This window comes from Dipteris shenzhenensis, chromosome 21 (assembly GCF_047967505.1).
Source record: "Dipteris shenzhenensis isolate YYH24624 ecotype China chromosome 21, Dip_SZ_1.0, whole genome shotgun sequence".
Lineage (NCBI taxonomy): Eukaryota > Viridiplantae > Streptophyta > Polypodiopsida > Gleicheniales > Dipteridaceae > Dipteris > Dipteris shenzhenensis.
The window spans coordinates 51354285-51426373 of NC_141616.1; the positions used below are offsets into that span (position 1 = coordinate 51354285).

General features: G+C 42.9%; 2 protein-coding genes and 1 pseudogene across 7 annotated transcripts; 1 reads left to right on the top strand and 2 right to left on the bottom strand.

The window, feature by feature from the left end:
* The first annotated feature begins 2742 nt into the window (after positions 1–2742).
* Positions 2743–39104, top strand: ATE1 (ATPase E1). Of its 6 annotated transcripts, none has more exons than XM_087392560.1 (4): positions 2743–2760; positions 16532–16647; positions 37827–38090; positions 38334–39104. In XM_087392560.1, the coding sequence occupies exons 2-4, from the start codon at positions 16614–16616 to the stop codon at positions 38546–38548; spliced, it is 513 nt and encodes a 170-aa protein (XP_087248686.1). In that variant the 5' UTR covers positions 2743–2760; positions 16532–16613; the 3' UTR covers positions 38549–39104. The 6 variants fall into 6 exon arrangements, with proteins under 6 accessions (XP_087248686.1, XP_087248683.1, XP_087248682.1 ...); XM_087392557.1 differs by lacking the exon at positions 2743–2760 and adding an exon at positions 2859–3034; XM_087392556.1 differs by lacking the exon at positions 2743–2760 and adding an exon at positions 2859–2996.
* LOC147889034 (uncharacterized) lies at positions 20202–26133 on the bottom strand (annotated as a pseudogene).
* Positions 39105–61366: 22262 nt separating the features above from the next.
* On the bottom strand, positions 61367–62614 carry LOC147889035 (protein BPS1, chloroplastic-like). Its single transcript, XM_087392403.1, has one exon. The coding sequence runs from the start codon at positions 62612–62614 to the stop codon at positions 61367–61369; it is 1248 nt and encodes a 415-aa protein (XP_087248529.1).
* Between the last annotated feature and the right edge of the window lie 9475 nt (positions 62615–72089).

Consider the following 72089-nt stretch of genomic DNA (forward strand, 5'->3'; position numbering starts at 1 on the left):
TGATAGCTTAGAGCTAGTGTGGAAATAAAGTGTCAATGCCAAAACAATATACAATGATGGTGAACACTCACAACAACAAAATGGGCACAACCCACTTGGTCACATGTTCTTGTCAAACAGATAAAGTGAAACCTATGCTTTCAAGATGTGGTATGGAAATCTACTAGATGCATCAAAAAATGCCTGACAAACAAGACTTATGATTGCATCATTATTGCCCACTTTGGAAGCGCTTCCATTGGAAAAGGTTGGTTTGAATTATAGTGACATATTACCATCTCTATGCCTTAGAGATGTGCCCCCAATGTGGCTCTTTGCTCCATGCACTCTTGCCGTAAGCATGCTTCCAATTTGTCTAAGCTTCTCAACTTTGCTTGTAGAGCCACGATAGTATTTTGTGCAAATTCATGTGTCATTGCACTCTACGAGCATTGGATCTCCTAAAAAATGACTTTTTTTTCCATCATGAAGCTTCTCCACTTTCTCTCCCATTGTCGCTCATGCTCTCATCAATGCATCTCATAGCATCTTTTGTGTTATCAATCCATCTGAGGCTTTGTACATTTGTTGCTATATGAGGAGAAGTAAATTGGGAGTTCTTCCACAAAGTGTAGATATAATATTTTTGTGACATAAAAACATACATCCACATGGTGGGGCTCTTTGACATATACGTCAATGTATATGTCTTGTGCTGGAGCTTTGACCTCTGGGTGTTGATAGTAGTTAAGGATCTTCCATCTCCCATACTTTCTCAATGGGCTGAGAACCTAAGGCCAAACACCTTTGCTTCTTGGCTTCCCTTTGCATCAAATTGTTCCTTTGCATCAAGTGTCCACATGGATAATACATAATCCTTGGACGCCAAGTTCTTGATGTCCTTCCAATGAGTGCCAGTAGGATCTACCCATTGCGAGGTTCATTGGATAGTGTTTGGCAAGTGTTGAAGAGGTTCAATGGGAGTCCTTTATAGGCACTCATAGCGTGCACCAAGTGCATGGTTATGCTCCTCTTCTTCTTGATCCTCCTCTTGTGTAAGCGGTCTCTTTCTTGCTCTTTTGGCTATGTATTGCAACGTGGCTTTTCTCCTTCTAACATTTTGAATGGATTGTGTGAATGTAGGCATCAGTTGTTGTTGGCGGGTGTATCTATGGTCATATGTGAATTGTAGTTAGTAGGCAAGTATTCGAAACCTACACAAATTCAAGCACACGAGAAAATTGAATATCAATGCATGGAGCATATAACATTTCACAATTCAAGAACATGTAACCTATAAACCCATTGCATGCACCATTTCACATGATAGGATGCAACACAATGATGATATGATGATAGGACATGGTTTTGGTGGAATAGCGATGCTACATCAACATGGCATTGAAAAAAAAAATCATGGTCATAAAAGAAGATCCACATAAGCAAAAACAATCACAGTGATAGAAGTCAATAGCTCGTATGAATTCTAAATGGAATCACTCCATTGGAGTTCATGCCAATTCCATCTCATTATGTGAGTCTAATTCTATTAGACCCTAATATTATTATCAGCAAGATTACAAGAATAATGTGAAATTATGGAATTATGCCTCTAACATTAAATCTTTATGCTGGACGACAATCTGTGCATCAAGCAGATGTGAAGCATGGCAACAGTAGCTGAGATAAAAGTACCACATGTGTCAATATTACTATGTTCCCTCGCATTATTTATTTGTACTAAAATCATCATTTTATAGATTTCAATCATTCAAGAAGAAAGCTCGCTCGGCACAACAAGACGAAGACTAGTGCTAACTAAAATATTATAAATGGTCCCTCTTCCCCCTCCCCCTTTAGTAGTGCCTTCTTCTTTAAAGCCCCCTTTAAATGGTCCCCATTCCCCCTCCCCCTTTAGCACATGCCTTCTTCTTTAATGTTCCCTTCTTAAGTGGTCCCTCTTAATTGAAACGGCTCCCTCCCCCCTTTATCCCTTAGTTTAACCATGCCCTTTCCCTCTTCCTTTTCATCCCTCTTCTCTTCCCGACAGCTAATTAATGAGAATTTCCCACTTTTCAATGTATGGGAGGACATACAGTTAATGGGGATTTCCCATTTTTGGCTTGCCTAGAGGGAGGGTCTTAGTAATGAAATCATGTCCAAGAAACGAAATTAGGGTGGTTTTTTAAAAAGATCGATGGGGCTTTTTTGGTAGCGCAGGAGACAATATCGGCTTGAATTCCGTCAATTTTCAAGCAAACGTTCTCTTTTTCATCCATAGTCGTCTTCTCCTTTCTCTTTCAATATCAAACTTTGTGTTTATGTTGCCTTCATCTTCCTCCCTTCTCGCCATCCTTCCTCCTCGCTCCCACGACTTTCTTTCATCTCCGTCCCCTTCACCTCCCCTTCCTCTTTCCTAGTCTGACCATTTGCTCATTAACACGAGGGTAGACTAAGCCACGACAAACAAGGCGAATGATAACAAATCATTCATAAGGCCTGCCCGAGATCCAAATAGTGAAAGAGGGCGGAGATGATGAATTGATAGCAATGAGGGAGACAGGGGGGGGGGGGGCTAAAATAGCATGTGGATCAATAAAAAAAGGATAATTTTTGAAAATAAAAGTAGGCTATTTTAGCTTCTTGTTGAACCGCCTTCACTTAAGACCTACCTATGGCAGGGGAAAAAAACCCTCAAAGCCTTCCCAAGGCAGGCCCATTGAGTGGAATTCACTCTTGTTCAATGTATGGGGGACATACTGATCTAGGTAGACATGTTAAGTATGAGAACCTCTCTCTCTGCATATATGTCACTATGTCCTCTCTAACATATTTTAAAGTGGGTCCTCTTTACATATTTTTACAACTGTGTGCCCTCTCCCGAATCCCTTCATCTCATTTCCTTGACAAGAATTCATCCTTTGCTCTTTCCTGTACTCTGTTTTGTCCTGAGTTGGCTGCTATGGAGCTTTTCCTTTTGCAGGCGGAATTTCTGTTTTTGAGCAACTGAGCCGTTGGTCAGTACTGCTGCTTTCATCTCACGTTTTGCCACGTGGTGCGCTTTTTTTAATCTCCTTTTGGAAGTCAGCATCGCATATAATTCTGCTGGTGGTAAAATCCAGAATTTAACATTTTTGACAAGTTTCGTGCAAGTTTAAATTTATGTATATGGATAAAGACAGTCGCTTATTTATTCGTGATGTTATACCTGACGGCTGCTCTGCGTATGTGTGTGTGTGTGTGTGAGAGAGAGAGAGAGAGAGAGAGAGAGATATGGACTAAATGAAACTTTTGTCTGCGGGTATACAATATCCGTATTTTAAAAATCGCATTAGGTCATCGTAAATAAATCCATACGCTTTTCAAAGTGTCTTCAAGTGTTTAGAATATCAATCTTGCTGGATTCTGTAAAGGAGATCGTCCAGCACCATTTGCAGTGTCTGCATTTTTTAACATTCTGGCATCATTGTAGAATTTTGGACTCTAGAGCCAAATAATTTGTACGATTAGATATATTCTAGTCTTACAAAGGTATATTGTATGGTAGTCGATGTACCATGTTGTAGTGGCCAAGTTTCTGAGGATCCTCTGATCACTGTACCATGTTGTGTAGTCTCTCTCCTAGGTACTCAGCACGCCTTTATACACTCCTCACATATATCGACTTTATTCCCCTACTAGTGGATCGCGCTGCCCTGATCACCCACTTACTCCATGAGGCTGCACTTCACGCCTTCCCTCACACTACTCGCTCTTCCCGCCCACCACCATTTGGGACCGTCCCTTGCAACAGATGGTACTATGATGAATGCAAGGCTTTACGTTGTCAACTCAGATTCGAAACCAAACACAACCTTCCGATCGAACCTGACACGGTACATGAGTATCGTCGATTGGTTCGTCGGAAGAAACATGAATTTGTCCGCCATAATGAGGAGGAATTACTAAACATTTTGTTTAGTAACAACTGAGTATCGTCGATTGGTTCGTAGGAAGAAACATGAATTTGTCCGCCATAATGAGGAGGAATTACTAAACATTTTGTTTAGTAACAACTCCAAGGACTTTTGGCAGAGATTTCTAGAGAGATGGTCCGCTTTACCTCTCATCGACACTCAGGTTTGGTATGATTATGCACACACATTATATGACAGTCCAAATCAGCCTGTTCTTGACCTCTCACACATACCTCGTCCTACTTCTTGTACACTCTTCACTAAAGGGGGTGTTAAGGACATTGTAATGAAGCTTCATAACGGCTGAGTGAAAGATCACGAGGGTCTATGCATTGAATTCATTACATATGGGATTAACATCCTTGCCCCGATCCTAGCAAAGCTCTTTAATGAAGCTGTTTGCCTTGGCTTCCCACACACTTGGACTCTTAACACTGTCTTACCTATCCACAATGCAGGGGATCCCATGAGTCCGGGGAACTATAGGACTATTATGATTGGGCATGTCATGTCCAAGATTTATGCGATTTTGAGGTCAGTCGATTTGCAGAGATGCGGGGGCTTACAACATATGGACAGGTCGGATTCCAACATGATCATGGGACCATGGATCACATTCTCACACTCAGGTGTATTATTGAGAAGGCGAGGGCACGGAGACAGAGGGTTTATTATTGCTTTGTGGATTTTTGCAAAGCTTTTGATACTGTTTCTAGGGCCCATCTCATTAGGAATTTGTAGGACTTGGTCAGGAGATCATCTGGGCTGTCATGGTACTTTACGAGAGTCTCAGGTAGAGTCCGGATAGGGTTTGGATGGACACATGAGATTTTGAGTATGATTGGGGTCAAACTAGGATGTCCTTTATCACCCACCTTGTTTGGCCTCTACATTGATGAGCTTGAGGCAGTAACGTAGACACTAGGGGGGATGGCTGCTCTCTTGTCGGCTCTCTGATTTAGATATTGCTTTATGCAGACGATGTGGTACTCCTATCGTCCTTGGCAGAGGGCCTCGAGAGGCACTTAGATGCATTACAATCTTTCTGTGAGTCGCATGATCTGAAGGTCTATCTTGGCAAAATCAAGGTCACGATCTTCAATACATATCAGGTCATGATGGATCGGGAGCATTTTACCATAGTTTGCACGAGTTTCGGAAACGGGTAAACGGAACCAGACGGGAAATTGTGTTTCGGAGTTTCGGTCACTAGAAGAAACTGTGGAAACGGAGTTTTGGTTTTTAAGGTTAATAAAATATATATTAGTCCGTGCTATGCGTGATGGAGTTTATGGTTTTCAATCTTATGAGTGACTATCGTGAGATTGAAAGTGCACTATGTTGTGTTTTTAGAGGATGCATTTGGGAATGTTCTTGGATTCATCTACGTATATATTATATATATAATAGTTATTAATACATATGTCATACAACAAGGCCTGATAGGACAAGGAGGAGGAGAGGACAGGGCAAGGGATGAGGAGAGCAAGGAGAAGAGGGCAAGGGCTGAGGAAAGCAAGGAGGAGAGGAGAGCAAGAAGGGGAGGTTGGAGAGGAGAGCAAGGAGGAGATGCTAGAGAGGAGAGCAAGCAGGAGGAGCAGCGGGCTGAGAGGGGTCTGTAGGATGAGAGGAGAGCAAGAGGAGAGGCTAGAGAGGGAGAGCAAAAACTGCCCTACCCGCCAACGGGGTTCTTGCTCGGTGGTTGAGGCGGGTGTGTGTGTGCTAGTACTTTTGCTTCTATAGCTGAGCACTGGTGTCTACAAGCTCTTACATTGCTGCTTTATATATATGTTTCCCTGGCTAGGCTCTAGAGGCACTGCAAAAAAAAAAAAACTGCCCTGCCCGAAACGCCGAACCGTTTCAGGTGCCACTATGCATTTTACCTTTGACGGGTCATCGGTAGAGATTGTTTCATCATATACCTACTTGGGGGTTATCTTTTCCGGACCTATTTTCACCATGAGATCGGCGATGTAGATCCGCTTGAGTCGAGGATATGCCTCGTTGACTAGATTGGAGAGGCATTGCTTCCCTTCACATTTTGAGGACCCTCAGACCAAATGCTTGCTCTTTGTCTCCTTGGTTTGACTAGCAGGGATGTATTGCAGCCCTTGTTGGGGGCCGGTCTTATCAGATACTGAGTGGGCTCGTATGGAGCGACTACAGGTTCTTATGGTATCACAGATGATTCGCAGTAAGCCGTTAGTTCCTCTCTAGATCATTCATGCTGAGTTTGGATCTCCACCATTGCAGCTTGATGCAGCATTTCAGGTCATTACTTACCTATATCAAGTCAGGGCATACAGAGATCACACCTCTAGACGTAGTAGATTACCATGGTTGGCATTGTCCTCTTCCATGGCGCTATCAGAGGCAGGAGACTAGAGATGTAGGTTTGCACACAAAGTGAGCGGCTGGGGTTACATATGAATAGACTTCCTCCCTTCCAGTACAGCATTGATGCCCGTTTTCCCCACTCCGGTATCATGAGGTCAACCAGGTCAAGCGTGAGGATCTCTTGCAGTTGCAAACATTCCAGATCTGGTTGGAATCGATTGAGCTCCTAGTGAAGCTCAGCTTCCACAGAGATCGTTGCCTACATATCTCGAATGAGGGGTTTATTGATCCACCAGGATATACACGCGTTCATCTACCCCATTCATTGAGGATCTCCATTGGGCAGTTCCTGGTCTCTTCACATAGACTCCGTATTGAGAGTGGTCGGGCAGAGGGTCTACCCACGGAGCGACGCTTATGCACTTGTGTGTGATCTACTGGAGGTTGAGTCGGAGAAACATTGTTGGGGCACATATTACACTTGGGGACCTTCCTTCCATATTCAGAGTGGGAGCGCGACCGATTGGGGCAACTGTCGTCTTGGTTAGACGTAGAGTTGTGACCAGGAGACAGCGTAGGCAGGGAGCCGGCAGCACTCTATATCTGACTTCATGCTACCGCTTCCTCACTCTTGATGAGGGGAAGACCACAATTGCCTTCGAGCACACTTCACTTTGTATTATGATGACAGTCGCTCTCATGAGGATGTTGATGATAGTGATGCTGTAGATGACTACTATTTTGATATGACTATGTAGTTTGTTTTTGTATGGGTGTGGATGCTCAATTATTAGCTCCACCCTTTTAGTTGGGTTGCATTTAGGTTTCTCATAGTCTCATAGACCCATCGGTCTTTCGAAGACTTAATAAACTCTCTCTCTCTCTCTCTCTCTCTCTCTCTCTCTCTCTCTCTCTTGCTCTCGCTCTCTCGCATGCATGCGCTCGCGTGAAAGGAAGAGGTTTTGGAACACTGCAACAAGGTACTAGGGCTAGCACATAAACTAGCTTAGCACATACTCGCTACGTAACAAGTTTGTAATATTTCCTTTCATTGGATGTAAGGGATCACTATTAGGCAATATTGATCGATAGTCCCATAGATCTTGAAGGGGTCTCATGTGGACTTTAAAACAATCATATAATCTCTCTCTCTTTCTCTCTCTCTCTCTCTCTCTCTCTCTTTGAGAGCATGAGAGAATCTCTGAAGGGGACCAAAATCTACTTGGATGATGACCTCACCTTTCTACAACAGAAACATAGAAGGGAGGGGATGACACGAGTAATGGCAGCAAGGAAAGCAGGGAAATGGGCTGCTTACAAGGATGGCAAAGTGATTATCCGGGAAAGAGCAGACAAGGGTGAGAAAGGAGAAAGGGAGAAGGAAGAAGGGGAATTGTGATGGTGTCGGGTCCAGGAGGGGAGTGCATAGAACAAGCTGAGTATGGCTGTATGGAATTGTAATGGTACCCTTTAGTCCGACTCAGGGGAGACATACACAGATAGAGACATATCTTCTACACCGAGACACATGAGAGCCCATAGAGAGGGTTGCCCACAGTGATAGAATACACTTGGGAGCCAACTCAAAGGAGAGAATTGAGGAGAGATAGTGGGGTACAAGGCTCTGGAGGCATGGCTGTCCTTTTCAAGACACACTTGAGTGTTAGAAAATACCCAACAGAGGGTACACGCAGCGGAAGACTTATAGTAATGCCCAGGAGCTCACACAGTGTGCGGTGTGGGGTGTGGAATCACAAACTTCTTTACTTATGTGCATACAATAGGTGTGCAGACTCATCAATAGACAATGAACCAACCAGATAGAGAAACCACCAAAATATATATTTCCGTCCACAACTATGGACACAATACAAAAGAGACAGATCCAGAGTCCCACCAATGATGTGGTCCTCTGATCTTACCACAAGGTCCTTCTCCTATCTGCTGGCTATCTCTAGACTCGAGTCCGCGTGCTCCACCTCGAGCGTAAGTATTTCTATAATGAGTGAACAACCTGGAGTCTTCCAGGCACCATGCTCTGAGGGTCTGTTTCAACCCGTCATTCCTTTGGCAAGGTGTGCAACCAATGAATATTTCCAGATAACCTGGACCATGAACTCTCGCTGAGTTCTCAAGCAGGTACTCTTTTGGCTTCAGTTCCCACCAATGATGTGGTCCTCTGATATTACCACAAGGTCCTTCTCCTATCTGCTGGCTATCTCTAGACTCGAGTCCGCGTGCTCCACCTCGAGCGTAAGTAGACTTTCCGTCTAGATCCCTTCCACCTTGCTGTCTTTGCACCAGCCTAGGTGGGCAGCACCCTCAGCTAAGTCTGCAGCTACTGTATGCCCTCTTCTCCTCCAGTGATGAGGCCCACAACAAACTTCCTGCTGCTCCTTTCTGATGGGGCTTTTCTGCTGCTCCAAGTGATGATTGAGTGAGGCTCAATGGCCTCTTTATATAGGCCCCAAGGGGGCTGGTAAAAAAAACCGACCAGCCTGTTACAGACTGGCCGACCAGTCTGTGGCTGGTCCAGCCCTAAAAGGGCACATCCCCCAGGGCTTTTGGCCCACACTTTCAGGGTCCTTTGGCCCTCCATTCAAGGCAGGTATCCAGCCTATAAAAGGCCTGCCTCCTGCCCACTGACAGCCACATTTCCTGCTGCATATCAGGGCCTGCACATCCTGCCATATCTGCGCCTCTGCCAGGTCCTCTTCCCAGTTCCGTGCAGAGCCGTACGCTGCTGATGTCATCGCACCCTGCCAGGTCAGATCTAGGGCTTGCTGTCCCCACCTTCTGCTCCTTCCACAGGTTCCGTCCTTTGCAGCCTTCTTCTCTTGTGAGGTGCTGCCCATGTGGCAGCCCCCTCTCTCTTTCTTCTCTGGGCATCTTCTGCCCTAGGTCTCCCTCCCCCACGCTCTCCTCATTTGGGGGCTTACAGATGGGGAGGTGACCTTTCCAACAACCCCTCTCACCGACACATCTCGGCCCAATACCAACACGTCGATGAAAATGCTCCAGTAACTTCCTGGTCGTAGTCCTCTGGAACCTTTGGGTGTCGAAATCTTTTCCTGGCTTTTCATCCAGTGGCTCGTGCTCCACCAGGTCCGGTTCCGCTTCCGCACACCATCCTGGTACACAGGTCCATCTTTGGTAGCACCTCCTGGTACCACCTCCTTTAGTCACGTTCCTGCCTCTGAACTCGAGCAATCCAGCCGTCACGATCTTCCAGTTGTCCCCCTCATAATGAGTGAACAACCTGGAGTCTTCCAGGCACCATGCTCTGAGGGTCTGTTTCAACCCGTCATTCCTTTGGCAAGGTGTGCAACCAATGAATATTTCTAGATAACCTGGACCATGAACTCTCGCTGAGTTCTCAAGCAGGTACTCTTTTGGCTTCAGTACTCTTTGTCCATCACCTTCTAGCAATTTGCGTCCAAGATTTGAAGAAGCACCAATACTTCCCCTTCTGCCTTCGAAGAAGGCCAATTCCTTCCAATCTCTTATCACCTGAGACAAATGAAGAGCAGAGTCTCTCCACAGCATGCTATAAAGGCTCAAATGCAGAATATCAAATACATACCAGACTGTTGTACTGCCTGAATGTTCGCTCTGAAAGCAAACTCTCATCAAGGCACCCACCAAACGCTTGTGTAATCCTGTACTGTCCCCTTCTGAACTCCAGCATCCATCTGACCATGAGACCCCAGGGCCTTCCATGGAATCCACCCTCGTGTCAGTGTCAACAGCCACACACCTGGAAGGTACCAAGCGCTCCATGCTGTCCTTCACCTTCACAAAGGCATCTGACTCCTCGTTGACCCACATCTCTATGTCAGACATCCTTACTGTGATTTCTGGATCAACATATGTGACCTCGGTAACACTCGGTGATGTCACCAGGAACAACTCTTCGATTACCACATTTGCTTTGGCCTTTCCCTCTGAATCTGAGTCAGACTCCTTGTTGTTTTTCAGATCCGCCTTTTTCTTTCTGTAGTCCTTTGCAAAATATCCGGGCGTATCACAATAGAAACACTTTTTCTTGTGCTTTCTCTTCGAAGTCCCCTCGTCGTCAGAGTCGTCTTTCTTGGACTTGCCACCGTTAGGCTTGCCCTTTCCTTTGCCAGCGGAATCCTTCACCAGCATCGCCTTGTCATCTTTATCCTCATTGTACAGCTTCTCCCGAGCTTCCTCCTGTAGTAGCAGTAATGGACACAACTCCTCAAACGTCAGAGGTTTGGTCCTCTGTCCTGCTGTCACAGCCGTAACAAAGCTCTTGAAACTCCGAGGCAGTCTCCTCAATACCATCAAGGCCAGATGGCATGAGTCTGTCTTCTGACCAATTGTTGCCAGCTGATCCCTCACCACCTTGACCTTCGTCAAATGGCTATGTACCGTATCTCCTTCTTCCATATCAAGATTGTAGAGTTGATGCTGAAGAAGCACAATCCGGGAGGTATTGTCTGTTTCGTACAGATCTTTCAGGGTGGCCCACGCCTCTACTGACGTCTCGGCTAGCTGGATATGCGGAAGAACGGAGTCCGCCGTAGTCCCTATGATTATTGCCAGGGCATGGGCATCTCTTTCTTCCCAAGCTTCAAGCTCCTCTCTGTCTACTGCCATGAGTACCTCCCCTTTACTGTCCACCATGTCCTCCGGCTTCGACTCCTCTCCCGTGGTCAGCTTCCACAACTTCCGAGCCACTAAATGACTCCGGATCTTCACTTTCCAGATCGGGTAATTAGTCCCGTCCAGGTTCCCAGACTCTCCAAAATTAGGGATAGTGAAAGAGAGAAAACTGGGGGAGGAGGAAGGGAAAGCAGGGGCTGAAGAGGCTGTAGAGGTCGACATCTCTGCTGTTTATACCACACAGCAAAGTCAACCAAACTCAATTTCAGTAAACCAGAACTCTGAACGCACCTGACTGAACCTGAGTCACCCTCCTTCTCGCAAGGGCACAATCCTCCAGTCGTGGAAGTCGATTCCCTAGAGCTTCTGAATCAGGGTCGTCCTTCAGCAAGGTCCCTGCCTTCAGGCTCCCACACCTGTGAGCCTCCTACTTGGGCTCTGATACCATGTTAGAAAATACCCAACCGAGGGTACACGCAGCAGGAAGACTTATAGTAATGCCCAGGAGCTCACACAGTGTGCGGTGTGGGGTGTGGAATCACAAACTTCTTTACTTATGTGCATACAATAGGTGTGCAGACTCATCAATAGACAATGAATCAACCAGATAGAGAAACCACCAAAATATATATTTCCGTCCACAACTATGGACACAATACAAAAGAGACAGATCCAGAGTCCCACCAATGATGTGGTCCTCTGATATTACCACAAGGTCCTTCTCCTATCTGCTGGCTATCTCTAGACTCGAGTCCGCGTGCTCCACCTCGAGCGTAAGTAGACTTTCCGTCTAGATCCCTTCCACCTTGCTGTCTTTGCACCAGCCTAGGTGGGCAGCACCCTCAGCTAAGTCTGCAGCTACTGTATGCCCTCTTCTCCTCCAGTGATGAGGCCCACAACAAACTTCCTGCTGCTGCTTGATGGGGCTTTTCTGCTGCTCCAAGTGATGATTGAGTGAGGCTCAATGGCCTCTTTATATAGGCCCCAAGGGGAGTCCAAGGGCCATTGTGGGGAGAGAGAGCTATAAGATATTCACATGCATAGTCGCAATATATAGGTACCTCATCTATCTGCATTCATATGTGTGTTTGCATGTGTGTGCGCGCACACGTGCGTGCGTATATGCATATATGTGAACACACACGTGTATACACATGTATGTGTGTTGCATACATGCATGCATATGTATATGTGTGTCTATGTATGTGTGGTATGTGTGTCCCATGTGTATGTACATGTCCATGTGTGAATGTGCACTAGTGTGTGTGCGTGCGCACACTTGCATTTGTGTTTGTGTGTGCATCCATCTGCACGTGTGAGAGTGTGTTTACAGATAACTTGCATGTGTGTGTGCATGCTTGCACATGTGCATGTGTATGTGTTTGCTCCCCTCCCTAGGAGTGTGTTGTGTACACATGTGCGTGTGTGTGTGTGTGTGCATGTGTATGTGTGAGCGCATAAATGTGTGTTTTTGTGTGCATGTATGGATGTGGCTGGTAAAAAAAACCGACCAGCCTGTTACAGACTGGCCGACCAGTCTGTGGCTGGTCCAGCCCTAAAAGGGCACACCCCCCAGGGCTTTTGGCCCACACTTTCAGGGTCCTTTGGCCCTCCATTCAAGGCAGGTATCCAGCCTATAAAAGGCCTGCCTCCTGCCCACTGACAGCCACATTTCCTGCTGCATATCAGGGCCTGCACATCCTGCCATATCTGCGCCTCTGCCAGGTCCTCTTCCCAGTTCCGTGCAGAGCCGTACGCTGCTGATGTCATCGCACCCTGCCAGGTCAGATCTAGGGCTTGCTGTCCCCGCCTTCTGCTCCTTCCACAGGTTCCGTCCTTTGCAGCCTTCTTCTCTGAGGTGCTGCCCATGTGGCAGCCCCCTCTCTCTTTCTTCTCTGGGCATCTTCTGCCCTAGGTCTCCCTCCCCCACGCTCTCCTCATTTGGAGGCTTACAGATGGGGAGGTGACCTTTCCAACATTGAGACCACTCATATCTGTGGTACGAAGAGAGGAGCATGCACGTCATATGTGGATATGAGTCCAGTTGCTAGATGCTTGACTGATCTTCATTGCGGTGTGCTACTTCCCCCCCAGACATGTCATCATATGCTCATGAGGTCACTATAGAGGGATACAACCCATTTGAGACGATACATGATGACATCACAGAGTTCTCCAGATAGGGAGACACCCTTCTTCTTGGGGACTTTAATGCTAAGGCAAGAGATAGGCAAGTGGGCCTACTAGACTTCGCATATAAGAGACATCGCCACATGGTTCTGGAGCTAGATGCAGCAGAGTTGGACATCCAGAGACACTATGTAGATACCTCACATGTGACAGCATACGGGCGACACTTATTTGAGTTGGAAGCAGTCCATGACCATTATCATCTACAATGGCCTTTAGAGATGGCCATCATCTGGGGGGTTTACTTCACATGCCGTGGGACTAGCACAACGGACTACCTCTACTGGGTCCATTGGCTTTTGTCTCGCAGCTACATGACTTCACAGTACCCCCTCTCCCACTCAGAGCTGACCACTCATATCTGGCCTTCCGTATCTCTGCTCCTACGCCAGTCACAGTGAGAGCCCCTGCCACACCTGATCGGACCCAGATCCACTTTGACTGTGTCCTCGACCCAGTACATGTGAGTCACTTGGCTAGAGAGCTCGCGGCTCTACTAGAGGATGATATAGACCTCACCCACGCCTCAGACACTCTTGGATCAGTAGTACAAGATGCGCTTTAGATCCTTCCCTACGACCTGATCCACACGGGCCTGAAATGGAAAGATGCCTCAAAACCCTTAGTTTGATGATGAGTGCAGAGAGGCGCGAGCCCACCTCACACGGGTGATCCCTGGGTCAATTGATGCCATTTGAGGCACAATGGATCTTTTGACAGTTGACATGCCGCAAGAGACGAGCCCTCCTCACACATAGGATGGATGAGATCATCAGTTCATTTCGAGGAGTAGACCCGACAACTGGATGGGGGGCTTCTATTAGAGGGAAAGCCACCCATTTCCATTACTGATCTGGGAGTGTGGCACAGTTATGCATTCTCCTTATATGATGTCCTAATGCAGGCACCACCGGAGATGCCCTCTATGTCCAGGCCCACTACTTGTCACTTGTTTACTACACAGAATGTATGGGCTGCACTTAGCCGGCTCCACAATTGGAAAGCACAGGATCACGAGTGCCTACACACTGAGCATTTCGCCCCGAGCCGATACACAAAGTAGGCATTTGCCCCCAAGGCACAAATGCTAGGGGTTCTAGCACATCAAGCAACCCTTGACCTCGCTCCATGTTTTCCCACATGCAGGCCAACATGCATTTGCCAAAAATCACGCCCTCATGACATAGTCCTTATATCATCTTCCGCGGAACGGCTACAGAGACATCTGGAGGCCTTAGAGGTGTTCTCTAGAGAGAGAATTGACAATCAACCTTGGGAAGACCAAGGTTATGGTCAACACCTCACGCGCAGTGCTCTGCCGAGTTAGCTTCACCTATCGCGGCGAGCCAGTGGAGATAGTGCAGTCCTACACTTATTAGGGGGCAGTTTTCATAGGACCCATCTTCACGATGACCCATGTTGCCCAGACACGACTCACACGGGGGCGTAGTGCTTTGGCTCGATTAGAGCGACAATGCTTCTAGGTGCACTTCTAGGATCCACCGATGAAGCGCTGGCTTTTCGATACACTAGTGCGACCGACTGCTATGTATGCAGCACCCTTTTGGGGATGCGATCTCCCGAGGACAGTCTGGAGGAAATTTGAGTGGTTACAGGTGATTATGGGGTCCAGGATGATTTGGTGTAGGCCCTCAGTCCCACATGAGATAGTGCAGGCGGAGTTCACCATGACATCTCTCCAGGTTGATGCCATCTTTCAGACAGTGACTTTCATCCACAGAGGCTTGGGACTTACATCACTGGAGACTTCCAAGGCTGGCCCTGGAGTCATCCAGTGGACTAGCAGAGGGCGGGGCTGACACATGGTATGCACACATATCCACATGGCTTGCCATGCACGGTATCCATATAGACATACTTTTCCCCTTTTAGTACAGCATGGATGGGTCTCCTGAATCGACCTCTCGAGATGAGGTCAACTGTATCATATGGTTAGATCTCCTCCAGCTCCATACATCTCGGACTTGGGGGGGACCAGGAGCTCCCACCAAGATCCAATTGTACCGCGACCACTTCCTGAGATCAGACCCCAGTATCTTGAGGAAAGAGGAGTCTCACATGCACTGAGGATTTTCATTGAACATATGCGGGTTTCGTCCCATCAGCTGAGGATTGAGGTAGGGAGGGCCGCAAGTATACCCAGAGAGGAGAGGATTTGCACGCTATGTACGTTGGGGGTGATTGAGACAGAAGAGCATTTTCTTTGTGTTTGCCTAGCCTACTATGAGATCCGGGGACGCTACCACCATCTCTACCTGGAGGGGTGTGGCTTTGGTCCACTATCACGACTGATTCATTTCCATGACCAGGTCTGCATTGGGCTTTATCTGATGGAGATGCGCCGGCACCAAGAGACTGCTGCGATAGTTCAGAGAGCAGCAGGAGGTGGCTAGACCACAGAGGTAGAGCGACGCATCACAAACTTCTACACATTTAAGTTAGTCCTAGGACACAGCGGAGTGGAGGAGGAGGAGGAGCTAGTTAGCTTGGATCAACAAAGAGAGCCCACACAGTGCTGCCGAGAGACGACGCAGAGAGCACACGCGAGACAGAGAGTGCACAGAGGACATTCTATTGAGGTTCGACCTATCACAATGTTCCTCAAGGGAGACCGACAGAGACGAGGGCTCACTTTGGACATAGCCCAGAGAGTTTAGAGATCGAGGAGACCACGCCCCCTGCCACAGCGCGAGACAGCTCGACAGACTCAGATACGAGATATCTTCACAGCTCACTAGAGAGCCATCACTGTACGTGGCTTCGGTTTCTGAGTCTCAGCTTTGAGATTGATTTGATTCAATTTGTACTTGATAGATTGACTTGATTCAGTTTGTATTTGATTAATTATGATTTGCTAGCATAGATTAGTACTCAACAAGGGCCCTAGCATGCCCTTTGCTCCAATCCCTTGAGGCTTGTATGAATTTTCCTTTTCTGTGCACTCTGTCCCATAGGCCTACGAGGCCTCCCGCAGACGTTATTACATCTTTCTCTCTCTCTCTCTCTCTTCTTTTTCTTATTTTTTGCTTCGATATCTTACTTTTTGCCACCTAAAATTTTCAAGTTGAGTTGGAATTTTAAATCTTAGTAAGCATTAGGTTTGCTCGAGAGATTCCAGGTTCTTTTGAAACCCAAAGGGCAGCTTATGATTGCGACTGATGAGAACATAAGTGTAGATGTGCTTACTAAAGTATTTTTATTTTTATTTATTTACTCTTAATTTTGTTTAAGATCTCTTACAAAATTCCTTCTTCCCTTGTCTCTTTGTCTCTCTCCCTTGTTCTTTGGCTCGTTTTATTGAAAGGATATAATTTGTAAGATTGGATATATTCTAGTCTTATGAAGGTATATATATATACCTCCCTTATTTTACACAATGGAATATTTTAACATAGATTGATTGGCTATTGTTGTAGTTATGGAGGCTAATTAGCTTGCAGCTTGCAGCCTATATTGGCAATTGAAACTTGGATTACGTGTTCATTCTATCTCACTCAAATGGGAACAAACCCAAAGACAACTCTTTATGTTGGTATGCCTTTCTCTCCCTTTGGCTTGATGGTTACACGTTTAAATATGGTTTATAGCGACATGAGAACACATGGATCTCCTTTGATGAGTAGGTTGTTGATGTATTGAATTGTATATAGGCTATGAGGCATGCAACTTAGAAGATTTAGGATTGGAAGGAGATATATAGATCATATGAATACATTGCTTTAATCAAGGTGCCTTTGTGTGAGACATCTATTGCTGAAAATGTGTATTGAATTATTTTAGGAATTTTGTTCATATTGTCTATATCAAGCTTGAATTGTGTTTGCTATGCTTTTGACATCTCTCACAATAATTTTCCCTTATTTTATCTATGGATCTTGAAAATTGCCAGAGAATCAATAGTAGAAGGAGATGTCTGCAGTCCTCATGTGAGTGTCTACCCAAGGTCGATGCTGTTGGTTGTGCACTCTAGGTCCCTATTGCGTAGAGTCCCCTGCTGCCCTTGGCTTAGGTCACCAAAGAAAAAGTCCGCGATCGTCCTTTGATTGGGCTCTGATGGTCTCTTGTGCTCTCCTTTGCTCTTGCATGAGCTGATATCTATGTCTCTAGGCCTTAAGGAGGAAAATGGCCACGCATTGCTGATATGTGCCAAGAACTGTTTGAGTGCGCCAAAACTGCTCTTGAATAGACAACGATGCCATCCATATGATCTCATAGTACACATGACATTTGGATGCAAAGTGCTGCTCTAATCTGTCTCATGCATATCACATGAATTGCAGATCAGTTTCTTACTTGGGGTGTGCTCTACATGTCTCATCTCAATCCGTATCCTATGAGAAGATACATAGAACGGCCCAACCGAGATCCTCAGTGCATTTGGGAGATGAATTCGAGTGTAGATTGGTGGTTTGGTAAACGCCTCCTTTGAGATTCACAAGTAATGATCTCCGTAGTAGGAGTTGAGTTTTACCGGAAGCTCAAGAGCACACCAGCTCCTTTGACTCCCCTGTGCCTCCAATTCAATCGATGCAGTCGAGGCTAGCCATGACAATATGTGCCATCCGGATGTCATGGTGCCAAAGTCCTTGGCTCTATGGAGATAAGTGATCGCCTGAAATACTGCATCGAGCTCTAGGGGGTAGCCCCAAACTTTGCTAGCAGAATATGATGTGGGATCGATGGCTGGCTACAGATCATTCAAGCAAGAAGTAGAACTTGTAGTCTCTCGATTTGGGATGAGTCTATCTTTGATAGATTTGTCCTCCAAAAGGGACTGCCATACATCCCAGCTCGTGAGTCTATGGAAGAGACTTGGTTTTGGGGTACTTGAAATGTGAGTGAAAGCATTGACGCTTAAGTCTGGCTAGTGGCATACCCTTCAAACGAGCTGGTCACATTGTGAAGATCGGGTGTGAGAAGAGGATCCCCAGGTATGGTATCATAGCATGCAACAATCCCCACTTGTGCTAGTCAAAGGTAAATTGCTCTCAATGTGTGGCTGCTGGGATGTGCTGACGATCATGACCTTAGTATTACCCAGGTTGACCTCAAACCATGTCTCACAAAAAGGCTGAAGTGCATCGAAATGTTACCAAGAGACCCTTTGGTGATGAGGAGAGTTGAACCACATCATCTGCACATAGTATAAGGCTGAATCTGCTCCTCCCGATGTCCTGATGAAGGACCTAAGCTCATCAGCCAAACAAGGTCAGTGACAAAGGACAACCTTTGTTGACCCCAAATCATGCTCATGGTCTCCTTTGTGTGCCCGATCGATGCCCTGACCTTGCCTGATACCTACTCATATAGTGTCCTAATAATGTTGTGCCTTTTAGAACAAGGAGTTGTTGAAATAGTTGGGATTGTGGTACTATGTCACATGCTTTGCGGAAATCCACAAAGCATCCGTAACCTCGCTGCTACCGTGCTTGGCCGCCTCAATGACAACTCACATCGTGAAAATGTGGTCATATGTAGCATGATTTGACAAGAAAACTACACACACACACCCCACACTCATCTATATATTCACAAACAGGTGCACAAGAAGCTTGGAAAACTTTCTCACACATTATTAAAGAATGAAGCACAAGTCATTGCATTAGATTTGAACGATCAATTGGCAAACATTGAGGTTTTCCCTCTGCTTAGAATTGGCTTGGAGCAATTTTGGAGCTTTGGCCTTTTTCCTCCTTTGCTGGTAGCCTGTTTTTTTGCTATGAGGGGCCTTTTTTGCCCTCTACCCAAGCTTATCTACCTTTAGCCCACACTGGATGTTGGACTATGCTGGTCGGCGGCGGTCAGCTAGGCTTCGAGACAACCTTTTTGATGCAATTGGCACTAAAGGTAGGCACAGAGCCAGTCATGCCTGTGGCGCATGGGGGGGCTTTGCATGTCAGTAGCCCAGTGTCTGGCCCCGGACGTGTTTAATCAGGGAGACCCCATAGGAGGGCGTGTGGTTTGAATTGGCCTACGGATGGGAGACTCCAAGATTGGGATCCTAAACATTTATGCACCGACTACAATGCCCCTCTTTTTGGAGGGGGCTTACAGAGAGCTTCCTAGATGTAGACTCTTGGATTGTTGCAGGAGACTTCAACGATTTAGATTTTGAGGAGGATAAGTAGGGTGGAGCCTCCTTCTCAATGATGCCCTCCGTCGAGCGGAATACTTGGAAGCAATTCATCTTTGCGATGAATGGTCATGATCCTTGGAGGGAGGTGGAGTTCTCTAGACTTCGTGGTAGTCTTGCTACTCCTTTGGTTAGTGGCAGCATGATGGTCTGATAGAGAGACATGAAAATTTTACGTGGGGCCATACATCTTGTTTGGTGGACGTGGAGGAAAGACCCTTGAGCTTGATGTGGGACTTGGTGATGCACAAAGGGGAAGCCATGGGTATTTCGGTGATGTCAGATCACTCCCTGATTGTGATGCACCTAAAGCGATCTTGTCGTGGACTCCCTTCTACAATGCTTTGTTACAAGAGGAGTGCAACAGGCCGTTAATAGTGATCTAGATGCGATTCAGAGGAGCAATGAACTCAGGCACTACACATATGACACTCTCGCTAGGCGAGAAAGAAACATAGTGACAACGAAACACGTTTCATTGGAAATGGAACATTTCAAAACTTGCAACACGTTTTGAATATTTCATTACCAATGAAGCACGGAGTCCTAAAAATTTAAATTCTATATTAATATTTCAGTAAACTTTGTTAGAAGTTTGAAAGATTCTAATCTATATATTACTGATTTTGTAAGTCCAAAGCTCACACACTTTAGATTTCTTTAACTACTATCTAGTAACTATTAGAATTATTATCATATTCTAGGCAGTGGCCAATGTAATGTAATAAGTGGGTTAGGGGCACTTTTCCCTCATTGGGGTTTTCCCCCCTAACCACACTCTAATCTCTAACTACGGTTAGTGGATAAGATAGGGTTTTGTCACTTAGACAAAACACCTCACTTCTCTTTTGTACTCACTTCATTTCAGTCCGCTATTCAGCAGACTTACGTTCAGCTCACTCTCTTGCTCTCATTTTGTTCACATTTGGTATCAGAGCGGGTTTTCTCTGCTCTTACTCCTGCTTCACAACTGCCTCCAGCTCCAACTCGAGACCTCCTGTCCGTACACTCTGTACGATTGTACAGATTTCGTATTGCTTGCCCGTACCAGTCTGCACCGCCATCCGTACAACTCTACGTCGTCGTACAACCCATACCATTGCATTCCGTACGATCGTATAGTCGGTACGTTTGCAGCATTCATTCCTGCCGCCGTCCGTACTGCATCAGCGTCACACATGCGAACTGCTTACGTACTGCGGGTTTCGTACACCTGCTGTCAGCGCGCCGTACTCCGTACACTCTTGTCAGCTCAACTGTACTATTTGCCGTATAGGATTCCATACATAGTCCTGTATTCCGTACATTTGCAGGAGTCCGTACTCATCTCCGTGCATTTGCAGGAGTTGTGGAAAAAGGCCTTCTGTGCAAGTTCTTTTCTTTGACAGGCATCCTTGCAGATAGCCATCGTTTGGCTTGCATTCTAGGAGCGCATTTGGGACATTGTTTTGTTGCAAGCATTTCACTCAGGTTGCAGAACCTGCTTACAAAATTTGGGGCTTTTTGGTTCTGCTTGCAATCTTGCAGGCAAAATTTGGGGCTTTTGCAGTTTTTGCAGATAATTGCAAAATTTGGGGCTTTTAGTTCATTTGTCCCTTTCAGGTGCAATTTCTTGCAGAACTTTGGGGCTTTGGTATTCGGATGCAATTTGGCAGTTGAAACAATTACCACTAGTAGACTACCTGGTATCATAGTCTCCAACCCAATCTGAATCACTGTAAGCATGCATCTGTAAGTCACCTCCCCTAGGAAACATCAAGCCATAAGACTTTGTGCCTTGCAAATAATGGAAGATGCGTTTTACAGCCTACCAATGTGTTGTCTTTGGGCTATGCATATACCTGCTCACCTGAGATACTGCATACTGAATATCTGACCTAGTATTGCACAAATAAATGAGGCATCCAACAACCTGGCTGTAATGTGTGACATCCACTGATTCACCTGCATCATACATAGTAAACTTCAGCCCCAGCTCGATGGGAGTGGCTATAGGCTTACAATCATAGCTAAGTCCGTACGCGTACATACATTTTTTCTGTACTCCATCCATACGTCATTTCGTGCGGCCTTCCATACGATTTTTATTTTTGTTTTTTTATTTTTTCGTTTTTCGTTTTTTCCCGTTTTTTCGTTTTTCGTTTTTGTTGTGTGTGTGTGGGTGGGTGCGGGGGGGGTGGGGGGGAAGGGGATCGATTTTGTGCCTGGCCAAAACCTTGGAAAACACATTTTAAAGCACTATTCTAATCCGTACTCTGTACACTGTTGGCCGACTTTGGCTGTGGTTGGCCTCAAGGATGGTCTCGAGGAGGAGGAGGAGGAGGAGGAGGAGGAGGATGGCACTGATGCAGATGATGATGAGGATGAGGATGAGCAAGAGAATGAGGATGAGGATGCAGCTTGAGGCTTGAGCCTCATCGGTTGTGAATTGTGATGCATTTCAATTTTCAGCTTTATTTCCAGGCTGTGGCAACCTTTTCTTATACGATGTTTTGCATATGGTAACGTATGGAAAAAACTATGCTTACAATCATGCATTTTGAACCTATACAAGAGCCTCTGCACATATACTTGGGTTGAGACATAACGATGCCACGCTTGTCTTGTATAAACTGGATCCCCAAATATAAATTTAACATCCCCAAATCTGTCATGTCAAATTCAGCTTTCAACTCAGCTTTGAAATTTGCAATTATTTCCTCATTTGACCCTGTGAGCAGCATGTCATCTACATAACGAATGATGACCAAAATATCCCCCCCATCCTTCTTGATGTAGAGGGTGCTTTCCGTGGGACTATTATGTAACCCCTTACTTGCCAGGAATGCATCAATCTTGGCATACCATGCACGTGGGGCTTGTTTCAGCCCATATAAAGCTTTGTTAAGCTTGCAAACCTGAAGTGCATTGCCAGAAAGTTCAAATCCAAGAGGTTGTTTGACATAAACCTCTTTTTGCAAGTCCCCATTAAGGAAAGCTGTTTTTATGTCCAACTGATGGACATTCCAAACAAAATTTGTAGCCATGGCAATAACTGACCTTATGGTGGTCATCCGGGATGTAGGAGCAAAAGTCTTCTCATAATCTATGCCCTTCTGCTGTGCATAGCCTTTGGCAACCAGCCTTGCCTTGTACCTATCAATGGACCCATCTGGCTTCCTTTTTACTTTGAAAACCCACTTGGTACCAATGGCATGCTTACCTGGTGGCAAATCCATAACATCCCAAGTCTGATTTTTCTCAATGGACTGCTTTTCTTCTTCAAAAGAGTTAGGTTCTTCTTCATCAAGAAGAGTACCTGCATAAGCTGTCTCAGCTGAAAGTGCCCCCTCTGCATGCCTAGGCAATGGGGCCTCAAGCCTACTCTCCCTAAGAGTCTGTAGCAACCAATTCGAGATTGTTTTGGCTGCGTGTATCTCTTGAATCTCTTTCCTAACAACTTCATCCACACCTTGCGGAGGTACAAAATCAGCCTGTGGCTGAATCGGAGCATGTGGATGAGGAGGAGGTTGCTATAAATTATGATTTTCAGCATGATCCTCAAGTGGGGAACCAAATGCTATAGGAAGCATCCCCTCGAAAACATCATCTGAAGAAGCTGGAATAGTAAATTCAGCATGTGTATGTCCTGAATTTTCTGAAAATATAACATCTCTACTTACAAAATCTTGCAAGAAGCAGGATTATAGAGACGATAGCCTTAGCTTTGTGCACTGTACCCAACAAACATGCATTTAAGTGCCTTATCTGACAACTTATGTCGAAACTCCACAGGCACGTGGGCATATGCAACACAACCAAAAACTTTGAAGTGATCCACTGAATGCTTTCTCCCATGCCATGCCTCATAGGGAGTGATTGTCTTCAAAGCCTTTGTGAAAGCCGGATTCAAAACATAGTTTGCACACATGAGGCCTTCGAGCCAAAACCTATGAGGCAACTTTTTACTGATAAGCACGCATCTATCCATCTCCATAAAAGTGCGATTCTTGCGCTCAGTTTTACCATTTTGTTGAGGTGTAAGCCTCACTGTAAGCTGATGCGTGATGCATTTCTCCTTCAAAAATGCCTCAAACTCATGAGACATATATTCCCCCCCTCTATCTGTGCTAAGTGTCTGCACCTTGAGTCCTGTCTCATTCTTAACCATAGCCACAAAGTGTTTGAAATCATAGTTCAATGAAACGTTTCAGAACGTTGAAACGTGAAATGTTTTGAAACGTTTCAAAAAAATAGGTGAAGTTTCAAAAAACCAAATTGTATTTTTTTGGTCTAAAAAATATAAATTTTATGCATGCATACATTTGGTATGCCAAAACTGTGCAAAACGAGCTAAAAACATAGAAAAAGACTTGACAGAAAGCCTATAATGGCCAATGGTAGAATAGATTATAGACTCCAGATTAGAAAGCTCAATCAAGCCTTCAACTTTATCAACAAGCCTATAATGGCCAATGCTAGAAATTAGAATAGAGTGTAGATTACAAAGCTCAATTAAGCCTTTAAATTTTAGAAATTAGATTTCAGTTGAGTAGATACTAGAAAGGTATATGAGTAGATACTAGAATCTAGATAGGTCGCAAAAAATCAGATTTCAGATTACAATTTACAAGCTCAAGCCTTAAACTTTATCATATTTCAGTTTTCACAAGTTCAGGAATCACAACCATGGAGTCTGGACATAAATCAAGTTCTCAGTTTCACTCCTGTAAATAGTTTGCTAGTCTATAGACTAGAACCTAGATTACATAACTCAAGAGTCAAGAGTGAAGGCATCAACTTTAAATTTCAAACAAAACTAAAGTTCAAACTCTACTGAAATCTGAAAGAAAGTAGCAAGTTAACCAGCAAGAATCAAGATCTGTAGGTGCTTGGGCATCTTCTCCCTGGCCCTCAGCCCCCTCCTCCTCCTCCTCCCCATCATCACTATCAGAATCTGCAGAAGTGGATGAATCCTCTTCTGATGATGAGGAGGTCTCCTGTTCTTCTGGAGCAGCTGCTATTAAAGTTGGTTCTGTTCTCCCTGCTCATCTGCCTGCTTGAGATCGTGTGGCACGTGCCAACGATGCCCGCTCCTCAGCAATGAATGCATATGCATCATCATCCTCATGCATAGGATGAAGCATTTCATCCTCAGGGACTTGCACACGTATCTTATCAGGATCCACCTCCTGTGGACCTTCAATGGTCTTCATTCGTCGAATAAGTCGTAGATTGGCATGGACATATACAAGCCTACCATACACCAAATGAATTAACAGTAAATACATGTAGGTTGTAGCATAACTATAATTCAAATGCTAATAATGAACTGTGTGCTGAGTGCATGTAAAAGAAAATAGATATGCCGAGGCCCGAGTGCTCACACACAAAATTATGAATTACCTGTCAAGTTGTCCAGCGCCTAGTCTATTCCTTTTTTTAGTGTGTATAAGTGAGAACACACTCCAATTCCTTTCACAGGCGCTAGATGACAATCTTGTGAAAGGACTCGGAGGGCAATGCACTTCAACTCCGGCGTGCCCCGACCATACTTCTCCCACCAGGTAACAGGCCTCAACTGACCATCATGGAGACATGCACGAGCTGATCCAAACTCCCCAAAGGAGTTCCTAAATGAGAGGAGTTGGTCCTCCAAAGCATCTTGCAATATTGCATCTTGATATGCACGTTCAAGGAAACCTGTCCACCCTGCAGTCAACTCAGCATCGTCCGATCGGTCCTCCCTCCTCCATAGAGGATGCAAAATGTGTGCTACTGCATGAATAGGCCTATGGAACCATGTCCATCTTTTTTCCCACAAGGCCATAATCTCTTGCTCTCTGTAGGGTGCAAATGAAAATATATTTAGGTTGCTGCAAACCTAGAATCTAGATTCTAGATTCTAAATACAAATATAACATCATACATGCAATTCCTTAAAGCTGCAAATAAGAAAATTAATTGCAGCCAACAGTGAATTGAAAAGTCAAGATTCCTGATTTGCATTTACCTTGTTGCATCAAGCCATGTGCACCCTTTCAATGCCTCTCCAACCTTCTCCATGAACTCATACACGAGTCCAATTGTGCATCCTTCTCTATCAACAAGTCGAAGGGTACTGAAAAGGGGCTGCACAATCCCCACAATCTCCTCAGCTGCATGCCAAAAATCACCATCAAACACAATGTCCTCAAAGGCACGTGCCTTTGGTTTGCTGGACTTATCCCAGCTCAACCATTCCTCACTGACTACCATGCGCCTTAAGTTAGGCTTCACCTTTACCAAGCGTGACAAGACTATAAAGAGATAGGCAAAGCGGGTCTTTGAGGGCTTCAGAATCTCATGGGAGCTATGTTGCCGAAAAATTGCAAGGGCTCTATGCTTCCTTGTCAAGAAAGTCACCATGCTCCGTGCCTTGTCAACCACCGAGGAAATCCAAGGAAGCTTCCCTATGTCCTCTATAAGAAGATCCAAACTATGTGCAGCACAGGGAGTCCAAAAGATATGCGGATAGTCACTCTCAGGTAGCGCACCCATGCGCTGACAGTTACTTGCATTATCTGTAACCACCTGTACTACATTCTGAGGCCCCACATCCTCTACTGCCTTCTTAATGTGGCTGTAAATGTACTCACCTGTATGAGATTCATTTGATGCATCTATGGATCTCAAAAACATAGTACCCACGCAAGATGATACAAGAATGTTAATGAGCGGGCGCCTCCTGGTATCTGACCACCCATCACACAAAATGGAGCACCCGTATCTAGCCCATGATGCCTTAATAGGCTGCAGCTCCTTCTCAACTTGCAAGACCTCTGCTTTTAGCTCCCGAGTGCGTAAAGTCTCTGAAGATGGAGCCCTAAATGAAGGGCTAGCCTCGGCCATTGCCTGAACGAACTCCTGAAAAGCTGGAGTATGAGCAAGGTTAAAGGAAAGGTCACACTCATAAAAGAGCTTGCGAGTTGCCCGACGAGCAGATGCAAGCAAAGTTGTGACCCAACTGGCTCGTAAAGTCCCTGGCCTGGGTGGTAACCTGGTTGAATTTGGAAACCTTGGAGGCTTCACAACTCGCACTGATGCCCGTCTAGTGGAAGCACTACCAATAGAAAAAGAAGCCCCTTGTGTAGGTGGTGAAAGTGGAGGAGGGGGTCCAGATGTCACAAATATAACGGGACTCCTGGGAGGAGATCCAGGACCTACTAGTGTTGATGAGGCCTCAACTCGTGCCCTCTTTGACGGGCCACTTGGTGTGCCTCCCAAGGAAAGAATTACATCATCTGGAACTTCTCCTACACATGGATTGACACCCTTTCCAGTGATACCAAGAAGATGTGCCCTTACACGAGGTGCACTACCACAAAATGAGCCACCACAATGCTTACACTTCCATTGTTTCGAACCCGAAGCACCATACTGTTGCTCCACATGCACTTGCTCCCAAACAATGTCCTTTGCTCGCCCCATCTCTAAGCTATACTATCCTAGTGACGTATGGAAACCAAGATAGGACTCCGGAAGAGAATTCAGAGTTGGTGGTAATCATCTCTGAATCCGGAATAACTTCATCAATATTCAGCAACTGCTCTCTCAAATCTTGAAGCTTTGTGAGGTGAGTATTCATGGAATCTCCCTCATCCATATGCGTATGAGAGCTATCTCTTCAAGAAGGAAACTCTGGCATCATTTCTTGCTAAAAACATACTCTCTAATAATTCCCAAGTTGCCTTTGAGATCTTGCATGACCGAATGTGAGGAATAATGAACCTCTTGACAAAGAGAAATCACTGATAGAGCTTGTGCATCCCTAGAATCCCATCTTTTCTGCTCTACTGTGGGAGCCACTGGAGCAGCAGCTCCAATTAATTGTGTTGCATTTTGACCTCTACCCCTGCCTCTAGCTGTAGGAGTGGCAGGTGTAGCCACAGAATCTGGCCTTGCTTCATCTCCATTGACATAATCCCAAAGATGTCTGCCAACCAAGATGTTGCGTACCATAAAACTCCACAAGGAGTAGTTGGTGCCATCCAACTTATCCTCTTGGTGAGGACTCCAAACACCTCATTGGGGTTGTTCTAAGCCATTTTTGCTAGATAAACTCAAAAAACACAGCAAACTGAACAAGTAAAATCCCTTCCTGGGATGCAAAATGCGCCGCTTGCATTTCTTGGCTGAGCAAGAAGCAATCTACAGTGGCTACTTCCTCATGTGAAGCTGAGTACAGGGCAGCTTTCACAGCGACAGTTGAATGTGTTTGGTTGCGACGTTTGTTCGTTGATCTTCGTCTCTTATTGGAGGATCCTTCTCCAATTCTCACTAATAGACAGAGTGCTATAGCAGTGGCAAATAATCTTGTGTTTCATGCTCGCACAAAGCACATGGAGATTCATTTTCATTATGTCAGAGAGAAGTTGCATGCAGGGGAGATCAGTATGATCTATGTATCAACACATGACAATGTTGCAGACATCTTCACCGAAGCACTTAGTTTGAGGCATTTTGCAGTGCCCTAAACTTATCTCCTTTTGGTGATTGATCACTACCTTGTACACCAGATTGGCACTGCAGGGGGGTGTTAGAATTATTATCATATTCTAGGCAGTGGCCAATGTAATGTAATAACTGGGTTAGGGGCACTTTTCCCTCATTGAGGTTTTTCCCCCTAACCACAGTCTAATCCCTAACTACTGTTAGTGGATAAGATAGGGTTTTGTCACTTAGGCAAAACCCCTCACTTCTCTTTTGTACTCACTTCATTTCAGTCCACTATTCAGCAGACTTACGTTCAGCTCTCTCTTGCTCTCTCTTGCTCTCATTTTGTTCAAAGTAACATCTTAAGAGTCTACTTCTAAACACATTGGGCATTATAGGCATTGTATGAAGTCATTTTGTGACTTTTCAGCTTGTTCTGCATAGTTTTAGGATACTATTACGTATGTAGGGCATAAAATCTACATTTTTGAGACCCAAAAACTCACACTGAATTTTTTAAACTCCCCCTACTTTTTGAACGTTTCACGTTTTTAAGTATTGAAATGTTTCTTTGAACTATGGAAAGAAAGCTGTGAGAAGATGGGATTTGGCTTCCATGGAGCGTCTTAGGGAGCAATATCTAGTCTCACTGTGGTTAGCAGAGACTGGTATGAGAGTGCTTGACTAGATATTCAGGCCACGGGGATCCGCAAGGCTGAGTTCTCTATCACTCCTCTAGGGCATACTGGATCTAGTAGGGAGACATGATGTCTAGGTAGTTTTTTCAGACCATTGGCCTTTGCTCATGTCTTTAGAACACACCAAAAAATAAAAAATAAAAAAAATAAATCTAAATTTGTATGACTGGACTTATTCTAGTCTTACAAGGTATATAGTTTTTTCAAACCATTGGCCTTTTCTCAGGAGGGACCCTCAAGAGATCTAGAGTTGCTTCTGTGCTAAAGAGTGTGCAACGCAAGCTTTTGTATTGAGCTAAGACGAACTTAAGGGCTGGGGTGCCCTTGAGGATCTAGTTTTTGCATCAAGTCCGTGGAGCCTTTTGCTCCAGGTAGTATAGAGTGGGGTTTGGAGGCCTCTACAACAAGAGAGGGATGGAGACCCGGAGATGGACGGGGCCTTGGAGTTTTGTTGGAGTGACAGAGGATCAAGGACTGGACCATTGACATAGTTCCAATCGTGTCGGGTTAGGAGGTGACGTCTCTGGTTATGGGAGGGCCGGTCTCTTCGAGAGGTGCCGTGCGGTTGCCTTCTTCTCGTACATGACGTGCATTGGTCATCGTTCTTCAGCTAGAGGCAGTAGCCTTGAGTCCCTTGAGAGAATGGCACTGAGTTGAACATCAGTTGCCCTAGGAGCTTATCTCGAGATTTTGGTCATGCTTACGGTGATCAGCCATAGGCTACAAAAGATTACAAGCTTCTTTTGGAGGGTTGGCCATGGAGGAATGCCCATCGTTTCTTGGTTGGAGCAGATGCACATTGATGTGAGGTGCCACCGCTGCATGGATAGGGATATGGAGACGATCTCGCAGTCTTTGGAGCTCCCTTGCAGCACAGAGGATTTGGTAGGGGACCCTACGGATTGTAGCCAAGATGCAGAGGATGTGACAGGATTCACTTGGGTTATGGTTGTGTGGTTGATAGAGGGGGGTCACCCCTTTTCCATTGACCCGACCTCACGAGCTTACAGGATCCAAGGTTAGATAAAGGCACAGGGCGCAAATCCTCCTTCCTGGCAACGCCTTGTGGCATTGCTAGAGGACAATTAATGGGAGACGGTGTCCAGCGTCACTGCTTGGAACATCTGGGTCGTCTGTTGTAGTATGTGGTGGGAGGCCAACAGGTCTCCCTGGCAGCCACCCTCGTTGCCATCTAGCTAGACATTATCTACACCCTGCACGCCATATGGGAGCACAGGACGTCGGGATCTCGGATGACCGCTGAGAGGTGGGTGCTGGCCTACAAGTGTCTTCTATGTATTCAATGAGTGACAGATTCACTTGATGTAGAGTCCTCCACCCTGGGAAAGCAACCTAACTCAGATCAGGTGTGAGATGAGAGCCTCTTTGATATGTTCAGTGTTGACAGACAGGACAATTTTAACAGGCTATCTGGAACTCTTAAATTTAAGTTCGTGGTCTTTGCAATTGGGGAAGCATTGTAGAACGAGGTGGTGATCTCTTTTGATGGAGCGTGAGATTAGACATCCCTGATAAATGCATCGGAGAGTACTCCATCAAATGAAGTCATCCAGATAGCAATCCCTCAAGACAGTTGTAACAATCTTCAGCTCCCCAAGATTCTTCTTTGGTGTGGTTTGGCAGTTTATTCCTGAAGAAGTGGTTGCCCTAATCGTACTCCATTGTAAACATGTTTCTTCCCCTAACTTTGTGAAACATTTAGAGAAATGAGTGCCTGCATAGGCATCAAATCAGACACTGTTTATAGGTTTGAACCTGCTCCAGTTGGGGTTAATAGTTCGACTTAAGGAGAAACTCTTCAGACCTGCACCAGTGTGATGATTAATGTGATTGGATGCCTAGTTAAGTCCTGAAATGCTGACCCATGTTGGAGATATTTGACAGAGTCTACCTTGCATGGACGACGATGGATATTTTGGCTCTTTCAGGATTGTCCAGTTTCTCAACTCTGCTGGGACTTGTCAAAGAGATCACAGGAGATCCCCATCAACTCTTTGCAGTTTGATTGATATGCAGCTATTTCTGCAGTGCGCTTGTCAGCATGAGCGGAGCAGGTGAACATTTTGGATTGATGAGGGCTTATCTAGAACTAGCTGATATTCATTCACATTGTCTGTGCTCAATTATTACGTGGCATCAGAGCATCGTGACTGGTTAATTATTACCTGGATTCAGAGGATGGGAGATCCTCTTTGTCATATTGCTTCGGTGTGCGAGATTGCAAAATATTGCTGATGGGTCTTGCACTCAGCTGATGACATGTGGTGATGCGCAATTGAGATCTGTTTATTTTCACGTGGGATTGGGTCCATATCAGCAGTTGCCACTGTTGGTTATGTGCTGTTGTAAGGGGTGCACCTTTTATATCGGAGGGACCAAGCTGTGGTTTGTCTCTCAGCTTGAATGATTTCCTACATAGACTAATCTTGACTATCGGAGGTAACAACATTGCCATGGTCTCACAACAAATGAACTTGAATTTGAACAGATTCATTCACAATTATTGCCATATACTATAGGAGATGTTGTAATAACATCATGCGAAACATAAATCAATAGGAGTGTCAGCTACCTTCTCTTCTCTAGCCTTATCTTACGTATCACGGGAGTAGCACCCTGATTTATCCTCCCAGCCAATTCTGCCAAGGCTTCCCAGCAAGAGAGAGAGAGAGCTATATCGAAATCACGTAAATCATCCCATTCTTCACTTCTCTCACTAGCCTTGACAGACCCCAAATCCCTAGATAGATCTAGATGCCACATGTCATCCATATAGGGCCTTCCTAATGCAACATTTCACCCCTCTCTTGGGATGCATTTAATTCCTTGCCCCTAGGCACAATCTTTGCACTAGGCCCTTGGTCTCAGATCTATCTAGTCTGGTGCTATCAGCCCTCACCTAGGACCTTGACATTAATCCCTCCCGATCATTTACATAAAGCGCAAACACATATATTACAAAGATAGATCCTATAAGGGAAATGTCGACTGATTCTTCCGAGGTCATGCTACCTCGGCTAGAGCGTAACAAGGAGTGTTGCTGTATGGCAACCACTCTGTAGAATCGGGAGTGATTTGGTATTCCAACGAATGAAATTCCTTCAGGCTCTCCATTTTGCATAATCCACATGCAAACGTCATCTTCCAAGTATCTGTGAACATCAAGGCCTGGCAAATCTCTAACCCAAACTCAATTCCAGGTTAGAACTGTCGATAGGCAAGTCTAGGGCTGACAATTTGGTAGGGAAGAGATGTAGGAGGGCAGGGGGGAAATCGTCAAGCAGGAAGTGCACAAGGATGATCAAATCCAAACAGCCTGGGACAAGATGCAGCTGGTTGGAAAATCGCAATTGCAGCAGGATGACAGCCCAAAATAGCCCTGATAATTTTAGCGGAATTGTCACCATTTGGGACTTCTCCCAAGAAAATAAAGGAATAATTAGAAATTGATTTTGGCCAAAGAAAGTTAAAGTGGTTAACCAAGAATAAGTATTATTGTTTTACTTTTGTGTTGCATTAGTAAAAGAGAACCGTGGGGATGCCCACAAGGGACTAGAAATAGTTCAAGAACTAGAATGCATGCATTCGACTAACCTTTAACGGGTTAAAGTGTTGGATTTTGGATGTGTAGGTCCAAGAAGGGTGCATAAAGGGCTCACCAAAAAGCGGGATCTAGGAGACAAAAAAGCATCGGGTGGAGGTAGCGCCCACATAAGGAGGGCCCCACAGGGCTAAAAGCTAGCGAAATAGCCTAAAAGCCAAAATTCTGGCCCAAAAAGCATGCGAATCAGCTTTTAGAAGCTCTAGAAAGCTAAAAGTGTAAAAGCCCAGCTTTTTGGGAAAGAAAGTCTAAAATAAAGCTAGCCCCAGCTTTTTAGAAAGCTCTGCTTTCGGGTTGGGGCCAAACCTATAAAAGTAGAGTCCCTGAGCTCTAGAATGATTAAGAGTTGTACTCAGTCCAAGCTCTTGTGAGAGCCAGTTGTACAAAAGTATATTTCCATTGCAACAAAGACCTTTGGGGGGGTCCAGCCCTTTTTTTGGGCCCTAGTGCAATGTGATGCTTCTATCCCTATTCTCCCAACACTCTTTCTTGAAGGCAACTGTGTCCTCATAGCTTCTTCCTGTAATCCAAGCAATCCCAGCGCCAGGCTTCTTTCCCAGATTTCCAGGAGCTGCCCTAGTGCTGCGATTTCATGCCAGGTGACCTTGTTTGCTGTGATTTGTGCTTTTGCCTATGTGCTATGCCCGGAGGTGCCCAAGAAATAATCCTTGAGTACCCAGGGATTATTGCGATTTGATTGGGAAGGTGATCCTTTGCTGCCCTTTGTTGCTCAGCCAGTCCAAAGCATCCATAACAAGAAAACATTCCCAGAAAGAGTTCTAGGGATTTGAAATGGTTTCAGAAAGAGGTAGTTCGGCCACCAGGCGAACTAGTATCAGGCGACCTATTGGACGAGATGAAGACCTTGATGAACCATTCGTGTTAAGAAGGATCAAGGAGCTCTTCATTTGAGTGCAAGAGCCGAAGATCCAGATCAAGAAGAAGAGATTTTAAAGGAGGCAAGTTTGTTAAATTCACCACTTTCGATGGTAAATTTGGGGTAAGTGACAAGGCCCTGAATTTTATTTGACAGTTCGATATCGCTTTTGAGACAACCGTGAAAGGTCGAAGTTAAAGATTGTGAGCTTGCATCTCACAAGCAGTGCACTTGCATGGTGGGGGGCACTTCTAGTGGCAGATGATGCCCCCAAGACATGGAAAAGCTTCAAAAAGCAGTTTTTCGAGCAATTCTTGCCAAATAATTTCTATGATGATGTGCACACCTCTTGGGAGAGTGTGACCATGACAGCCGCAGATATTGTTGAGTCCTACAATCATAAGTTCTTTTCCGCCTATCTCCAGATCACTCCTTTCAAAGACATTTCAAAAAAGTCTAAGCTTCGCAAGTACTGGGCTGGTTTGCAGCCCCATATTCGGACTCAAATAAGCATCGAGCGCAAGACAAAGTTACGAGACCTAATGCATTCAGCCATCATAGTTGAAGCAATGAAGGCGGATTTGTTGCAGTTCTTAGCTGCCTCTAAAGGCAAGGATGGAGACACCACCAAGAGAAATACGGCCCCGACAGTGGGAAAATAGCCCCAATTTCAGAAGCCGAGGGGTTTCTTCAAGCCCTATAAAGGGAAGTCAAAGTTTACTCTAGAACAGATCAAGACCTTCCGAAAGGAGGGTAAGTGTTTTCACTGTGGCAAAGAAGGGCATATGGCTTCCTAGTGCCCCGAAAAGCCTCCGGGTTTTAGGGAGCAGAAAACGCCAAGAGAACTACCAAAGATTGTTTGTCAGATTCTCTTTCAGAAGAGCTTCCTCCATAGCGGCCAGAAGATCATGTCATAGAACTCCTTTCAGGCAGTGCGCCTCCGAACCCCGCCCACCTTATCGAGTGAGCGCAGCTCAGACAAAGGAAATCATGGCTCGGGTACAAGATTTGCTCTCTAAAGGACTTATTAGGCCTAGTTCCTCACCCTTCTGTTCTCTTGTGCTCTTGGTCCAGAAGAAGGATGGCTCCTACCGTATGTGTGTGGATTACAGAGCTCTTAACAAGATGATAGTCAAGAACAGATTTCCAATCCCACGCATGGATGATATTTTCGATAGATTAAAAGGGGCCACAATTTTCAGCAGCATTGACTTGAAGAGTGGGTACCACCAGATAAGGATTCATCCTCAAGATGTGCATAAGACAGCTTTCCGGACCACTTTTGGGCTTTATGAGTTTTTAGTGATGCCCTTTAGCCAATGCACCAACCACTTTTAATCGTCTGATGGACTGGGTTTTCAAACCTTACGGGCACTTTACAGGTACTTTCTTTGATGACATCCAAGTCTTTTCAAAGACAGAGGAAGAGCATAAAAAGCATCCGGCCACCGAACTCAGAAATCATAAGCTCTACATCAACGCTAAAAAGAGTGAATTCTTTCTGGATGAGATTCACTATCTGGGACACATAATTTCCAAGGAAGGTTCGGATGGATCCAGCCAAGATAAAAGCTATTCAAGAATGGCCAGAACTCACCTCAGTACATGAAGTATGCAGTTTTCTTGGGCTTTGCTCCTATTACAGACGCTTTATTAGACATTTTGCTGATATAGCAGCCCCCTTGCATGATTTGACCAAGAAATCGGTAGTCTTCAGGTGGGGAGAACGGCAAAGGACAGCCTTCAACACTCTCAAAGAAATGTTAACAATCGAGCCAATTCTTATTGTTCCAGATCTGCACAAACAGCTCGATGTGCGATGCATGTGGAGAGTGTGTGGAAGCTGTCCTCCACCAAGAAGGATGAGTCATAGCCTATGAAAGCAGGAGGCTGCGTGATGCAAAGAGATATTTGAGAGTTTATGAAAAAGAGATGCTAGTGGTTATCCATGCCTTAGCTATCTGGAAGCACTATCTTATTGGAGCTGATTTACAGTCAAGGCAGACCATCAGAGCCTCATGTATTTCTTGATGGAGACCAAGATCTCCGAAAAGCAGATGAAATGGGCAAATTTCTTGTCCATGTTTCACTTTCAGATTGTCTACACTCCAGGAGCTTGGAACGGAGTAGCAAATGCCTTATCCAAAAGGCCCAAAGTGAATAATGTTACCATAGCATATCACTAGGATCTAGAGGCTATGAAAGAACTTTATTTACAGGATCCAGATTTCGGAGAACTTATGAGGAACATCTTGCAGGGGGAATCATCCAGCCAATATTCTTTGAAGGATGGTTTTCTCATGAAAGATGATCATTTGTGTGTGACCCAAGATATGAGAGCCAAAGTTTTGAAAGAATGTCATGCCCCTCCTTATGCAGGACATCAAGGTATTTTGTATACCACTCAGGCTATTGAGAGAGATTCTTTTGGCCAGGGATGCACAGGGACATACATAAGTTTTTAAGTGAATGCCTCACGTGCCAAAAAGTGAAGTATGACAGGCACAAGACTCTGGGACTTCTCAATGCCATGGCCCATACCTTTGGGACCATGGGAAAGTATTGCGATGGACTTCATCTTTCGTCTTCCTAGATCCAGATACAGGAATGATGGGATATGGACAGTCATTGATAGATTCAGTAAACAGGCCCATTTCATTCCGGTAAAAAAGACCATAAAAGCAGATCATATGGCCAGGTTGTTTTTGACACAGATTTTCAGACATCATGGTATGCCGAAGTCAATTGTCAGTGATCGACCGCATGATGACTAGTTTATTCTAGCGAGCATTATTTGATAATATGTTGGATTTCTCATCTTCATTTCCACCCTCAGTCAGACGGGGAGAGTGAGATTGACAATTTCACAGTATTGGACCTTCTCAAGTGTTGTGTATCCGAGCAAAAGACTGAATGGGAAAGGTATCTTCCTCTTGTGGAATTTGCATATAACAATACTGTTCATAGTTCCACAGGAAAAGCTCCATTCGAAGCCATTTATGGAAAGGTGGTCTTGCCACCCATCCTCAGAACAAAGGACAAGATATTCGCAGCCGACCAGTATGTTCGAGATTTGGACACAGCTTTTTCCCAAGTCCGGACAGCCATTAAAAGATCTCAACAGAAGCAAAAGAAGGCTGCAGATAGACATCAGAGAGAGATGAATCTCCAAGAAGGAGATTGGGTATTGTTAAAGTTTGAGAAAGCACGACTCAGAAAGATGAAAGGAAAAGAGAAAGTATACCCAAAGCTATCTCTCAGATCTTATGGGCCTTTCTGGGTTAGCCCATAAATGAAGTCGTCTTTGGACTTGGAAGATTCACAATGCTTTTCATGTGAGTCTTCTGAAGAAGTATCAAGAACCAGAACCTACAGAACCAATTCAAGAAGAGCCACCAAGGGTGGAAGAGATATCCTCCAACCAAAACAGATTGTGTACCATAGAGAGAAGAAAGGACCGAGAGGCAGGGTTATCCGTAGATACCTTGTCAAGTTTAAGAATTATTCGGCACTTGATGCCCAGTGCTGCGATTCCATGCCAGGTGACCTTGTTTGCTGTGATTAGTGCTTTTGGCTGTGTAAGAAATATTCTCAGAGTACCCAGGGACTGTTTCGATTTGATTGGGAAGGTGATCCTTTGCTGCCCTTTGCTGCCCAGCCAGTTCAAAGCATCCATGGTTGCTGAAATATTGTTTCCCAAGCGGACTTTTGAGGTCTAGTTCCAGTTTCAAGAATAATGAAGACTGGCAGTGATTTACACAACTTCCAGGTGGATCTAGATTTGGAGCACGGATGAGGGAGCTATGAGCAACAACGTCCAGCAGGGTTTGGGCTGTGCAGTTGGAGCAAGAGGTGGCAGGGAGAGCTAGCAACAAGCAGCAACTGGCAAGCTATCAAAGCATGAAGAGGGGCAAATAGATATAGGAGAGAGAACCTGCAAGATTAGCCAGAAACCTGAAAATATGAGCTAAAAGCTAAATCTAGAAATTAGAAAGCTACAGCAAATCATGCACAGTGGCAATCTAGAATAACCACGGTTGATTAAATAAAAGAACTAGACTGAATTTTTTATTTTAAGTTAGGCTCATTTTTTGTTTTAAAGGTCAAGCTTAAGGGTTGACTTTGACTTTCAAAGGTGGAAGACCTAATCTAGAAGTATCAAAATGTAACCAGAATTTCCCCAATTGATTCCTTTTGCTAGTGCTCTAGACCAGAAGTGAGTGCCTAGAGTGCAAAAGTGTCTAGAACTCACTTGGTCAAATGTCACTGAAGAACACATTCACTAAAACTTGTGTGCATTAATAGCTCATAACTTTCACTGCCAAGGATCAGCCCCCAAGCCACTGAAGAATGATGGTAAAAATCAACCAATGACTATGTGTTGCAGTCTGTGTGCTGCTTGGTAAGTAAAACTAGTGGTCACTGATCTGGCTGCGGTCTTTGTACAACCAAATGGGGGTGCCCAAGCATGTGTATGTAATATGGAGGGCTTGTTAGGTGAAAAAGTAATTATGGCTTCCTGAGGCAGTGAAATCACATAGAAGCTGTTAGGGTGTATGCACTCTGCTAGACTGAGCGAGCCATGAGGGTCTATAGAGTTGTGATGAAGACATTGATGAAGAGTCTTAAGGTCATGGCACTAAGTGCATGTGTTTATGGAAATATGGACTATCTTTGTACACTGATTTGTGAAAGGTAAGAGAGTGCATTTTCTCATTGCTATAATTCCACTGTTTTGGTAGAATGAGTTGTCAATTCTTGAGGTATTTACTGTTTTGCTATAACTGTCTGCTTTGATTGCCTTTCAAGGATGTGCCTTGTTGAGTTGTGTAAAAGTTGGATCCAGTTGATGTCAGTTTCAGTTTTGCCTGCTTGACGCACAGTACTTGGAGCCATGCTTCCTTTAACTGAGCTCCATCTTTTCCAGGAGGCCTGGAAGAAAATGTTACTGAAGCTGTATTACATGCTGCGTTTATTCCATTTGGTGACATCAAAGATGTAACTACACCATTAGATCAGGCTACACAGAAGCATAGAGGTTTTGGCTTTGTGACATACCTTGAGAAAGAAGATGCTGCTGCAGCTATGGACAATATGCACAATGCTGAACTTTATGGTAGAGTGTTGACTGTGAACTATGCTCAGCCCATCAAAATCAAGGGGGGTGAGCAAGGATGGGCTTCTCAACCACGTAAGAAATTTTATTCGATTGGTTTGAACAGTTTGGGTTTTTTCATAGCTTCAACTGAGAAGAAAGGTTCTAGGAAGTTTGTCTAGGAAAGTTTTGAAGTTTGCCTTTTTTCCGTGAACTTAGTAGTTTTCCATATGTACAAAGTGCTTTGTGTTGGTAGTACAGGATTCATACTAAGGTAAGCTTCACTAGAGTGAAATGATATACGGATCGTGAGTTTGTGTTGCGTTTTTTGTATTTCAGTTTGGGCAGATGCAGACACTTGGTTCGAACGCCAACAACAAGAAGCAGAGATGCAGAGACTGCAGGCAGAGCATATGGCCACTGTGCAGGCTGCAGAAGAGGAAGAAAGGAAAAAGACAGTGAAGGAGAATGTAGAAGAAATAGAAGAGGTAGAAGAGATAGAAGATCCAATGGCCAGGGTAGAGGCAGAGGCTCTTGCTGGGACAGATCTTTAATTTTCCTGAGTAGTATTGCAGCTATGGATGCTACATGCCTACTCACATGTTTCCTTTCAAGAGCTCTGGTAAAAAATCGAGGATTGAAGGCACACTCGAGTGAGTCAACTGCATTTGAAGGGGATTTTCTGGCCTTCTTTGACTGGGCATGCGAGGTGCATGTAGTCATAAGGATGTGAGCCTTTGCCTGGACTTCTTTAAAGAAGCTTGAACCGACTGACCTGGAATCTCAGTCCGTCCTTTGGTTTTGCTTGTTTATTTAAAATCTGGGAGTGTGGAAGAACACTTTCTTTTTGTGGCTGGGCGATGTGGCTACAGTTTTGATTACAGAGGTTCTAATCTCAATATTCTCATGATCATACTCGTTGACTGAAAAGCTTCTCCGGCTTGTGAAATTTCATGCCTAAAACATCGAGAGCATTTAAGGAGTATCACCTGCAATGTATGAAATTTCATAAAGGAATATCCTGGAACATAATGTGTTCTTTATGCTCTTCAGGATTGTAGTTGTGGGATGAAACTTCCCTGTAAGTTTTGCTGTTGTGTGCTGTGTGTTTTATGAAAGTAAGAGAAGTGCCAACTTAACCACATCTCCCTCAACCCATTGACATAGTTTTGGGTAAAGCATGAGTGATTCCAGAATGAAAATCAATTAAAGCTAATCCTGAGCTACCAACACCCACCAATCACAAAGGTGTCCAAAGATTCATGGGACACGTCGGCTACTATAGGAGGTTTATGGACTACGCCAAATTGGCTGGCGCCTTACAGATTGCTGGTATATTCTTAGTGGATTGAGGAATGCCAATACTCCTATCAAAAGCAAAGTAGTCATTGGCTATTGCACCTATACTAAGGACCCTGAACTGGAATGTTGTCTTCCTTGTTTACATTGGTGCCCCAATTTTGCAGTAAGGTGTGCGTTGGTGCATATAGGTCAACATAAATTGGATTATCCAAAAAAGTTGGCTATGGTGTGTGCGGTACGTAACTTCCGCCACTACCTACTTGCCAATAAATATGTATTCTTTGTGGATGCATAGTCGGGACCACCTATTTCCCCTCACACACCCCCACACTTGGGCATACATTTATACAAAGGTATGCATACTGAGTTTCTTTCAAAGCTTTGAAGATGCAGGGCAAATTCACCTTGACTAGACAATATCTTACACAAAGAAAATCGGAGTTGGGTATGTTCTTATAGCATAAATTCTGAAGTCGGTGCAGTCATGAGCTTTGTTATGATATCGAGGTAACTGGGCAATTCATGAGCTAGGTCCATCCTCACACAAACTTGAGGATTGGTGCTTGGATTGATAACAGGTTAGCGCTCTTTTCTGACTACTTTCTCTGATGCTTGGCATAGTTTTGGTACTTGACTCTATAAAAGGCTAAGGGCAGCTCAGGGAGTTCTACACAAACTGGATGTTGAGACAGAAGGGGACGGGTGACCAGCTTGTCAATGATTAGGTTATTGATTGACTAGGCTATTAAAGCCTCATTCTCTAGCTGTTTTCACCAACTCATCCAAACAGTATGTTGGCTGTCTACTGTCCAGATTTGCTTCCTAACAGTTCTTCATATTCAGTCCTCCTCAAGTGGACAGTTCAGGGTCCTAACTTTGTAAACAAACATTGGACAGCAATAGGGTCAAATTTGGGACAGTATTTGCTGTTGTACATCAGTTTTTTTCTAGTGTATCAAAGCTTGTAGATTTATAAAATATTCTCTTTACTGTTTTGGATATTGTGTGCTTTAGTTACAAATTCTCAATCTGGGGAAGTTAGCTTCCGCTTTTCAATTACTAAGTGGCTTGAAATAGAGTGATCTTTTTCCTTTACAAAATTTGTCAAAGGGAGCCATTTGGAGTTCAAACTATTTTGCCCTAATGGCAAGCCCTAATTTTGCCAATGGTCACACGTTCAAGCCCCACTATGGCCACGAATTTCACCCAATGTTTTCGCTCCCGCTCCCAAAAGTTCGAAAAATGGTTAACCAATCAACTGTTTTCCAATCAATGCTATGTCGAGTTATCGCGGCGTTGGAATTTAATTGCCCATGTTCATGTATCATCGTTCAATGAATCATATTTCGAGATGGATGTACTTTTACATCTATGCTTCTGTGTCGGTAGCCCAATTAATTAATGCGGCAGATGGAAACTAGTTGTCCATCTTACATCGTTATCATATTCCAAGCAAGATCTTTCATGCATGTCCCTCATAGGAGTTTCACATTCATCCAATGTGTAATTGAAACCTGCATTAGAGCATGGAATTAGGTGGTCCAATCTTGAGCACAATAATATCTAGAGCTGCTAAATTAAGCTCCTAACTCATATGCTAGCTTGATGGCACCTCACTTTTTTTCTTACTTGCAAACTACATTCAAGACAACCACCACGTTGGTTGGAATTAGATGGTCCAAACTTGATCGTATGATATTTAGAATTGCCAAATTAAGTCTCACATACCAACTCGGTGGCCATCAATCTCCTCACATGGTATCCCGGTGGTCCACTCTTGATTTGCTATGTATATAGACGCTAAGTAGTGCATATGCCAAGCCTAGTGGCTAGCAATCTCTTCACTCACATGCCAGCCTAGCGGACACCAATCTTCTAGCTCGCATGCCAGCTTGGTGGCTCTCTGTGCTTCCTTACTCATATGCAAGCATGATGGCCATTTGCCATCACTCTTACCTCTACAGCCCACCCCCTACAAGCCTTGCACTTAGACGTCTTAGGCCTACTCCTTACAACTTTTGTTCCCTTTGCACAATGGATCCCTCTACACACTCTTCCAAGACCTGCCATAAAGGTCAAGATTCGGTTAGAGAGCAACTAAGCAAAGCAAAGCACCCATGGAATCCCCACCAAAAGAAGGCAGCAATTCCCTTACGAAAAAAACAAGCTCCTTGATAAGGGAGCTCCTTCAAAGTAGAGGGTGAGCGGTTAGTAGACAAGCTAATTGCACGTTCATGGAAAGACAAGCTAACCGTACGGACAAGCTAAGCCATTAAAATGGAGTAGGGCGATCTTCGCATTCGTGACTCGTTGAAAGTTGCACATAAAAGGTTGGATCTTAAAAGTCCATTTGTTTTGATATTTTTCTATCTTTCTGTTGCTCTCTTTTGATGTAAATGCACTTGTTGAGCCAAATTCTTGTTGATGCCAACATCCTTGTTGTGCACAATACTAAATCATGTTACATAATCAAAGTATCATACTAGCTTAGTTCATAGATGTTTTGTAATGAGAATATACTTAACTAATACATCCCATGTTGTAAAATGTATATGCTTTTAGTACAATTATCTCTATCCTAGACTCCAGACATATACATTTTAAAACAAGGAATGTACTGGAAGCTAAATTTCTTCCTCAACCTTATTATGATTGTGGAAACCAACATATCACATCTTGAATTGTGTCCTTATGATAATGAAAAATTGATCATAGGAATAAATGTATCCCCGAGGAATCACTCATGAACATATTGGGGTTTTTAGCCATAAATCTGAGGTGCATCTATGTCTCCTCATACATGTGCAATATCCTTTTTGAAATTATGTTTGGTAAAGAAAAATAAACTTCTAGGAGACTAAAAATATTAACACCAAAACAAAAAATATAGTAGATGCAAAATATATTCATCGACTTGGTAGCAAGCCATTGATCTTGGTAGCAAGCTTAATGATTGGGCTAAATAGTGGGGTTGAGTTGGCCTAAATCAATCTGACTGGCCAGCGGTTGGGACCAACCATGTGGAAAATGGGCATTAACACTATAATTAAAAAAATAATACATGCAAAATGTGTTCAATAAACACCACATGCTTATTCTTTGGCAAAGGGCTAGTTTCTAAACCATTGGGCTAGCAAGACAAGCCCTCTAGCTTACTCTAGGGCTAGTGCATAAGCCATCTTATATTTGGACAAGCTTATTGTTTGTACAATCACTGTGCTAGTGCATAGGCCATCTTATTGTTTGGACCATCTTATTGTTTCGACAATTACTAGGCTGGCACATGAGCCATCTTTTTATTTGGACCAAGAGGAGTTTTATTTTGAATAGGATCAATAAGTAGTTTTATACATATAGGGACTATATCTCACATTTACTTATTGGTCCTTACAATGTGAACGTCATCTTGTGGATCCATTTCCAAGATGGAAAGTATGGGTATGTGTCCCAAACTTTGAAAAATATATAATAATTGAAGAACTTCAATTTTGGTAATTTAGATCTCCAGGTTGATTGCAACACTTTATGAAATACAAAAGCATGGTTAAAGGCATGTATTACGAAATGTGAGAATGATTTTAGCCTCATAGAAGAAAAAATGGATTGATTTGGAGGTTATTGAGATACTCTAAACCACCTTAAACATGTATCATTTGGTAATTCTCATTATATAAACTTATGATTCTTTGCTTTTTGTAATGGTAAGATGAGATGGATCAGTGGAAATTTTGGCCCACGTTACTCACGAGAATATCCTTAAAACAAAATAGATAGTTGTTAGTGTATGTTTCAAAGACAAAGGAACTATTAAGAAATGGAGATCTAGCTGGTATAAAATATTGTAATGCATTGTTTAACTTGCCTTTATTTGATCCAAAATTGCAAGTCGTTTTATAAGAAAAACTCAACATTATAGAAAGCATTGTAGTTTGTGATGATGCACGTGGGAGTATAATTATTGAAAAATATAATTGCTACAAGTACGCCGCTTCACCCCTCGATGAAATAGCTTTAGGTATACATATTGAAGTGCAAAAGGATATACCTTTGTATGCATTCCAAGATGTCATGAAATATAGTAAATCCTTAAAAGAATAGGTGGATTTGAAACTAGTTTGACAAAGACAATGTAAATTTCCATCTGAATGGCATTCTATATTTTATACAACCATTTTTATATGTCATGGAAGCTACTATGCACTTCATAAAGCTATCATCCCATGGAGCTATGGATCTCGAGAGGAGAGTGATTTACAAGATATATCACCCCATCTAGCCATGTGTCCATATTCTTTATTCCTTAATTTGAAGATTCTAGAGTCCCATGGAGCTATCAAGCCTGAGAGTCGACAAGATATATCCTCCCATCTAGCCATCTGTCCACATTCTTTATTCCTTCATTTGAAGAATTCTAGAGTCCCTTTCCACTTGCTAAGGAGAATTAATTCCTCTATGTAAATGGACCACTCTTAGCGTCAATTCAAGAGTGAATGTCCATGTTTCTCTTACACTTAGCACCCTCTCTAGTGATAGACATTTTTTCATCTAGGATGAACATATTTAACATCAATAAACAACACAAAAACGTCAATTTTCTTCCTATTACAAAAATCTAGAGTCAAATCCAAAGCATCTACAAACACAATAAATCATAATGCAAATATTTGAAGATTTAACTCAACAAACATGACAATAATCAATCAAAGCCTCTTCAAATACCATAAATTACAACAACAATGATAGAGCAAACAAACAAGTAGAAATATGAACATAAAAAAACATGTTTTGAGCATAAGCAAATATTAAATAATATTATATCAAACATATGGAAAGACCACAATAACATTATATGCTTAAAAAAGAAAAAAATAGAAGACAAATTGCAAAATATAAAATATGAAGACCAACATAATGCCTAGTCCAAAACCTAATTTTGTGACTTCTTCTTATAAATGAATCAAACATCCCAAATCTGTGAAATAAAATTCTAGAAAGGCAAAGATTTAATACAAAATATTCAAAGGTAAAGATGTGAGCTTCTTATGTTATACAGTTTAGGAATTTCAAGGTAGTTCTTGAAGGGTATGTTGTTAAAAGAACGTGGTTTATTGCTTGCCTTATTTCTATTCCCTTTATTAATGGAATAAGGGATTCAATTGCATCCAAAGGGAAACCAAACTACATGCTATGATATTGCCATTTATGTCATCAATACCCCCAATGGTGAGTGAAATATTAAGACGTATAAACTTATGCTCATTAAGAATATGGATATGTACAAGGTTGTATGTGAAATATTTGCATTTGTGTTCAACATGTCATACATGGAATGCGCGTGTACATGCCTACATGTGTGCATGTGTGTATGCGTGCATTCATGCACGCATGCACACATGTGTTTGAACGCATGCATACACACATGCGTGTGTATGCGTGCATTCATGCACGCATGCACACATGTGTGTGTATGCATGCGTGCATGCATGCGCATGAGTGTGCATGTCCTATAGGAATATGTGCACCAATACATGTGCATGCTTATGATGCACCAATGCATTCATGCACGCATGCAAACATGTGCGTGTATGCATGCATGTGCATGAGTGTGTATGTCCTATAGGAATATGTGCACCAGTGCATGTGCATGCTTATGATGCACATGCACTTGACATGTGATCAATTTCAACTTGTGCATTGTTTGAGTGGTTGCTCCCCTCTATAAAAAAGGACTAGTCAATGTCAAAACCTAGCTCCCATTTTCCTGTCAAAATAGAGGAAGCTATATTCTACAATGCAGGACCTTGCAGTTTCCTACGCATCTTCCAATGCTTTAAGGAACCACTCAATTATGATCATTTTCATAAATATGCACATTTTTAAAATTATTGAGATCCCCTCCTTCAAATGAATAATCAGTGGTGCTAGCTCTTTAACCTAGTACTTCTTAACATCCCTTCCTTTCCACACAAAGGCATATATGGTATTTTAAAGAGTATCACATACTTTTTGTGAAAAAATTTGCAATGATAGAAGTACATCCAAATATATTCTTAGGAAAAATAATCAAATATTTTGTTGGATATACATAGGAAACCTCTCATTCCAATAGTGAGTTATGTTTTGATAAGATTGTCATGTCTCTCAAAATCCAAAACATGCAAAGGTAGGCACCACACTGTGAGACTTCTTACATGCGAATAAACCACTTCCTGAATTAAATACTTTTTTAAGAGCTTTGTCTCCTACATATAATCCAAGGCATCCTTAGGATATTTAAGAAGATTAAATACACTAGATGGATTGACCTTCTACCTTAACTCCTTCACATACCAAGCGATGAGCTTCATTTGGGGGTGATTCCCATACAAGAAGGAGTGCCTAAATTGATAGTATAAAAGGCGTAAGTGGAAAGGACATAAACAATCCTCTTTGGGGATTTCCAGTCTCTCTAGGTTTTAACATGGCCATGGGACAAGGTGGTGTGGGACCCTTGTACCTAGTGCAAGTTGATGGGTGTGTGCATGGCTAACACATGGATTCCTCTAGTTATCACATGGAATCGAAGATAGATTTTTTTAATGGAATATGGGCTCACTTCTATTGCACATATCAATGCAACGTTAGGAAAATTAGAACTATTGAACTATGCATCTACTCCAGATCCTTGTACATTGTTGCATATATTGTCATGGGATGTGGCGACTTGTTATACATTGACATGTATATTGTGATAGTTTCCTATTCTAAGAAATTTGATTTATAGAGATTTGGAATAGCAACCTAATGATGGAAAACAAATGCAATATGCTTTGTGGTAGTGATGACCATAGTTCATGTTGATGGACCCACGTCCTAAAAAGGTTCTATGAAATGGGGACCTAAAAAGTGCCCAAATAAGCTTGCATAAAAGTTTTTAATGTGTGAGTTTCAAGGCCTTGGAAAATCCCCCTAGTAATTTTTTATGCTTAAGGCCTATGGGCTAGGTGTGAGTCTTGTGTACCTAGGTGTAGATTGTTGGAGCATAGAGGAGTATGGAGAGGAGTTAGGGTAGGAAGAGGAAGAGGAAAGCAAAGAATGCAACTAATGGAAATGGAAATGGAAATAGAAAGAAATGAAAGAGATATGAAAGTATTAAATCAACGAAGACTTACACTGAGAAAGCTTGATGTTGACTCCTATGATGCCACACACAACACAAGTACATCCTCATATAATCTAGACACTAGACATAGAGTACCAAAGTGCATATGGGATATTTCCCATTATGACACGTGGCATTGAGAGGACACACTAGACTAAAACACACATAAAAAATTATTCAACTTGACTCCATTTCCTAACGCCCCCCCATGGAGGAAAGGTGAGGGACTACTGGAATGGAAACAAGAACAAAACATTATAATGATGGGATCTATTAATCTATGCACCCCATGTAACTTAGAGGCTAAAGTCTAAGCATGTTCAAAGGTTGATCCAAGCACTATCATGGCTTGAGACTCAACATGACTCATAGGCTCATGTCTTAGCATGGCTACATAACCAACTCATAGGACTAGGGGCTACACCAACATTTGGAACTCGACCAGGCCTAATAAAAAGACCCATCAAAGACCGATACAATGAGGCTCCCATAATAGATCCCCTCCTAGATCCAAAATGGGATTAATTAGTGACATGGAGCCACACATAAGAAAGCAATACATCATGTAATGAGGACTATCCAAGATTGAGAACCTTTATTCACTCAAGGAGACAAATACTCATGAGATTATTACAATCATTTTCGGAAAACTACCTAGGGCAAAGTACCCATGACTCATGGATAGATCTAGAAAACAAAATCATCATCTTCATCTATCTCTTGAGGAAAAGAGAGATGTTAGATTTCAGTAGTAGTGAGAGCATGAGTTGGTGTTGGGATGTCTTCTTCTTCTTTTCGTCGTCATTAGTGGGCAACTGCAACCAAGTTAGCATGGTCCTTAGATTGTTGCTTGGCAAGCTTCTGAAAACAAGAATCCTCTGTATGACCAAGCTTCTTACAATACGTACACTTGAGAGGCTTGAATTTGTTTTTATCCTTAGAATATAATGCCACTTCCTCATGGACATGGTCATCCTTATGTCTTCTATCATGATCAATGAGGACTAAAACCATCTCATCAAATTTCATATCCTAGTGTTGGAATAATATCACGATATTTGGGAATATCCTAAATGTTGGAAAGGAGGACAGCAACTTGATCTTCTTCCGTAATAATAGGGGCCTTCAACACAACAAGTTGGGTGATGAGAGATTCCATATGTTTTCTCCAGGGACATAACCCACACTGGGTGAACGACGTACATCAGTGTCTCTCTTTCTTTTCCATTTTGTGTGCTTTTTGTATAGTATATTCTATGCATTCTATTTCTTGCATTGTTTCTCCATTTTTGCATTGTTCCTAACAACTAGTATCAGAGCATTTGTTTAAGAAACACCCATTTGAGTCTTTTGGAATGAGGTTCTTGGTTTGAGTGGCAACAATGATCATGGAAGAAGGCAAGTTCAAAATTGAGAAGTTTAATGGCAAGAACTACCAGCATTGTAATATACATATTGAGATGATGTTGTTGGTATTCCCCTTAATGAGAAAATGCTTAAAGTCTGATAATGTTGTTGGTATTCTCCTTAATGAGAAAATGCAATAGAAAAGCAGGTAATGCTTTGACTCTTGAGAATAGGGAAAGACAAAGGGAGAGAGGAAAGAGTCTAGGATATCGTGACAAGTCAAGAAGAAGTAGATCCAAATCCATAGGGATCCCGGAGTGCCAAAGGAAAGGAAGAGTTGGTATGCAAGTCGAAAAAAGGTCCGTATGATTTAAAGCAAGCTCTAACACAGGTGTATTTAAAGTTTGATCGTTTATGGTGAAACAATGTTATAGTAGATGTCATTCAAACCAATGCATTTATTCTAAAAAACTAGACAATGGCAGATACATGTTCTTGTTATTGTATGTTGATGACACACTTCTTGCAAGCTCTAACATGCAAGATATAAATGTGCTCAAGAGGAAGTTGGCAAATGCATTTGCAATGAAGGATTTGGGTGCTGCAAAGAAAATCCTTCACATGAGAATAACAAGAGATAGGAAAAATTAAAATTGACATTGTCTCATAGTGAGTACATTAAAAAGGTATTGGAAAGGTTTGAAATGCAAAATGCAAAACCTTACAAAAATAAAATAAAAAATGAGGGTGTATTTATATATTATATCAGAAAAGTATCGTATCGATTACATCTTTATATCTCTTCCCTGATAAATAGAGGATGGTCATATCATACCTTATGAAGTCAAGATTCAGAGTAGAACTTCCAACTTTTAACTTAACCACATAGCAGATAAGAGTAACATTTTTAGACATCATTTTCTTCTTCCTTGGGAGCCACAGTGTCGAGCCTACATACTACTCCAAGGATTATTGTTCCAGGGATAGCTGAGGGGAGAAGGCAACCCCGCTTTTGCACACCAGTTTGGTGCACAGGTCCATCCTTCACAGCACCTAATGGCAGTGCCACCTTCAGTCATGCTCTTGTTGTAGCGGTAGAGGCAGTGGGAGGACTAGGTGGCATCATAATAGTATCAACAGTGCTCTTCACAAGTGTCTCAGCAGTCGTCTTGGCAAGGGGGGTAGATGCAGTACTAGAAACCAATAGTCTATCACCAACAGGGAGATACTAGAAATTTGTAGTAGATATCTCATGCTTGACCTTGTAGGCTATGCTGGCAGGATTGTTTCTAGAGAGTTTGACAGGGTACTTGTAGTAAATTCTCTCTGTTGGAGGCTAGGGTGCTGGAGTCAGGCAGGGCCTCACACTTTCAGTGTCTCATTAGAAGACGGGGGGCGAGGGGGGCTTTGATAGCATAGTTGTTGCTTGTGGGGGTGTTGGTGAGGTCCTCTTCAACAGCGCTAGTTATTTTGAATCAAGAGGGACATTCTCCTTTTGTTCTACTTCTACAATTAGAACCCAAGCCTACTCCAAGATCGTAACCTATTTTTTTGCGTAGTCGATTTCTTTCTTCAGACATATTCCATGATTTGAAGATTGTTGCCCCGTCCCTGGGGACACCACCAAAAGCAAGAAGAGAGCATCAGTAGAAATGGTATCATTAGAAAAAACTTTGGCACATCTTTGAATCCATATGCACCAGAGCACATTGCTCCATAGAGAATTCTAACGGGCCCGTGTGGGTTGGTCTCCAAGTAGGATTCTCCAAGTAGGATGTAGGCAAAATTGAAAGGGAAAGGTACTAAATACCTCTGTACTATGTCCCATCACTTTGGAGGAAGGGGCAGTTAAGAAAGAGGTGGGGGATATCCTCCTGAGCTCTATTGTAATGTTTGTAGCAGCCACCTCCTTAGCTGATTCTCCTAGCTCTACTAGCCATCCACACTGCTTTGTACACAATTAACCACAATAAGTAGGATTATTTCTTTGGTATACCTTTGTCCCATAGCTTCTCGAAACTTTGTGTCCATCAATTTTTTGATTCTAATCTGAGCCATTTTTTATTATGTTGGTTTGTCACAGTATGCGCGACCACAAAGACCATGATCGGGAAGATATTATTTTGCCCTACCCATCTGAATTCTCACAAGGAGGGTTGGAGTCTAGCACCCATCCATGGTAGATTATCTTCATTCCATAGGTCCTTTCTTTCCTAGAGCAAAAAGTAGGTCAAACTTGTTCAATCTATGTCTTTCTTGGAGAATCCTATCTTCTGTCCCCCTCAAGGATTCTCCCACTTTCTTATACCTTTTTAATTGAGCCTTAAAGCACCTTTGAGTGCATTGCCTGAGAGTGTGCTGCCACTCATGATGATGGAGAACCAAATGGAGTCATGGCTACAAAAGGTTCCCATCTTCCTAGTGAACCCTTTCCAGATTAGATGGTTTCAAAGATTCCCATGCCCTTTTAGAGTTTGGATCCTTTTGCCATGCAAGGTCCTTTCTCGAAGAGGGTTGCTCCTATTGGCAAAATTTTCCAATGTTTGCATCTTGTTATCTTTAACCTCTAAATATCCTTAATGATTAGTGCGGCCCAAACTGATCCCGTGTTTAGATAAGATTTCAAGATCCACTAAGCCATGAGTTTGGCTACCAAATTTTCTACATCTACAATGCCTGACCCTCCCATTGTCCTTGGGAGGGTGTAGACTTGCCACTTGACTTTAGCCATCTCCCTTTGACCTAGATCCCCACCCAAAAGGAAGGTTTGAAAAAGACTATTTACTTGGTCAAAACCCTTTTTTGATGGGAACCGATCGGAGATAAAGTAGATTAGAGAAGGTTAAATATAGTGTTTAAGTACAAACTTTCTTCTAGCAAGAGATGGTTGGAGTCCTTGCCATCTTTGAACTTTTGTATTGGTTCTATCTAGCACCCATTCCCATTTGTCCTTATTTGAGCATTTGAAACCCATAGTAATTCCAATAAGCCTAAATATTTATCCCTTTAAAAGTTTACACCCTTTACTAGTCAAGACTTGCGGGGGAGGATTCCTGGTTCCAAAGATACTTATCTTTTCGTGGTTGATTTTGGAACCAGAGGCACTGCAAAAGATCTCCAAGCATTTAACCATTACTAACTGATTGTTTGTTGTTTTGTGGAGTGAGTTTGGTATAGTCCATGAATTTTTGGGAAACAATACGTTCTCCTCCTTCTACTCGGATGCCTTCTATCGTTCCCCTATTAAATTCCTTTTGAGTGAGCTCTGTCGCAATTGCAAAGAGTAGGGGAGCCAAAGGGCATTCGTGTCTAATTGATCTCTTGAGAGCAAAGGAGGGAGAGACAGTGTCGTTTCATTCAACTTTTGCTTTCGCTTTAAAAAGGAGGATATTGACAAATTTTCAAAATTGGGTCCAATCCCCATATCCTAAAGGGAGGCTAAAATTAAACCCCACTCCATAATGTCATAACCTTTGTCAAAGTTGACCTTGAGAAAACAGATATCCTGGTTGGTTTCCTCTGTGTGTTCCAGTCCCTCCCAAAGGGTGAGAATTGCCCCTCTAAGATGTGCTTGCCTTTAATGAAACCCTTTTGGTCTTCCTTGATCTAGTTCTGCATCTTGTCTTTGAGTCTTAGCAAGAATTTTGTAGCTAGTGGTTAACATTGTAAGGGGGAGCCAATTCTTTAGTTCCATCATAGGTTCGACTTTTGGGATTAGCTTGATCATCCTAGAGTTTATTCTCAAATCGAGAAAGCCCTTGTCTAAGGATTCTTCTTACAGATTTAACAAGGGCCAATCATGTTCTAGAAGGTTTGGTAGAATTCAATTGGGAGCCCATCTTCTCTAAGTGTTTTCCCTTTTTCCATTTGGTAAACTACATTTTACAACTCTACTAAAGTCTAACACTTGTCTAGGAAAAGGGCATCAAAGGTTGCTACAGCCTTCTTCCTAGCCATTTGGCCGAAAGCTCTTTTTCTCACTTTTTGTGTAGTGATCACTTCTGGTTCTCCTAGGATTCTTTGGAAGTGGGAGGACATGGTAGTTAGAATCTCTTCCGGTCCTCAATCAACCGGTCATCTCGGATAATGCAGTCTAGAGTTTCCCAAGCATGTTTTTCCATGAGGCTTTGGAACACTTCCTCATTGGCTCTATCTCCCTTTCCTGCCCACTAGTCTCTTGTGTAGGTCCTTGTCTGAGACACTTCTATTATGGCTTCTACATGAAGCTCTTCTCTACACTATTCAAGCCTTTTCTAACCTGCCTTAGAGGAATCACTTTTTAAGAAGCTGACCTGGTCTTCTAGATCTTGTCTTCTCTTGTTTCTTGCTCGAACAGCCCTCTTTTTTTTGCTCAAAGGAAGATCTTTGTCCTTTTTGTTGCCCTGATCCATTTTTCCATAGTGCTAGCTGAGCCTCTGAAGGTGTTGTGCCAAAGGTTGATCACTTGATTTCTAATGTAGGGGAGCGGGAAGAAGAAAGAATTGGATTTGAATCAAGACTTGGCTCTTTCTCCTTATCCTTTGTCTAGGTTGATCAAAATTGGTGGCATTGCCGTATTAGTTGTTGGACCAGGTAAAGGATGTGTCCTCTGAAGCATTTTGTCAAATTTAGAGCTTTCCAAGAAGGAAGCTCTCTACCTCTAATGACATTCCCCAACCCTTGCCATCTATCCCTCCTGGTTTCTACCATGTTGAAGTCTCCCAAGAGGATCATATTTGTCTGTATCACATTATCATCCCAAGGTAGAGTCAAATGGTCATGGTTGAACTCAATACTAATTCCATTAGGCCCAAAGGTAGGTTGATCTCTACCTATGAACTGGGTTAGACGATTTGCTACCCCAAGAGTAGTGCTCCTCTGCTTTTTTCATAGTCTATGAAAAACCAAACTTGGTTTTCATCTATCTACTATAGGTGTGTTCTCAAATTATCTCCTCGAACTTTGACTTCCTAAAGGGCTAGAAAGTCTCGATGAAGATTACTCTTTCTGATCCATCTCCTAAAAATTAGAGGTTGGAGATTGTTTGTAAGCCCGTGAATGTTAACATTGAGAAAGGAAAACTTTTTTGGGTGGGTGTCTGCATTATAGGGTGGAATTTTTATTTCTCTTCTTCTTAAAGATGACGTGGGGAGATGGTGAAGCCTTTTGACATCCTTCTTTTCTCCCTTTCAATGATGCTGGCATCTTTGGGATTGCTAGTAGCTAGGTCACTATCAGAATTTTCCTTTTGATTTGGATTGTTTTTTTCCCCTTAACAACTTTGAAGTTTGTCTCTCCTTTTTCAACTAGTGCGTGTTTTTCCTGGGCTAGTTTCTCCTCAAGATCCTATGTGTTAGCTACGAATTCTTAGGGCTCCTCCTCAGACTCTGTCATCCATTTTGTCCTCATTTACAATGACCACTTCTTTTTTATTCTGTGGGGGAAGAGGGGATTTCCCTTTTTCTTCCTGAGGTAGATTGCTCGGCTTCTCTTTTTGGGGCTCGAATTATCCAGCTTTTGGGTATGGTCTCTTGGTGTGGACTCTCAGTTTGCTCTTTCTTCCTTCTTTTATTAGATAAGGTAGGCCAGTCCTTGATGAAGTGTCCTCCCAGACCGCACAAGAAGCATGAGTTAGGAGGAATGCTTTTGTACAAGAATCTTTGGAAAAACCTGCTTGCCTTCCTATCTAGGGTCCAAATAGCATTTGCGGGTTGACAACAAGGTCCATTAGGACACAAGCTTGGGGATTTCCCCTTCAACTGATAAATCTTTCAGTTTTGAGGCCAAGAAACTAACCCAAAGGTACACATAATGCATCAATTTACAAAAGTAGAGAGAGTGGCATATCTAGGAATTCCACCCAGATCAAAGCTTTGGAAAGGGGGGGAGAGTCCATGCTAAAGGAGGGTTCCCAAAGTTGCACAGATAGTAGTTGGTTTTTGATGGTCCAAGTACCATTTTGGACAACCTCTGTAGCCATCTCAGGCTTTTTGAGCAAAAAGACCATGTAATCATTTCTTAGGAAATGTATTCTAATGACATTCAGGACTATTACACCTCCAAAAGTTGCGCGCCCACCCTTCCAAGAAAACTATCGACGGCCTCACCCATGTATAAACTCGACAACAGCAAATGCGCACAACCATTTTGTTATTTCATTAAGAATACCATTGTGCACTTTTACCATTGGGATCTTACCTTTTCTAGGCTTTCCATCTGCTTGAGAACTTGTCTCATCTTTTGCAATTGCTCATGTTCCATTGGTGGCCTCCGGGTCTTCTTGTTCCGATAGTTTGCAGATCTTCTTTGCTCTGGGGGTGAGCATCTCCCAAGCCCTCTATTTAGGTACCACAGGGACTTAAAAAGGTTTCAACTTCTCCCCTGGAGAGCTCCAGCATAGATCCCTTTTGCTAGCATCTCAAGCAGTGCCTTCCACTCTGCGCATTTTAGAACATGTCGGGAGGCTTGAGGGCTCCATTAGTATGTTGATTCTGGCTCACAGAGGAGAACGATTGCACTTGGGTAGCATTTTGTATCCTGATTTCTTTCTATCCTAAGCTGGGAAATCCTTATGGAAAGCTTCTACATTAGTCCAATAGCCTTTTGAGTGCATCACCTTCTCTAATACTTTTTTGAAGTTCATGGATGTTGCTCTCCTCCAAGTGTAGTGTGAATCTAGGGAGGGGGTAGCAAGATTTGGCCTATTTGGTAGTCTTTCTCCAGCCATTTGCATTTCTACATCGATGTGACCTCCAGTGTGATTGAGCATGGGTACCTACGTATCCTAAGCTTTGAGGCTAGGTCTGCCACTAGTGTGGCAGCTAAGCTGGCCGAAACCTTATCACTACCATCATTGCTAGTCAAAGCCATCCATAACCCTATTTCTACACCTTCGTCCAACCATTTCAGATTATGCAAGAATATGTGTCCCAAGACATAGTACGAGATTGACTTTATGTCAAGCATACCATATGCATCAACAATTGATAGCTTGATGTAGGCAATGGTATGCAAAAGGCCAGATATCGCACAATGGGAGTTGTGAGTAGATTTATTAACAATCTAGGTAAAGAACATTGGATGGTTGTAAAGTGAATTCTTTGATATTTGAGAGGCACAATTGCTCATGCATTATGTTTTAAAGGTTCCAACATTTCTCTATAAGGATGTGTTGATTCAGATTTGGCAAGTGATAAATATGGAAGAAGGAGGACCACTAGGTATTTTTTAATTATAGGTGGAACAACAACAAGTTGGGTTTCAAAGTTGCAAAAGGTTGTAACTGCACTTTCTACAACAGAGCAAAATATGTTGTAGTTACCGAGGCAAGTAAAGAGATGATTTGGTTGCAGAGGTTTATGAAGGAACTTAGGAAGAAGCAAGAAAATTGTAGCTTGTATAGTGATAGCTAGAGTGCTATTCATCTTGCAAAGAATTCAGTCTTCCATTCAAGAACAAAACATATACAACTTAGGTATCATTTCATCCAATTTGTTTTAAAGGATAGACAGTTGAAGTTGGAAAAGATACACACTAGCAAGAATTCTATAGACATGTTGACTAAGGTGGTGACTAGGGAGAAGTTGAGTTCTTGCTCAATTTCAAATGGTCTTCAAGAATGAGGAACAATATGAGTGATAGCCAGATCCAAAGAATTTTAGTGAGTGTAGTAACGGTGGAGTTACTATGATCAGTCTTCAAGTGCCTGATCTTTTTTCAAAGGTCGTTTTTGGTAGTGCTTTGGACCCAAGCATGCTTATACCAAGGACTGTTGTTGGGGGGTTCCAAGGGGGGCTGAGAACATGCATTAGCCCCCCTTGAGAGCAATAAATATACTACTCATATCTTGTATCTTCTCACTTTCTAGATAAGAAAAATGCAGAGCTAGCTATTTCTCTGTGGACGTAGCCCAGACTCGGTGAACCACGTATATCAATGTCTCTCTTTCTCTTCCATTTTGTGCACTTTCTATTTTGTGTATTCTATGCATTCCTTCTTCTCCCATTGTTGCTCTGTTATTGCATTGTTCCTAACACTTAGAAATTGCTAATTTTATGGAATGTATGGTCATTATGAGAGAGATTGCTATGCTAAATAAAATGCCATCCATAGAGGCCATGGTGGACGACATCAATATAACAATTATGTTGGACAAAGGGAGAATGATTATGAGCATATGCATGGAGCCCATTTTTTAAGCATCGAGCATGTTATGGTAGCATGTTAACCCATCACAAAGTGATGATTGGTTTATTGACTTGGGTGCCACCAATCATATGACCTACCAAGGTGAATGGTTTATTCATAAAGATAAGATTCCAAATGGTGAGTTTGTGGCTACTAGTGATGATACCATGCATCAAATCACCCACATTGGAAACATTCCATTGGTTGATATGAGAAATGATGTAGAGAACACTTTGGGGGATGTGCTCGATGAGGCTCTTGGCAATTGCTGAGTTGTTATAAACTATCTTTGGATGCAATCTCTTTGTTCAGCTTTTGCTCTCAGCAATGGCTGAGTTATATACTCACAGGGTGTAATCTCTTTTAGGTTTCAACTTTAACATAAATAATACTATTATTGCCATCGTTGTTGGTAGTAGTCATTGTTGGTAGCACTCGTTAGTGGTTGCAGTCATTGCACAAGGAAATCCATTTTCCTTGGTCTTAGGATTAACTACAAGAAGCACCAAAATAGTTCCAAGAACTAGTTCGATGGTCGCAATGAAATACATTTTCCGTGGTTTATGATTAAGTGCAACCCGCACTAAAGTAGAACCAATGCTATGGTTGCATAGGGAAATACATTTTCTTTGGTTTTAGATTAACTACAAGCATCACTAAAATAGTTTCAAGAACCAGCAGGGTGGTTGTAAGAAAAATCATTTTCCTTGGTTTGGGATTAATTGAAACCCACACTAAAATCGAACTAGTGCGGTGGTTGAACAAGAAAATACATTTTCCTTTGTTTAGGATTAATTTTTAACCACTTGTTTTAAACTATTAATTGCACTATCATTACACTATAATAACATGCTGTTCCAACCACTGGACTAGTTTTAAACCTACCCAATGGCACACTAAGACATAAATTAACCTATTTAAAATGCAATTGTTGTTATGGCCCTTGAGGTGTCCCCATTAGGGGCAAGGGCAATAAAGACATGACACATATGTTATGTGGCATCTCTATATGGCCGTTGCTCCTAAAGGGGACCCATCAAGGGCCATATAGACATGAAAGGAGACCCCTTGATGCAACACATATGAAGAATTGTGGGACTCCAACGTGGGTCTCACGTGAGCCATCCAATTAAGGTTAATACATTTTCTTTAGTTTAATGAGGAGTAGCTACAAGCACCACTAAATAAACTTGAAAGAACCAACGTGGTGGTTGGTCCAAGCCAACGTCACCACCTTGTCAGTGCAATCGATTGTCATGAATCTAGATCAGTGGGGAAAATCTACACGTAGATGACAGGTGGTGAGATGCAAGTAGATAATAGGTGGTGAGATATGGGTAGATGACAAGTGGTGAGCTATGGGTAGATGATAGGATAGACTATGAATAGCCTGATGCACAAAGATTCAGCATACTTATTACGTGAAGGAGGGCATAACTACTTGTGTAGTGACATGTGTTAAGATCTACGATGTTCAGAATAGCAAGTTTTGATAGATTACATCTCATTATTATGCCAATGCAGCAATCATCGCGCTGGGAAAAAATTCAGGGAGAGCATGAGTCCCCGTCCACCCAAAATTCAAAATATCAGCCATCAACACGGTGTGTCATGACCCCAAAACTGCCCCTAAAATAGTTCCACCCGATTGTGCTTTGACCCTTCAATTATGGAGCCAATTAAATGCATTGTGTGCAATGGACAAGATGGTTGTGGTGGGCATAAGCAGGGAGGACATGTCGGGTGGTGGATGGATCATGACATCATAGAGTGATGTCACATATGTGTGCCAGACACATGAATCCTTGTCGGGGATTGGTGGATTTCCATTAAAGAGAAGTACCCATGCAATAGTAGGGTCTGTTCCATAGAAATATTGAATCACCACATTGATCCTATGTGAGAGGAAAGCCCTCGTCTTATCGCATGCTAGGTGATGTGATATTCGGTGCTACCCTTGGGGCATCATCAGGTGCCCCAAAGCTTGTTCACGTATGAGTTGAGATATTATCTCTTGGAACTCATCATTAAATTATGGGTTTTGGGGCATCTTCCCATTTTTGAGGTGTGTTGTAGATTGAGTCATGGGAAGCATCTAGCGGTGACATCTTGAACTAAAGGCATGAGGCATGGGCAAGGTCTGCATCATCTCCAAGGGAGGTGGTAGATCATGAGACAAGTGGATCATATAGACTATTTAACGGAATAATCTAATTGTATCTGGACATGGGTGGGGGTAGGAGGGTCTTATCCTATGGATGGCATGTTAGTTGAGATGTTGAATGCTAGATAGGAGTGATCAAGAGCCAAGTGAGGGGAGGGATAGTAAAGTCATGTACTTGCAACACAAAGGCTATGGAACCCATCAAGTAGTCCATTGTACTTGTCCCCCTCCATGTGGAAAATAGGTGATCCTTCTAGATAATGGCCACTCTTGAAGACTATTATATATGACATCATGTATTGCTCTCACCCCCAAGAAGTGTCACCCATATCCTATCACATGTGGTGTATTCTCTGGGTGCTTGGCTATCCCACTGGCAAGATCTACTACCTTTGGTACTCTAAGGGGGTTTGATCCAAAGTCAAGTAAACCTACTTGTCCTCCCCATATTGCACATTGAAGTCACCTAAAAGGAGGATCTTCCCTTGCCTAAAAACGATATAACCATATATAATCTCGTATGGGATGTGCTGCTCTGTGGTGGCCTCATGCACCTGAGATGCACCTAGGATGATGCATTTGGGTGAAGTAGCATACTGCAATGAATATTGGCAATGTTTCAAGTAAATGAATTCATATCCACATGTGTCTGCATGATGCTCCTTCTGCATCACCAATATATGCGGTCTCAGGTGTGATCTAAAAAGGACAGCCATACTTTCAGAGCCTCGTATCCCAATATCTCTCCTCACCTCCTTCTTGTGAGACAACTCCCAAGTTATCTTGTCATTGTGGGTAGCCCTCTCTCTGGACTCTCATGTGTCTCAGTATACAAGACATCTCTACTAGTATAAGTCTCTAAGGAACCCCCAAAAAGGAGCCCGTGTAGTTCCACACTGCCATATCTAATCTAATTTGTACCCCTGTCCCATAGGGTCGCGCAGGGGGTGCACCATTAAGAAATCCTATGTATCACATGTGTTCATGGGGTATTAAAAAAATCCCTCAACCAAAAATTTCCTCCCAATAAAACCACCCCTCTTTACATATAAACTAGAGTATTTTTTCCTAAAGTTGAATTTAAAAATCCCTCTTTCTATTGTAATCTCGTTAACTTTTTTTTCAAAAGTTGATTTTTTTTTCAAAGAAAATTCAAAAGTTGAATTGAAATACCCCTCCTTTGAACACACATGGTACACTAAAGTTTTGTGAGGTACCCCTCAAGTAGGCCTGACACTATCATGTGCCCACATTCCTTTCTGTCCTCTTTGCTCTATCTCGAATAATCACTTTACCATCTCTATAGGCAGCTCATTACCCATCATGTCAGGCTATGTACCATCCTCTCCCTCTAATGTTCTTGCTGCAAGAGTTTGAGATCATCATCCAAAAATGTCCAAGTTCTCTTCAATGTTGCCCTCATACCCATAAGGGTGGACCTGTATGTTGCTTTCCAAAATATGACTATAAATGGGCTTGTCAGTGCATCGCCCTTACCCACTCTCCAAGATGGCCCACAAGTAAGGATGGCCCACAAGTAAGGTTGACACCCATCTTGTTGAAGAAATCCACATTTGTCCTCCATTTGTCTATATGTGTCTTCTCAACTAGCAAGGCCACATTTGTGGCCTCTAAATTGTCAATTTTCTCCATCAAAGCTAGGCAAATTTCACTAAGATGGGCAAGGACATTAGAGGTAGCCTTATGTGGCGATCCTTCCATGTTCGGTGTCATAAAATTGTCCAAATTTTGTTTCCCCCATGTATTCTTCACACATTGTTGTGTTGGCATGGTGCACACAATGCACATAATTCTACGCTTCCTTTGACACAATGGAATGGCATGGTGCACACATCGCACACAATTCTGCACTTCCTTTGAAAGTCTCCATTTTTACATAGTAAAATGTCTTGCTGTTATCTATTTTACTTATGTCCTTACCTCCTACAGGGCCTGCGAGCACTTAGATCAATGCAGATAGCTCTAAGCCAGGTTTTGAAGGGCTAGAGTTGGATTTGTTAGGTTCTTCAGGGTCTGGAGTTGATTCTTGGGTCCTCAAGTTGATTGCATAGGTTCAGGGGCCTGGTGCAAACTCATGTGGTAGTTGTCGGGCTTACCAGCTAGCAATTATTGTTATTACCTACCCTCTCACATTTTCATTTATCTCCAATTCAACACCCCAGTAGCTTGACGCAATCTCGAGTAGCCTACAAGCCTATTCAAAGGATATAAAGGAAAGACTCAAATGTAGACAACGATAAACTCATAATGTTAAGATTTGCCACTGCAATGACAATGCATACCAAAGCAAAGGTGCAAGCAATAGCAACAAAAGTAAAGTGGTAAAAGCACAACAAAAATAATAGGGGAGAAAACAAGGCTGAGCCAAAAAATAATATATTTGTAAGAAGAAATAATATATTTGTAAGAAGAAGCTACTCCATTAAACAAATGTCACTCCGTATACCAAGGGGGGTGAAAATTTTCAAATTTGATTAGGAAGGCCTAAAAGAATTTATGAAAAATCGCAAGGAATAGATGAATAAGACATGTGCCATAGTTTTTGAGGGCCCTATGCCTAAGAAATGGTTGATGGCCTTCCACATCATTAGTTTGGAATTGCGAGTGGCTCCATTTCAAGACAAGCTATCCAAAAATGGCGAAGGAATCAAAACGACCCAAAAAGCAAGTGATTGGGATTGATGTTGTGGACTGACAATTTTCTTGTCCTTTAAACAATGAAGGGAATTTTTTATTGAATACACACTTTTGCTCACTCAATGTAGTTTATAATGTGAGGGAAACATAATGATTCTTACCAATCATGCAAAAGTTTATATTGTGTGGATTAATACTTTTGTAAAATTTCCAACTATAGACACAATCTTAAGAAGATATACAACAATTGCAGTGCTACATTACAGAGCGAATATCACATATACATATAATAACTTAGCAAATAGTTAAAAAGATTGCGTTCATGTCTAATTTACATTTATCATATCAAAAGCAAGTATTGTGCATTCGATCTCATAGACAAAATCCATGTTACATTGCATTGTACAAAGTGGCTATTAACATGCCAAAACCTGAGAGCCTTCAATCACGAGGAGGCTTGAGTGTAAGCCTCTTACAACCAAAAATAGCTCCCAAGGAGAGAGAGAGAGAGATAAATTTCACCCCCAAAAAAAGAGAGTGTTCTTTCTTCGGTCACACACATGGCCATCTATGAGGGGCACATCCGCCAATGGCCTAAGTTGACAAGCAGCAACGGGCATCCCAAGGGATTTGAACGTAGGAAGCCAGGTCAGGTGGGTGAACCCCCAAGCATCTACTACGGTGAGAGTAGGCAGCCAGGTTAGGTGGGTGAACGCCCAACCGCCTACTAGGGTTAGAGAGTCTAGTATATTGTAGGCTCGGATCACATGACTTCCGATAAACATCCAACAAGACCACTCTGTTGGCAATCAAGGCAGCGTACAATTGAGCTATCTGTTGTTCTACCTCTGCTAAACCTTCGCCTAACTGATCGGAATACCTTGTAAGATTTCCAACCGCTTGCCTTATCGCTTCCTCGTCCTCTTCTCGCATCGGAAATCGATGGGCGAGCAGCGCCCCTCTAACCAATCCCTCCAGGCATTTTAGAGTAGCATCCACATTTTCAAGCTCCTCCATTAAGTACGTGACCCTCTGACCTTTGATTTTCTTCTTCTCTATCTGTTCTTTCACTCGTTGCTGCAAGCTCGAAAGGGCAACAGCCCAACTAGATTGACCGGCGACACTGATGCCGGGGATTGAACGTCGCGGTTTCGCGGATAAGGCTGTAGTCAGGACGCCACAGATGAGTATCGTGGTTATTTGTGCTGCGTACATTGCAACCAAGACGGTCCTTTTTGAAGGATCTTCGACGTTGAGCTTCTCCCCCATTCTCCTCAAAATGGACGCGCAATTTTCCAGCTTAGACCTTCGATGGCCACTCTGTGTCATATCTTCATCTTTTGTATAAAGGAGTTGGATGCAACTAGACAGCGCATGTTTCGCCCGCCGAATGTGCGCCTCGCCGAAGGGTCGCTCGATCGTTATGGACCGCAGCGCAAGCTGGAGGAAGGTTTGAAAGGCTTTCAAATCCACGACAGTATCCTGCATAACCTTGCAGGCATCCAAGAGTCTCACGCTATCACCTAAGCTTTCATCCAGCCATTTGCATAAGTTCCCCTCCTCTGTTAACGCTTGCTCAAGATCTTGGAGCAAAGACTCCACCCTCACATGCGTGGATAAAACTACACCCATCGCTCGGCTGAGCCATCGCAAACTGAGACAGCCTTCATTGTGAGACGCCTTGAGCTGGTCGAGCTGATCTGCAAGTTGGGATTCGAGAACGTTGAGAGGGGAATGGCGTGCGCCAATAAGACTAGTTGTACTCATTCGGAAAGAGAAGCGAGAGGAAGGCCAGGACTGCAGAGCGGCGTTAAGGCATGCTAGGATGGATGAGCTAGCCATAGCCATTAAGCAAAAGCGTCTGAAAGCCACAGGCGGAGTGGTGTAGATGGCAAGAACGAGGTGGGAATGGAGGTATATGAAGCTGAGGACAGGTATGAGAAGAGAAACTTACAAAGGGATGGCGCAGGTGAGATTCGAGATCTTTCCAGCCGGCCGACTCCTTTTGATGCCACTTTGGCCTCGTTTAAAGCCGGTCCCCATGCAACTGCAGTGCTCGCGTCCCAGCTGCCACATCTCCGTCTTCCGAAATCGGTGCCACCGGTTCGCGGTTCGAGGACTCGAGGCCCCAGAATTAGCTCACCAGCTCCACGACTCATTGGTGGATCAGTTGGCTCCAACGTCATAGAACTGCTCCTTCGCTCTCATCTTCACTCCCGTCACCCAATAGCTCCATCTGTTGTTTTATAGCAACGTCGACCACTCCTCTCCACATTGCTTCCACGCTCTACATTCCTCCATCCTTCCACCATTCCTCCCACGCTCAACACTCTATCCCACTACAATGGATCCTCATGGCTACGCAACCCTTGTAGCTACATCCATATTGGCTCTTGGGCTGTGCATCCAATATTAGCTGGAAACGATGCAGACAATGACTTGCATTCGGTCCTTGCAGCACACTGTGATAGTGAAGAGGATTGCTCCAAGGACGAGAATGCGAAGCATCACATACAAGCATAGGGCGTACTATTGTGCTACCCGCACGTTGCTGTGGCAAAACATGATACATGATACATGTGTTGTTGCTATGTAAAACACTATTGATTATAGAAAAGTGTATTCACTACATGTATTGCTCGCGATGTAAACTTTAGACATGTGCGTCGGAAATACCATTGATTGTAAACGCTTCAACTTTTTAACGAAGATGAATATATTTGTGTTATCAAATGTAAGAGGGAAAGAATGCTCATAATTTCTATATTCGTATGGAGATAGTTTTAGAAAAAAGCATGTACAATGTTAAGTTCTTATCCGGAATATCACATTTACAACTGAATTCATTTAAAGGAACGATAATAATTTCAAAAAATGGTATTATTTTCAAGATAATAAGTTTGAAATTTGTAGTCTAAGAAGTTGTCTCAATGGGCGGTGTGAAGATATTAAAGCAACACCAATCGAAAGTTTTAATATGTAGGATCCATCCATCTAGAACACATAGTCCCACATATGATACATTCCAAGTAGTCAAGTCCAATTTAGTTTCTCTTGCCCTTGGTTGCTTTTGAGTTCAATGTTGTTACATTGAATGACATTCCCAGTGTCCTTAGTTTGATGACATGCTAAATCGCTTACAATAGTTTGAACTTGCATGATATGAGAGTTTGTTGCATTCAAAGTTTTCAAGATTTTTTTGAAATATTGGGGATCTTTTGTTTGTCCCAAAGAAGCCAATCTGTGACTAACTGGGCTCCTTGCTTTCCTTCTACATCGGAGAAAAGCCTTAACAATCCTAATTCCACTTTCTCTGTTGTTGTTTTTAGGTTTAGCTTTGTTTTTTGGTAGATGTTCAGATAGCAGATTTTCTACTTCAATGGGCTTAATGTCTTCTTCATATGTAAATTTCACAATTTCTTCTTCCAATTGTACATAAGATATAGAATTGATTATAATCATTACGCATGAAAAATCAATGTTATTTTTCCATATGGTGCATAAAATGTAGACTTGATCATATGATGCATACTATATTCAAAGAAGCTTACCTGGTAATATTGTGTGTTGAATCGTGCTGAGAATATTCAATTGAGCTAGTGTTTTTCAATAAGATTTTTTTGGATGCACATTACAATCAACACATCATCCATTATACTATGAAGAACATGCAAATTTAATTGCAATAATGCCAAAAGAGATTAAATAACACGATATCACTACTACACACGGATCCTATTGCGATGTTTACATACCGACGTTTATCGCTCGCATGGTGTTAATTGTCAGTATGAAAAGCGGGTTCCGTAAAGCGTCACTATATAGCGACGCTTGCCAAAAGTCACTATATAGTGACTTTTATAAAAGTTGCTATATAGCGACTTTTAAGTGTCACTATACAGCGACACTAATATACTATTTTATCGCGACATTTTCCAGAGAGATTTTTTTTTTCCAATGATAAATTTTTTTAAATTTTCATACATGTTTGATCTCATAGAGAATAAAAAAATGAGAGCATGTACATCAAGCCTTTGAAGCTCATATATTCATGTCCAAGTTTGAGATGAAAAAAATCAATTAAGAGCATTTACATCAACTGTTTTGAGCCAAGTGTAAGGCGCCAAACAAGTCTATCTCCAACTCTATACCGAGTTGATCTCCTATATCATCATTGTACTCTAGCATCGTATGTTCACATAAAAGTATTTGACCATCTTCTTCAACAAAGTGTGGTGATTCTTGATGATCGTTGTCTTCTTCCTCAATATCGTGATCTCCATCTTTCTCCCGTGCGATGTCATTATGCGCATCTTCCTCTTGGCTCATATGATGATCTACATCTTCTTCGCTAGATTCGTCAATTGGATCCGGCATTGGTAGTGGCATCTCCATATCCACATCTCTATCTTCAAAAATTTGCTTACTTCGTGGTGCAACTTGGATCACGTACCACCATCTTGGATCAGAACGATTCGGATGAAAAACCACCTATATTGAAGATGGGTGCCAAATGTTGTCAATTATATATATGAAATTATGCTCAAGTACATGTATCAATGGATCTTTAAAAACGAAAGCTTCGAATAATTAAATCATTAGTATGCACCTGCTCACAATGCTCGGGAAGAATAAAAGTATCACTTTCATCGGTCCAATGTTTGGTGGAGTCTATTGCAAAGAAACCACTACTATCTTTTCTCACTGTCGCATGGGGACCGTTGTAAATAGTTCTAAACCATTTTACATCAAGAATGAAAGTACTAAATCATCTGAAATCAACTTCATAGATGTCGCATATGGTTCCACAATAATCAAACTGTGAGGAGAGAAGATTGGTATCCGAAGCACTTGCTCGGCTATCTTGTGTGAAGTTAGCCATGACTCCATAATCATACGTGACTCTCTTTGAATCGATGCGTTCCACGCAAAAATGTCGTCCATATGACCATAATGCACTGTACTTTTTGTACTGTAAAAGAGCATCATTAAAACAATGAAGATGCATCTATTTTATAGCGTATATTGCCACAAATAATTACTTAATTACGTCAAAAGGTAAGAAACTTACATGCACCATACATCCAGATGATAACTCTCGCTCACGCTCGTTTATTGTCTCTCCATCACGTTTGGCTTTACATAGAGCCAATTGTAGCCAATCAAGTGACATGTGAGTAGGGAGAAGAGCCAGATCCCGTGGATATGGTTGTGATCGCATGTACATTACTCTGAATCTCGTCCTTGTATTTATTCTTTCTGCTTTGGCTACTTCATATCTCTCAATCCACTTCTGCATCTCAGGGCTATTGAGGATACAAAACTTATTGAATTTCTCCATTTGCTCTTCGCTCATCTTTCTTTCAATCCCTTTTCCTTGGGGAACCTCGCCAACGATGCGATCATCATCCTTGTTATGCCAAGCTTGCGGCATATCGGGATCCCTGGATGTAAGAAACTCTGTGATATATACTAATGACTCTTGCACAAGCCATCCTTCTGCCATGCTTGCTTCTAGTCTTGCTCTTTGTCTTACAAATCCCTTTAAATTTTTCATAAACCGCTGAAGAAAAAACATCCATCGACTATGAACGGTACCTGCCATAGCCACCTCATCAACTATGTGCACAAGCAAGTGGACTTGAGTTGTCATAATGCTCGAGGGAAAGTGCTTCTCAAGCAAGCATATGGCTTCGATGGATTCCACCCTAGCCTTCTCGATGCTCGATATGGAGATCTCTTTTTGAGATATACACCTATTTCACATGTCCATGTAAGATATTTTCATAATCAGTCTATAGATTTGATAGTAAGCATACCTCACAATACCACAGATCTTGAATATAGGATTTCTAACATCTTCTTGTAAGCACCCTTTTATTGTAATTGGGAGGATGAACTATCAAAGCAACAAACAAGTCATGTCAACAATATAACATAATAATAATTACGCTAATGCATCACGGTTATCGGTACACTAATTCTACTTAGAATACCTATAAGACCTTGTGCCAATCATGGGACTTGAGCCCACTAAGCTTATTGTCCTTTGAAAATGCTTCTTTCAAGCAACGCATGTACCCTGTCGGTGTTTGAAAAGAGGCAATGTCTGCCTTGACCGCTGCCTCCTCTCTCGTAGAGAGGATCCATGTTGCTTTCGGGAGGACAACTTTTCCCGAAGCATGCACTTGGGGCCACAAACAAGACATCCTATTCATAGCATGCAAATCTTCTCGCACTCCTCTCGAGTCTTTGGAACCAACCAAGTGTGCCCAAATAGTAGCCCCCACATTCTTGAAGATATGCATGGGATCCAAGAGATGACTGACTTGTAACTGACCCCAATAAGGAAGCTCGTGAAAGATCGATAGCCTCTTCATACCAGGAGGAGGTTCCTCTCCATTCGCCCTCCAAGCTTGAATCTAGTCACTTGCCTTCAAATATGATGGTGGTAGATCAAGCTAACCTCCACGTGCGAGATGGTCGAGCAGAAGGTATCGAGCATAACCTTCATAAACATTTTTCCTCATATGTTTGGAGTGGTGTGCAAGCGATTTCAAAGCCGGTCCACAAACAAGACAAGCATGGTACCCACTTGTAGCAAGTCCTGCACGCGTGCATGAATGTGTTAGTACAAGACATGCGTGCAAAAGAGAGTCATAAAAGCATAATCCCTCATTATACATGTAAAGACACAACCACGTACCTACACACTCTCCATATCCTGGGTAGTTATGCATGGTCCACATCAAGATACCCCTGACCAAAATATCATTGGAATGTCTAAGAGCTCTAAAAATATCAAAGACCTGCACTCCTCTCCATAATATCTGTAACTCCTCTATCAAAGGTGCCATGTACACGTCCATATTTTTTGCCTTGTACTTTCCTAGCACAAGTAGTGCAAGCATGAGGTGTCCCTTTTTTATTGTTAGCCATGGTGGGATATTGTAATTCACCACGACTATGGGCCATGTCGACCAAGATGTCGAGTGTAACCCGAAAGGATTCACGTCGTCCATGGTGAGCCCAAGATGTAAGTTGCGTGGCTCCCTCGGAAAGTCCGGCCAAGCTGCACAATCTGCGGGAATCCTCAATGTGTCATCAGTGGAACGATGAGATGCTTCCAAGCTGCACAATCTGCAGGAATCCTCAATGTGTCATCAGTGGACCGATGAGATGCATGCCATGTCATTAACTCTGCTATGGATTTGCATCGGAACATGTGTTGTATTCTTGCAATGATGGGAAAGTGTCTCAAGACCTTTATCGGTATCCGCTCACCCTGCACGTCATCTCTATATCATTGTTCCCCACACTTTGGACAACTAGCCAAATCTCCATGCTCACGACGAAAGAGAATACAATCATTACAGCAAGCATGGATGGTATCATAATCCATACCCACCATTGTTAGCATCTTTTTTGCTTCATCTCTTGATGCGGGCATGGTATTTGGTGCAGGCAACATCTTCTGGAGCAACCTATGACAATTCAAACATACATAGGCTTCGAACAATGATGATTTGGTATACATTATCCAAATGATGATTCTCAAAACAAACAATATCCAAATAATGAGTCAAATTAATGCAAGAGCTAACCTCATTACGGCCGAGACACTTGTATCTGACCACCCATACTTTACTTGCAGATTCAAGATTGAGAGACAAGCATGTAGTTTAGACATCCTAGCACCCTCGTATAATTTTGTTGATTGCAACTCTCACATTTTGATCTCAGACTCTAACATCACGTGTACATGGGATGTAGTGCCCCTAAAAATGGAATCCATCATGTCGACCATACCCTCGTCATCATCTGAGAGACTATAGTCTTGCTAAAAGAGAAGGCATATGCGTACCCTCGTCACCCTCCTCATCCTGTTTTAAGATTTCGTGTAAATATAAGATCTTGTATTTCTTGGTATCCAATAAGATTGTGAACTTAAATAGCTTTGACTTACCGATGGTCCATCAACATGTGCAACACCAACGGTGGGTACTGGTTCGGGCTCCTCCCCATACATCCGTAAGTGGCGCACGATAATACGACATTGATGTCATACTTCTCGCTTGCAATGAGTGCAATGACAGTATAACCTCTCCGTAAGCCACTTCGTGCTCCTGGGCATTGGCGCATCATCGGACGAGCTTCCACTCGTCCCTTCCATCTACACTTATAAAATCACAACATAAGTTGCAAGAAAATATATTAACAGTTATAAAATAGCATTTATGAGCTTCCCTTCATGTTAGAACAAAAAGTGACTTAAAGCGTCGCTATATAGTCACTTTTTCTTTTGTTCCGTCGCTATATAGCGACATTTTTAATTAAAAACGTCGCTATATAGCGACGCTGTGGGTTAAAACCTAAGACTCCCGTTGCGCGGCGCTTTCTTTAGCAATCTCTCTAATATCTCAAGTAACCAAGGCAATCTCTCCTCCCACCTATTTTCGACGACATCCCACCTGTTTCTGACAACCTCCCACTCTATTCTCCACTCCTCACCCTTCTCCTAGCTCTTGTACTCCCTCTTTATCCTTTTCCCTCTTTGGTTTCTTGAAAGGAAGTTCTTCAAGAGGTGAGTTTGTTTCAACAATGTAGGTTATTTGTTTGTTATCTTTAGATTTGTGAGTGTTTCTCCTTGTATTGCTAAACCTGTAAACTAGTTTTCATGCTTGTTTTCAAAGGATTGAAACAAAAAACGAGATTTTAAGAAAGAAAGAAGACTCACCTCTTTTTTGTATTTCTCTTCCTTCTCTTTGTCCTTGTCTCCTCAATCTCCTCCTTTCAAGAAGTTACTTTTGTAATCTCCTCCTTCCTCTAACATCTTATTTGAAAAATGGTATGTTTCCTCTCTTTTCGTAAGGCCAGTCCACAACACCGAGTGGGATGTACTATTTCAAGTAAGTGCTTCCTCTTTTTTCCATTTATTATTTTTGTTATTTGCATTGGCCCGCAGCTAGCGCCTTAAGTGCTAGCTATAGTGATGGGCGTAGGAACTCTCTCTTTCCCTCAATCTCTTTCCTTCTTCTTTCCTTCAATCTATTTCCTCCTCTTTTTCCCTCATTCCTTTTCCTCTTCTTCTCTCTTTCTTTCCCTCTTTTTCCCTCTTTCCTTTCCCTCTTCTTCTCTCTTTCCCCCTTCTCTTATGCTCATGCATAAACATAAGCATGAGCATAAGAGAAGGAGACATATGCTCATGCTTATGCTTATGCATGAGCATAAGAGAAGTACTCTTTTTTCCTCTTTTCTCTTTCCCTCTTCTTCTCTCTTTCTCTCCCTCTTTCCTCTTTTCCAATCTCTCCTTCCTTTCCCTCTTCTTCTCTCTTCTCCTCTTTTCCCCCTCTTTTCCCTCTTACCTTTCCCTCTTATTCTCTCTTTCCCCCTTCTCTTATGCTCATGCATAAGCATAAGCATGAGCATAAGATAAGAAGACATATGCTCTTTCTCTTTCTCCTTTCCCTCTTCTTCTCTCTTCTCCTCTTTCCCCCCTCTTTTCCCTCTTTTCTTTCCCTCTTATTCTCTCTTTCCCCCTTCTCTTATGCTCATGCATAAGCATAAGCATGAGCATAAGATAAGAAGACATATGCTCTTTCTCTTTCTCCTTTCCCTCTTCTTCTCTCTTCTCCTCTTTTCCCCCTCTTTTTCCCTCTTTCATGCTCATGTTCTTATGCTCATGCATAAGCATAAGTTAAGCATGAGCATATGTCTCCGTCTCTTATGCTTATGCATAAGACTCCTCTTATGCATAAGCATAAGCATGAGCATAAGAGAAGGAGATATATGCTCATGCTTATGCTTCTTTCCCTCTTGTTCTCTTTTCCAAACTCTCTTTTCCCTCTTTCCTTTCCCACTTCTCTCTTCTCCTCTTTTCCCCTCTTTTTTTCCTCTTTCTCCTTTCCCTCTTCTTCTCTCTTCTCCTCTTTTTCCCTCTCCTTTCCCTCTTCTTTCTCTCTTCTTTCTCTCTTCTTCCTCTTCTCTCCCTCTTCTTCCTCTTTCCTTTCCCTCTTTCCTTTCCCTCTTCTTCCTCTTCTCGTCCACTTCCTCTTTTCCCTCTTCTTTCTCTTCCTTCCCTCTTTCCTTTCCCTCTTCTTCCTCTTCTCCTCCACTTTCTCATTTCCCTCTTCCCTCCCTCTTCTTTAGATTCCTCTTCCTCTTCTTCCTCCTTCTCTCCCTCTTCTTCCTCTTCCTTTCCCTCTTTCCTTTCCCTTCTCTTTCCCCCTTCTCTTATTCTCTCTTTTTCGCTTCTCTTATTCTCTCTTCTTTCTCTCTTCTTGCTCTTCTCTCCCTCTTCTTCCTCTTTCCTTTCCCTCTTCTTCCTCTTCTCGTCCACTTCCTCTTCTTCCTCTTCTTTCCCTCTTTCCTTTCCCTCTTCTTCCTCTTCTCCTCCACTTTCTCTTTTCCCTCTTCTCTCCCTCTTCTTCAGATTCCTCTTCTCTCCCTCTTCTTCAGATTCCTCTTCTCGTCCACTTCGTTTTTTCCCTCTTCTTCCTCTTCTTTCCCTCTTTCCTTTCCCTCTTCTTCCTCTTCTCCTCCACTTTCTCATTTCCCTCTTCTCTTCCTCTTCCTCTTCTTCCTCCTTCTCTCCCTCTTCTTCCTCTTCCTTTCCCTCTTTCCTTTCCCTTCTCTTTCCCCCTTCTCTTATTCTCTCTTCTTTCTCTCTTCTTCCTCTTCTTCTCTCTTCTCCTCTCTTCCCCTCTTCTTTCTCTCTTCTTTCTGTCTTCTTCCTTTTTTTCTTCTTCTTCCTCTTCCTTTCCCTCTTCTTCCTCTTCTTTCCCTCTTTCCTTTCCCTCTTCTTCCTCTTCTCCTCCCCCTTCTCTTTTCCCTCTTCTCTCCCTCTTCTTCAGATTCCTCTTCCTCTTCTTCCTCTTCCTCTTTCTCTTCCCTCTTTGGCTATGCCTATGCCTATGCCTATGCCTATGCCTATGCTTATGTTTGTTTTTTTGTTTTTTGTTTTCATGTTTGTGTCTATGTTAGACATGGGATCAGGTCACTCATCCGACGAGTATGGACAGCCTCGCAAGAGGAGAGCTCACGATCTATATGCTCTAGAGGACTTTGATTCCTCTCAGGTGACTACCCCGAGGACTCCTCTTGGACCTAGCACTACGACTACCCCTAGTCTGACTCCTCTTCCATGTAGCACTGCGACTACCCCTTGGGGAACTCCTTTGCTAGCCACGCATGGCTTTGTCGGGAGTCCCGACGAGTTTGTAGCGCAGATGAGCGATGAGGAGGCAACAAGATTCTTCTCTCTGCTATCTCAGAGGACCTCAGCAATTCCCTCCCTACACCGACGGCTGGGGGTACT

Excerpts from the sequence above, each read along its gene's own strand:
- ATE1 (XM_087392560.1), top strand. The coding sequence starts at position 16,614 with ATGGGAACAAACCCAAAGACAACTCTTTATGTTG. Across the intron at positions 16,648-37,826 it reads AAAGACAACTCTTTATGTTG|GAGGCCTGGAAGAAAATGTT; the intron begins GTATGCCTTTCT and ends CATCTTTTCCAG. Across the intron at positions 38,091-38,333 it reads AGGATGGGCTTCTCAACCAC|TTTGGGCAGATGCAGACACT; the intron begins GTAAGAAATTTT and ends TTTGTATTTCAG.
- LOC147889035 (XM_087392403.1), bottom strand. The coding sequence starts at position 62,614 with ATGGCTAGCTCATCCATCCTAGCATGCCTTAACGCCGCTCTGCAGTCC.